The sequence below is a fragment of the Mustela erminea genome, chromosome 7, assembly GCF_009829155.1.
Source record: "Mustela erminea isolate mMusErm1 chromosome 7, mMusErm1.Pri, whole genome shotgun sequence".
Lineage (NCBI taxonomy): Eukaryota > Metazoa > Chordata > Mammalia > Carnivora > Mustelidae > Mustela > Mustela erminea.
Window position 1 is genome coordinate 86,894,595 of NC_045620.1, and position 72,089 is coordinate 86,966,683.

Here is a 72,089-nt window from a genome sequence, read left to right on the forward strand (position 1 = left end):
AGGAGGTCCTTACTTTGAGAAATATTTCAGATTACAATCAGAACTTACAGAATGAATGGTTGGTGGGAGGTAGGGGCATAGATTATTTACTTTACAAGATAGTGTCCCACTTTAGAAGAAGCCAAATGTTTCCTTTAGGAAATCAGCCCTCATGCTGCACTAAAAATATGGTTGAATCTATAATAAAGCTGATTACACAACTTTTGGCAAATGAACCCATTGTGTACAAGCTTGGCCATCCTGTACAGCGTTATCACATTCTTTTCATAAATACGCTCCCATCTTTGGAAGACATTTCTAAAGATAATGCCTTTTTTGCGGTCCAGTTTGATTTATGCGTTTACTGTGAACAATGAAGATTTTTCCAATTGCAGCTGAAGGGCAAAATCCCTTTTCTTTGGTGATAAATGGTCTGCAATGCCCGCGCTTTCCCACAAGGGGGAAGCACACCACAGGGCCCTTTGGTACAACACGGGCTTGGGATTCAGAAAGCACGCCTGCCCTAGGAGAGAGAAGCTCATTCCCAGGTGGAAGACAATTCACTAAAAGCTGTTAAAAGGCAGATCTGATAGTGTCTCGGCATAATTGAAAGCCCTAAATATGTGCCAGAAACTTTTTGGCTGTTCTTTTGGAGAAAAAGGATGAAATCATTTGGTGATGGATAATCCTTCGATATTAGCAGAAATTATTTTTTCTATATCAATACAAAATTTATCCACCTATGTCACCAACAAAAGTAATTTTGGGCAAAGATACATTGAATCATAAATATATTGTTTCCCTTCAAGTTTCTTTGGTGAGTTTATGGAAATCCATGAGGTCAAGTGTTGCATTCATGTTCTACTCCACTGCCCAGTAGACAGAAGCAGGGCTTAGGATTTGAAACAATTTGTTATTAAGTAAACACAAATTTTTAAGGAAAGAAATTTAGGATAGAAGATCAGTTTGAGTTTTAGGGAGAGCATCCCTTTCATAATTTTATACAGGGCCAGGCTTCTACTACATGTATGTAAAGAATAGTAAAAGAAATTCAACGGGTCAGGAAAACAAGTGATTCCACCATGTCCTGTCTATACTAGCTGATGGAGAAAATTCAGTTGCCAAAAGTGTATTTTGGTTGCCAAGATCCAGTTCCAGCCTGAGGAGATATGAATTGATCACTCCCTGGTTTTCACCTCATGGGAAACCTTAGTCAAGGAGATTTTATGCTGGACTATTCTGTGATACTGTGGTTAAATCCATTATTTCTCCTAATAGCCTTCCTTCCTCAGAACTTCTGGATGTGAGTTGAATATATCACTGCAGGGAATAGATCTGTTTCTCAGCTTACTATATGGTAGGTGTGACCACATGACCAAACCGTGGCCAATGAAATGAAAGCAGAAGTTGTATTCCTTAAAATGGCAGGGTATCCTTTCTCTTACTTTCCTACTTTTATTTCTTGATGGCTGGAATGTAGATGTGATGGTTGGAGCTGGAGCAGCCCCAATAATGATGAGGTAAAAGATACATAATAAAGATGGTAGAAAAACAAGATAGAATCAGGTTTCTTCTTATGAAGCCATCATAATAGCCTAGACTGCCTACCTAGATTTTTGGAAGAGAGAGAAATAAAAATGTTTTGGGTTTTTCTCATCAACAGACATACGTTGAGAAAACAGGTCAGAAGATGGACTTTTTTTCTAATTATTTGTTTTGCCATGATTTCATAATTTTTACCACCAATCAACATATATTGAACATTATATGAAGGGCACTGCTGGATGATCTGGTTTTAAGTTGGCTTAAGGACAGAGATCAGGACCACCATAAACAAAGTTCAGTTGTTAAAAAGTCCTTCATGGAAATTGCTTCAGTGCTACTACATAAATAAAGGCAGCTGTATTTGGTCACAGCCATAGCTGTTTCTGACATCTGTGTTTTCCCTGGCAGCAGAGGTTGTGTTTATCCTGAATCTCCCTTATGACTTAAACACAGCGAGAATCTGTTTCTGCATTCAAACTTGATGTTTGGTGCAAAATATGCAAAACCTGTGGACATTAATGGTCATGGCACTGTGAGGCCAATTTGCATCCTCTCTCTCTGTGTCATTCTAACTAAGAAGCACCCACTTCTGTGGTTCGAAGTTGAGCACAGGCATGTCTGTTTCCCTCTAGATCCTGACACAATGATACAGATTCACAGGATCTGGATAAAACAGTTTTCATGCAGCGACTTGCCTGCCCTAGCCCTACAGGAGCCAAACTACTTCTCACCCCTCCAGGCAGCATTCAGGGGTGTGGGTGGAGTGAGGTATAGGGCAGTGTCCTAGCAGTCCTGAGTCCTCAGCTGTCTGGATGAGGGACAGGACTTCCGTCAGGTCTGAGAACAGCACGGGCTCAGTGCCTCCTGGCTTATAGGGACTCCTGGGTATGGCCCAGCTCTGAGAGCTCTGTGCAAAATAGGAACCTAGTAGCCTAATCCCACCCACAGTAATGAGGTGGGGCCGCAGAATACAAGGGTGGCCATTTGGGGCTGAGGTTTTTCTAGGCACTTAAAAATGATCAACCAGTCCTTTTTAAGTAACATAGCTAAAAGCCAACTGCCTGCTTATTTTCCATACTAGCCAGAGCAACTGAAGGCAGACAGAGATACTATACTCAGATTGCACAAACCAGCCTTCTATTCAAAGCCTATTTGCTGCTTTGCCCACCTTAGGGGACAGTCTGGTGTCAAAGGAAAAACATGTCTTTACAAAGTAACACTTGCCTGGAAGGGCTGAGACCCCATGATGAGAATTATTCCAGGGAACTTTTACCAAAATATTCAATAATTACCACCGTTCCTAGCCAAGTGCTAATGTTTATGCTATAGGAGTATAGAAACAAGTACACAAAAACAGACACGCTATCCAAGGGCTTCACTGCCCAGAGTTGGGTTTTCAGGCTTCACCAAGGCCCAGATTATTTCTAAATGCCACCCATGTCTGGTTCTAATTTGACCCCACAGGAAGCCTTCAGGTAAGCTGACACAGAGGGTACCCCAGCTGGCAAACCTAAGCATTATGGTAGCTAAGAGACTCATTTCTCACGGTATACAAATGAAGTGCCATTTCATTTTTGCATGTTTGGTTTATATGGTCTAGTGCAGGGCACTCTCATCATTGCTTGGGATATTGAAAAATAGCACCAAGGTTTGAGGGAGTCCACACCGAGGTAATGCCTGGTCCAGGAGACTATCTGAACTCCATTAGGGTATCCCCAACAGCTGGTAGTAGGTCCTAGTTGTATGATAAAGCTTGTGAGACTCAGAGAAAATTAGTACCATTAGTGATTAGTAATAGCCATACTAAATTAGGGGCAGGGAGGTGTGTAAACAGGTAAGTGGGACAGGAGGGCTGCATTCCAAGTAACAAACTTCATTCATTTTAACCAGCCTGTGACCCTCCTCCCACATTTTTACATCTTTGAAGTTGTGATTCATCCTGTAACTTTACCAAGCCAGACTGTATCTGCGAAAAGTGGACAAAATATTTTAAGTCTCACACGCTCTTCCAGGACCTAGCCACGCCCCCATAAAGAACTGGAATTTATGTCCCCTCCCCTTGAACTGGGGAGAGAGGAAGATTTTGTGACTGCCTCAACTAACAGTGTGTGGCAAAAGTGATGCTAAGTGAATGATGGAGCTAGCCCATTAAAAAATGCTCCTGCTTCTACCTGGCCTTCTCTTCTGGGATGCTCATCCTGGGAACCCAGCCACCACTGCTCCGAGGACGCACACGCCATGTGCAGAGGCCCTGGTTCTCAGGCCTGGCTGAGGTCCCAGCTGACAACCTGAATGCCGCCTTGGAGACAGATCCTCTAGCCCTAAGGAGGACCGCCTGATTGATGCTGCACAGAGCACAGTTACTAAGTTTTGCGATGATCTGTGACACAGCAACAGACAACTGAAATGGTCCTCCGGTAAGCCAGGCAGCCATCATGACCATTGTCACCACCGGCACGGGTACACCAGAACTTGCAGAGAAAGTGTCCAAAAACTGGAGACAATAGAGAAGCAGGTTTCAAAGAGAGGCTGTGTCACCAACATTTTTTATGGTACAAAGGACAGTACTGTAAGGAAAATATTGAGAGGTGGTGTAGAAGGATCAGACTCTGAAGCGGGAGAAATCCGAGGCATACCATGCCAAATTTATTTTTTATGTCTTCCTTTATAAGGATGCACAAAGTAAAACATATATTTAAGTTTAAAAGAATATCCAGGGGCACCTGGGTAGCTCAGTTGTTGGGCGTCTGCCTCAGGCTCAGGTCATGATCCCAGGGTGCTGGGTGCGAGCCCCGCATCGGGCTCCCTGCTCAGTGGGAAGCCTGCTTCACCCTCTCCCACTCCCCCTGCTTGTGGTTCCCTCTCTTACTGTGTTTCTCTCTGTTGAATAAATAAAATCTTTAAAAAAATATATATATCCAATGAACATTAAAGAAATGCTGAGTCATAAGTGTGTATGGGTTTCTAGACAGCGTATTCCTTTCTCAGTGGTTGAAGTTCATCTTACAATCGATGACATCTTAGATTTAATGAAATCAAAGTATTTATTGTTCTTGATTTAAAACCTCTCTAATTACATCACCAATTACAAGTTTTCTAAGAATTTCACAAATTTTTCATTTTTCTTTGACAATTGAAAAAAAAAAAAAAAACCCAACCAAAAACACCAGCAGGTACAGGCTTTAAATTCAATTTAATTTTTACTTCCATAATTATGTCCACAGCAAAAAAATATCTTGAGGATTTTTTAAAAGGTTAATTTTCTGAATATTCCAGATTAATGACTTTCCAGGAACCCATGAAGTCACAGGACTCTTAGATATTTCAAGTGTTTCAGGTGGCCGATTCCTGATCTGAGGAGTGAGGGAGGGTAGGCTTAACGAAACTGAGTGCCTCCGAGCTAAGTGAAAGATCCGGGGAGCATTAAAGAGGCCTACTGAATGAAGAGGTTTACAGAACAAAGATGTGATGGTGTTGGCTTTATTACTACTATTAAATTAACAGAATCAAAACTTCCATAGATTTCAAAAGCAAATTTATTCATAAAATATATGAAAAGATTTGACAAAAAATAAGGCTAGAAAACCTCCATAATCTTATACGTCTCAACATCACTTACCAGTCAATAACCAAAAGTCCAATTTGACTCCTATTTTTTTTTTTTTAAGTAAAAAGAGATCATTGTAAATATTCACTTGGTAAATATTTTTTCATTTTAGGAGCTACACAGCTGAAAACAGTTACCCAAATCTAGTCCGACCATGCCATTTTGGGATTTTAGAAAGTGATATTCTTTACAGAAACTTACTGACACTGAAATCTCTCAAAGTATATTTACAAAGTTAATTCACAGTACTTTTAGAACTATTTTAAACCAAGTGTCACGGTAAAATATGTAACTCTGGGGATGAAGAACAAATTTAAAATACAGACAAGTATCAACTTCTTCTTAGAAACGGAGGGAAAATGGACAGAGCTGGAAACAGTGGTGTCCCGCTGCAGCAAACCCGTTCTGAGTCCGGTCACTGGAGATAGCACTCTGTGTTTCACACCCACAGAAAAGCTAGTCTGGACGTTGGCATCTGGGGTCTGTTTTCATCAGTCAAATCCAGCTCTGTTCAGTGAGGGTCAGAGGATCCCAGTGCATGTCCTAAATACTAGGAGTGTTCCTCTGGAAGGTTTCAAGTCCTAAGTCTTCAGATCAAATTTTATGGAGTTTTGTAATAATCAATACTCTTACCATTTGATCAAATGAACTACAGATGCAGAGACCCCTTTTATCTGGACTCCAGTCCAAACTGGAAATGGGCTGAGTAGACAAGGTGACATTCTGCAGAAGGCTGACAGAGCCCGCAACTCCCATCTCTACTCCCTCAGAATCTTTCTTTGACCGCTGAACAGGGTATTCACTGCGAACAAGGCCAGAGTAGTAAGAAGAGAAATCTTAGCATTCTCCACACTGTGTTTACAAGCATACAGACCAGTAGCTCTATTTTTACTTCTATGTTGATTACTACAACTGATAACTACTTAAAGAATCTTTCTAATGTTGTTTTATACCAATAAAGAGAATATATGTGTGTGTGTGTGTGTGTGTGTGTGTGTTTCAAATACACACACACAAAAATCAGCATGTTGGGGTCCATTCATTCAAAAAACAGTTTCTGAATTAACTAGATAAGATGCCCTAGGAACTCTTCTGTGCTCAGTAATACAACTTAACTGCACTACTACCAAGGGAAAATGGCAAATGGAAATAAAGCTAAGTATCATTTTACTTAAACCAAATCTCTTTTGCTGGTAAATACTCCGACAGCAAATCTCCAGACCGGTTTGAAGATTATACTAGATATCTTTTCTGGTAAGGATTAAAGTTCATACTGAGATAAGCTTCCAATTTCTAATTACACACAAGTCCCCAATCGTCAAAAATTCTAGCTGTAAATGTATTTGCACATCACATGGAATACAACTCCATATGTGGATTACAAAGAAAACGGGAACCAGTTCTTCAAGGAAGCAGCCTAAGGAGTTTGGTTCCCAGGCAGAATAGTGACGTGCTGCTGCATGGCTTAGCTAAGGACACAGGCAGAGCCTAATGTAGAGTGCAGACTGGGCTGGAAGAAATCAGGGAAGGACAATGGGCAAGATATTAGGAAAATAGTAGTTACCACATGGTCAGTCTACCTGGCATGCTCCCAGAATTCTTAAAACTCTTCCTCTGCTTTTTACTCACAAAAACTATACAGTGTTGATCTAATGCATTCACTACGTTTTTGTTTTTGCTTTTGTTTTGTCAGCTAGATCCCTAAATACCTTAACACTTTTCAAATGTAGCCCTGTTTTTCAGCCTCCCTGCTAGCTTCTAAAAGGAGCTAATACATAGACATGTATTTTGCAAATGTGAAAGTCCCAGCTATACTGAAGATGGTGTTTTTCTTCTTCTTCCTCTTCTTTTTTTTAAAGATTTTATTTATTTATTTGTCAGAGAGACAGGCACAGCGAGAAAGGGAACACAAGCAGGGGAAGTGAGAGAGGGAGAAACAGGCTTCCTGAGGAGCAAGCAGCCCGATGTGGGGCTTGATCCCGGGACGCTGGGACCATGACCTGAGCTGAAGGAAGACGCCTAACTGAGCCACCCAGGCGCCCCTGGTGTTTTTCTTCTTGTATCATTAATCAAACTTTATTTTTGAAGTATCTTTCATTTGCAGGCTTGTGTTGTTAGGTATTTTTTTTCCCTTGAGTGATGGAAAAAGAAATACCATTCACTCCTATCTTCTATCGCGCCTTTTAAATGAGCAACTGACCTCGTACATGCCACCTTAGGGACTTGGGATTCAAGGCACATCTACAGCTGTAACTCAGGCAGCCCCCAGCACACAGAAAGCAAGCTCAATGACCAGGCTTTTCCTGAAGACCCACTGGGCCCCTGGCGCTCTTCTGGTTCTTTCATTACAGTGGTATCTGAACTTGGGCAAATGAATTATCAGGATCTAAAATTAAGAATTCCAACCCTTGGGGCGCCTGGGTGGCTCAGTGACTTAAAGCCTCTGTCTTGGGCTCAGGTCATGATCCCAGGGTCCTGGGATTGAGCCTCACATTAGGCTCTCTGCTAAGCAGAGAGCCTGCTTCCTCCTCCTCTCTCTCTCTCTCTGCCTATTTGTGATCTCTGTCTGTCAAATAAATAAATAAAATCTTTAAAAAAAAAAGAAAAAAAAAAGAATTCCAACCCTTTTCTTATTCTCTAGATGTAGTGTTGTAATGACCAGATGGTAGTATTTCCAAAAAGCCTTCAGTCACATTTTTCATATCAAAACAAAAAAAGACAAAAACAACAATTTCAATTAAAAAACCACGATTTTAAACCTATGAAAAGAATGATTCCTAAGGTACCCTGATATATGGAAGGCACAACTACAATGACAAGGATATGCAGTGTATCAAAAGAAGGTTAATATTTACTAAGTGTAAAGTAAGTACATGAATGTTTTAAAAAGCTGACAAAATAACACTTATGTAATACCATTTAATTTAAAATCACTTCAAAATGAACGAAGTCAAAGGAGGAAGAAAGACAACAAAGTTCAATCCAATCCTACTTTCCTCCCACCAGTAACTTAAAAAGCAGCAACGTGCACAGGCAGAGACTTACTACTTCCAGAGGTGAAGGCTGCCGGCGCCTCCCGCTGTCAGAAAGAGCTCTCTGTTCTGTGGCAGGTGTCGGACCTGCCACACAGTTGATTTATGAGCCTATGAGGAAGAGAGGCACATAACTAGTTTTTACATTTATATGATAAACAAAGACTGCCCTGAGAAACTCTGTAAAAAAAATTTTTTTACTACTATAATTTCAACTGTTATTAAAGTAAAGTATTTCTGGCACATCTCTTTGTGAGGGCTACAGAGATTTATAGGAGTCCATCACAAATTAAGAAAAGCATCATTTTTCTTTATTGCTTTATGCAACAAAGTTCTACTGGATTAAAAAATGTTAGATTAAAAGTCCATATAAGTTTATAGTACCATATAAATTATGCAAATAGATTTTTACACATTTAAGTATCTCTAGCTCACTCCGAGAGAGAAGAAAAACTCGAAATGCAAACATATATACTTCCTCCTAAGGGGAAAAAAAAGGATACTGAATTAAAAAAAAAAAAAAAAAGAAAGTAGACTTTATTTTTTTTTTTAAAGATCTTATTTATTTATTTGACAGAGAGAGAGAGAGATCACAAGTAGGCAGAGAGGCAGGCAAAGAGAGGGGGAAGCAGGCTCCCCGCTGAGCAGAGAGCCCGATATGGGGCTTGATCCCAGGACCCTGAGATCCTGAGTTGAAAGCAGAGGCTTAACCCATTGAGCCACCCAGGTGCCCCTAGACTTTATTTTTACAGCAGTTTCAGGTTTCCAGCAAACTGAATGGGAACTACAAGAAGTTCCCATACACCAAATGAACTTTAACTTAAAGCTCCCAGAGCCTTATCTTTAATTTATACCATTTGACCTGTCTAGTCTTCAAAATAGGGATCATAAGACTTATAAATGGTGTTTAAAGCCATAATAAGCCAGGGTCTTTATCAGTCACATTAAACTAAAAGACAAAAATGGCAACTGGAAGGTAATAGCTCGTTAGCACCTCGACAACAGCTAATAAATCAGTGTTAACGGTGTATTCACTATAAGGGATCTGAGAGAGAAAGAGAGAGAGAAATGGAGGGAGGCAGGGAGGAGGAGAGAGAAGCGGAAAGGAGGGAGGAGGGTCGGATGGCGGGAAATAGGAAAGATTTTGTTTGCAGAGACAGTGAGACCAACTAGATCTAAGTCATTCTTAGATACTTCACATTTCAGTGAGTGATTTGTCTTGGCATTTGACTTAATAGTCTTATAAAAGGATTACCACTAGCAGACTAAAATCCCATATCTCAAAATAGACCCTTTAAGTGTGTAAGACTCCTCAACTGAGTGGGTTCAAAGTGTTAAAACCTATTTCAATTTTAAACTTCTCTTTTGATTCTGAAAGCTGATAAAAAAACAAAAAAAAAACCTAAAAAGCAAGAGGGGACATGACGCCTTAAAATATATTGGATGAGGGGCGCCTGGGTGGCTCAGTTGATTAAGCATCTGCCTTTGGCTCAGGTTATGATCCCAGTGTTGTGGAATTAAGCCCTGCGTTGGGCTCCCTGCTCAGCAGGGAGCCTGCTTCTCCCTCTCCCTCTGCCTGCTGCTCTGCCTACTTGTGCTCTGTCAAGTAAATAAATAAAATCTTAAAATATATACTGGATGAGGGGCGCCTGAGTGGCTCAGTGGGTTAAAATATATACTAGATGAGAAAAGTGTTATAACTGTATAAAGGATAATTTAACAAAGTGCTTTATATTGTTTGTAGATACATAAGTATATTCAGAAATAACAAAGGCAAACAATATTGCAATTTATAGCTGCCTTGTTAAGATTTAGTTCATCAGGCAGTGACAGCAATTTATACGCAGTGATAATAATAATTAACAGTAGTAACCAGACAAAACAGGAAGGTTTGAGAAATACTGCTGAATCCACAATGGAGGGGGAGAGCGCAAGAGAGTAAATTTTTATTTCCTGAGCAACTTATATATTTTAATCTTATAGAAACTACAAATCTGTAACTGATCTTTACTTTCACACTCAAGGAAGGTAGAGTCACATTCCCAACCCGTCTCTGGCCAACAACATGCTGTTTAAGCTTGAGTCTGATGCAGTCCTTACTGCAGGCTTCATTATAGTTTTTTTCTTTCTTTAACCAGTATTTTCCCTGTGCTCTGCTTTCTTCATCTATTTTTGAGGTTGTAATACCATATGTTTCCTTCTAAGCTACCTCAGATACTTCTGGAATACGGTAAAGTATGTATATATGTGTAAGTGACTGACTGAAGAATTTTTTTGAACCTACTATGTGCCCACGATTGATGCTATAAATAATTTCACTTAATATAGAAAACCAGAATATAAAATGTGAAGAAATGACATAAGGTGTATGTGTTATATGTTCTGAAAAGTATGTAGATACTAACACAAATATTATATATTTATTAGAAAACACCAGGCTAGATTTTGTTGATCTAATTCTTCGCATCAGCTAGTTGTCTTGGGATTGTTCCTAAAGTACAAAACAAGATTCTTAGCCAGCTGAGGCCTTTATTATAATCAAGAAATCTAAAACTGATCAACTTTGAGAAAGTACTCTCTGCACAGAAAAACTTGTCAAGTTCCCACAAGAATATATTAAAAATAGCTCCTTTCATACAAAGACCTGGAAGGAACCTTGGTGACTAATTCTATTTATTAGTCTAAAACAAGCAATGAACATTCCTGTTCATAGAAAGACATTTCCCTCATATTTACCTTCTCTGAAACAGAAGCAAAACCTTTCGTTGGATGCTGTGTTCTCATATCAAAAACATGAAACTTTCCTTCCAATGATGTAGCTACTAACTTATTCATACTTATGTCTTTTCTGTCAAACTCCAAGCTACATACCTGAAATAGAAAATATTTATCATTCATAGCCTAATAATTATTATTCAGGAGGCTCTTTTAAACTAAGTAAAACAATTTTAAAAGAGTCAGCTCATGTGAAAGCATTTAAATAATCAGTTTATCTTTTGAGGATCAATACATCAAATACTTTTTTTTTTAAAGATTTTATTTATTTATTTATTTGTCAGAGAGAGAGAGAGAGAGAGAGAGAGCGCGCACAAGTAGGCAGAGGCGGAGAGAGAAGCAGGCTCCCTGCCGAGCAAGGAGCCCGACACGGGACTCGATCCCAGGACCCTGAGATCATGACCTGAGCTGAAGGCAGTAGCTTAACCGACTGAGCCACCCAGGCATCCCTCAAATACTTTTAACTGAAAAAATTTCTTCTTGGTTCATAGGATCAACAAACCATTTTGAGTTCCCCTGTCTAGAAGATTAATTTGGAAAGCTATATAATCTTTTATTGTTGTTACATAGTTATTTTATATAATGCAACCAAAGCTAATTTTAGAAAACAGGAAGGAACCACATTCTTTACTAAGGGTATACGGTATATGACTCAGGACCCAAAATCTCCAAGTACTTGGGGAGGCTGTTACTATTCAGGCTTTTTAGCAGGAAAAAAGGCCTCTTACTAGCTCATTTTAATATCACACTGCATAGCTACAGGGGTCCACAGATAGGCTACAGGGACTGGTGACTCACCAGAGATTGTCATACCACATCTGAGTATGTGTTCACTTTCTGAAGAGAGGCTCCATGATTTTCATTAAGTTTTCAAAGGGCTCCACAGCCCCAAAAGTTAAAAACTACTGGCCGAGGGGCTGTACGAGATGAGTCATTAGAGGCGCTCTCCTTATGAAATAGTTCAGAGGTAGACACAAACATGCTCAAGCTATAAAGCAACCAGATATACCTTACCCCATTTTTTATGTTTGTCTCCCACCGCAACGACATATTTCTGAGATCAAACAGTTTGATATCCCCATTGTCATAGCCAGCACAAACAACACGTTCCTCTTGATTATAAGCATTGCCTAGAAATCAAGATATGTTGCAGATCTGTACAAATGCTCCTTTGAAGGCTGCTAAAATAATGTTAAAAAACGACACATATAGCTTGTACCAAATCACACACCTACACACACACACACAATCACACTAGGCAGAATCTCGTTTTGCTAATCCTGACAGGACATCAAGATTATTAAGTTGGTCATCTAACATTGTTTTTTAAAAAAAAAAGCTCATTTGCTGAGATTCTCTACTGAAAGGGTAAGTGAAAGTGTTCACTGGAGTCTAAGTCCAAAGCAAATGTTCTTTCTCTACCATATTTGCACACTAAGAAGTCTCGAGATTCCTTCTATATTCATCTACACGTCTTGTGACCTTTTATCATTCCTACCCTGTACTATAATTAGTGTGGATATCATGCCCTCTTCACTAAACTACAAGGTTCTTGAGGCAAGACTAGGAATCTCTCTCACCTTTGCATGTCCACAGTATTCTGGACATACTTGACATTCATAGAAGAGTAAAAATAATGGATTATTTTTCAAATTTAATGTCCCAAATTTCAAACTGCACTTATATTCCTTAGATCAAAGATGAAAGGCATTAATGGACCCATAGGTAATTACTTTTTAATTACCATATCAAATTTTAGATGATGATTCTAAATACAAATCCTGAAATTTCTCACCAAACTGTACACGTGCTAAGTTTATATATTATTGTTCATAATGTACAAACACAGTAATTCCCATACAAGAACTTGTTTTTTCTTTAATTGGAAACCTAAAACTTTCCTCTGATTACAAAATACTGCAATTTTAAAATAACATATGAAAGTTAAACAGTTCACATATACTGTTCAATCAAATTTTTAATGTCTGTTATCAACAAATTATTTTAATTACGCTCTCAGTAAGAGATACTAGGGCACACATCAATTAGTCCTACAAAGTCAATATTCATTTTATGTATAGTAACAGAAGAACACATTTATCAAATTATAACAAATAATTCTGTAATGGCATAACTATGTTCTAGAAAATAAACATCTTCTGTGTAGCATATAATGTAAGATTTGTTAGTCCATTCGAGCATCTGAAACTCTGCTTGGCTCCATTAATGGCATTTGGCTCTAAACTAGGTCAACATTATCTAGTTAAACAGAAGTATATAATAGTAGCAAATATTTTTGAGCACTTAATAATTTAAGCACAAATCTAAGCACTTTACATGTATTAATTCATTGAATCCTCATAATACTATTAGGTAAATTCTATTATTCGTTCCACTTTATAAATGAAGAAACTAAGGAATAGAGAAGCTTGGTAAATTGTCCGCTTCACTCAGCCAAGAAATAACAAAGCGAGGATTCAAACTGAGGCCCCGGAGGCTGACATTAACCACCACCTCTATTTGCCTCAATAAACTATCAGAATAATCCACAAAACAGTGTGTGATGAGACTATTGGGAATTTCTGAAAGCACTATGCTTTTTACCATCTGATACCTCAAATGCAAGGTTCTTCAATAATTTACCGAATGCCACAGTCCAACAGTCTCTCTTGTTTTCTCCTTGTACAGGTTCCATATTAGCAACAGGATCATCTTTTTGTCTTGGGTCCCACACCTTCACAGTTCCTGTTGTGCATATAAGTGAGTTGGCAAAATTCAATAGTGATTGATGACATTTCTTTTCTGCATTCTCTTCCTATGACTTCCTGTGTATATGGCCATATTACAGATAGTATAACACTTAAAAATATTCATATATCTCTGACTTCTACTTGGGTAAGTTGTATTTAAAGTTTTTTTTTTTTTTTGAAGACTTTATTTATTTATTTGACAGACAGAGATCACAAGTAGGTGGAGAGGCAGGCAGAGAGAGAGAGAGAGGGAAGCAGGCTCCCCGCTGAGCAGAGAGCCCAATGCAGGGCTCTATCCCAGGACCCTGAGACCATGTTCTGAGCTGAAGGCAGAAGCTTAACCCACTGAGCCACCCAGGCACCCAGGCAAGCTGTATTTAATAACAGAGATACAACCCATATATTACCGTCAGACTTGATTTCCAAGTTAATAGATACACAGAAAAGCCAATGACTGTTCTAAAGTTTCCAACAAGGTGTAACTGACAAGGGAAACACAAATGTTACTGACTCAGATCATGTCTTTCTTTGAGTCTAAACCTAATGTACTATTTACTTAGAAGAATATCATTGTTATTTTAATTCTTTTCCATACTACCATATAATCATGGGCATTTTTCTTATACAGATGAACAAACTCTAATTTTTACATTTATGATTTCTTATATGGGGTTTTAGAATACTATCTCACATACAATTAAGTTTAATTTCCCTGTGGCAGTAGAGATGAGGGAAATATTAAATAAAATTAACACATATTTCTTCTCATTGCTTCTCCTTTTAATGCAAACTGCAGGACTACTAACTAAACTCACCACTGCCTATGAGAAATACAAATGCATTTAATAAAATGGCTAAAAGGCAAGTACTTAAGAGAGAACAGGACAAGGGTGAAAAGCCCTTAAAAGAGATAATAAACTCAGGAAAAGGAGAGATATCCCACTAGATTTTTCTCCAATGATAAAATAAAGTTGGTCATTAAAAAGGCTACTTTAAAGAGAATAAAATGCTCACAAATGTGACAAGAGGTTATTTTATTACGCTAGAAGGTTCATACAAATTGATAAGATGCATATGAAATTTGCAACAGTTAAATGAGCAAAGAACATAAACAAAATTCACAAAGCAAAACTAACTGAAAAACAAATGTAGAAAGAAGTTAACACAAATTGGAATGGACTACTATTTTTATCTATAAAATTAGGGGAAAAGGGAAAATCAATGCTGGTAGGATAGACTGGAAATCCACCTCATCTATCACAGTTCAGAATGGACATGGATACTTTGGAAAGTCTGACAATAACTTTTAAAAATAATAAAGTATGCTTATTCTAAAAAGTTATATACATGATGATACTCATTCCCTCATTATTTTATAGTCACTCTCCCAAAACAATAAACAAAAACTTAAAGCAAACTGAATGCTTAACAAAGACATAGTTAAGGGCTCCTGTGACACATCCATAGGATAGAATATCACAGTCATCAGAATGGTAATGATGGAAACAGCAACATTCGCATATGACAAAGCACAAAATAAAAAAAGACAAAAATCATATTCACACTGACAACTATATAAAATGGTATACAAGACTGGAAAGGAAAACAAATCTAAGGGTTAGGCTACTGTGGTAGACTGAATGCTATTTTTCCTCCCCTATTTCATATTTCTTCTATTATTAAAAGGAATAATTGATTTCTGAAACACATATACTCTTGAATAACTATTAGAAAATTATATCTCACTTCTTTTAAAACAATTTCCTCATGGTCTTGAGCAGCCATTAAAAACTAGCCAAACCCACTAAGGTACCAAATTTTTTATGTACCCATCATGAAGCAACAAATTCTGACTCCTCTTATAGTCATTCAGAACATCTTTGGACACCAATAGACCTGGCCCCTGTTAGTCACCACAGGTAGAAAAGTAGAGTTCATGCCCTTGGATCTTTCACAATGCTTAGTGGAAGGATCATAGAACTTCGATGTTCAGCCAGCTGTCAACAGGATAATTTTTGCAAGTACTAATTCTACTTTTTCAAAAAAGAAAGTGAGGGGTGCCTGGGTGGCTTAGTCAGTTAAGCATCCGACTCTTGATTTCAGCTCAGGTTATGATCTCAGCGTCATGAGATTGAGCCCTGGGTTGGGCTCTGCATTGGGCATGGAGCCTGCTTAAGATTCTCCCACTCTTTCCCTCTGCTCCTCCCCACCCCCCAAAATGTGAAAAGCTGCCACCCACCTTATATTGTCAGCTGTCTCAAAAACCTGTAAAGAAATTTTAAATCTTTCAAAGTTCAAAGGAAAATATGATTGTAAGGATTTGAACTAGCTCAAAGCTAAAATAGTAAGTGCTCTGCCTCTATCTCAAAACACCCAGAAGTCTGAGGCAATTGAGGGCCACGCAATTAAACTTACCTATTAAAACAGTACAGTTAAATTTAGGGAATCATGGCTACCAAAGAGGATTTCCATAAGAGAAGATGTACTGTTGCACAAAGATTTATCTAAAGAAAAAAAAATTTTTGAAATACAAAGAATACTTTAACTTACCATCTCGGCTGCCAGTCACAATTTCTGGTGCGCCTTCCCCAATTCCCAGTCCACCTACACCATCTATGGTGTTTATAATTTCCTTATGGCCCTTTACGGAATATACTGGGATCTCTGGAGCTTCCAAATTCCTAGACAACACAACACAGCTTCTTACTTACTCCATGTGTCCCAAACATTTAGTGCACTACTGAAATTTAAGAATGCATACTGTACTTAGATTTTTGTTTAAAAATAAGGGCTTTGCTGTGAAGCTAATTTATACATTTACTTCCAATATTCTCTCTCTATTTGAGTTTCTTTCGAGCCCTCAACGAGAACTGTCATAATTCAACTTGGAACTCTACATCCTGAGCCCACTTAGTGATTCTCAGAGATAATCTATCTAGGACCTTTGCACATGACTTATTAGACAAGCTTGATAATAAATGTGGGCTCCTCCCCATATGTAATGGATGAGGAGCCCCAAATCTGCCAACCCTTTGGGTCACTGAAATCTAATAATCACTACTTTAAACAAAGAGTAAATTCAAAGTAATTCAGAATGCTTTTTCCAAATAGGTCTTGGAAGTCTGATCTTGAGATCTTTTGGAAGGATAAAATACAAGTAGTGTTTACTTTGTATACATTTCTCCCTTTATAATGTACTATTTTCTCACTAAATTCCATACTATTTTTCTCTCTTCACATATTTTTCAGTGTATCATCATGCTGGTCAAAACAAAGGCAGGTGTGTCTAAGTGTAGTTTAGTTAAGAGAAAGAAACAGAGAAAAGCACTCACCACGAGTGCCTGAATCTACCCAAGATGGCAGAGTGATGAATGGTTCAAGTAGGTTACGTTAACATATCCCTTCACCTGTCTCTCTTTTTTCTACTAAAGCTTCTAAATCGCATTTTTCTATAACAAGTTAGTTTCTGATAACCTACACTTAAAAAAAATTAATGTAGCTATCCATGAAATGTAATCCTACCTTATTACTAGGCCAAGATTTATTGGTAAAATCTCCCTAATTAAAATTTCAGGTAGCTCAACCTAGTTCAGAGACAGTTTATCTTTGTAGTATCACTGAAAGAATCAAGACTAAAAGGGCTGAGATTCTACTTAAAAGAACTGTTTTACTGTTTTTACAGACTTTAAAACACTGTTTTCATAACATGAAATTATAAGACTTAATAATGAAAATAAGTCAGTAATACCTGTAACTATACTAAGGCACTCTATTAGGAAGACAGTCAACAGTGTATATTTTTTGCATATTCTTATACTGAAATATGTTATTTTTAAAAATAACAATCAGACTCGTCTTTCCCCATTTCTTTGAAAGAATATGACACAGCATATAAGAAACATTAAGTATTCTAACAAATGCGAACTTAAGTATTTAGCAGTTAAAGCAAAGGGAAGTTAAAATATAGCTTCATTCTGTTTTATATTGTGATTCTAAAATAAATATGTTAGAGTAATTCAATTATAAAGCAACAGATTCTAAGTGAGAATCAAGAAAGGTCACCTTTGAAAACAGAAGGCAGAGGCAATTGTTTCTTCCTAGAACATTACTATATATACTTCACACAGTTAAAATAAGAAACATTCTTGAAAAGTAATTAAGGAGAAATATCAATTCCTGCAAATTAACTTAAATATGAGGAAATAATTCTAGGTAGAACATGAAAATTACAAACATTTGGCATAATTACAGTTTTGTTCATTTATAACAGATTTATATTGATTTGTTCAACAGATGTTTTCCTAAAAAGTTGTGCTTAGATGTTAGCTAAAGTATTAAAAAAAATTTAATAAATTGAGGATTCTACATTAAAAAATTAAACAGGGGCGCCTGGGGTGGCTCAGTGGGTTAAGCCTCTGCCTTCGGCTCAGGTCATGATCCCAGGGTCCTGGGATCAAGCCCCGCATCGGGCTCTCTGCTCAGCAGGGAGCCTGCTTCCCATCCTCTCTCTCTGCCTGCCTCCCTGCCTACTTGTGATCTCTGTCAAATAAATAAATAAAAATCTTAAAAAAAAAAATTAAACAAAAAAATTCAGTAGATTATTCTGTAATGCCAATTGTCCTGTTGATATGTTAACAATATCAAACTTCTCTGTGTTACACATGTGTGGGGAAGAGCCCTTTATGTACACTTATAAAGTATTAAATGCTAGCACCAAACAGCTGGTGTGGAAATAAATACTGGTAACATTATGAAAATATCTACAGAAAAACAGTCTTTTTAAAAGGGTGGGATCGGGTCCCGCATCGGGCTCTCTGCTCGGCAGAGAGCCTGCTTCCCTCTCTCTCTCTCTCTGCCTGCCTCTCCATCTACTTGTGATTTCTCTCTGTCAAATAAAAAAAAAAAAAAAAAAAAAAAAATCTTTAAAAATGTGTATTAAAAGACAATTCTTGCATTTTTATAAATAGTCAAAATTGAACAAGAAATTTTAAAATTAGAATTCTCTCTTTCAGAGGAAGAGCAACAAGACTATCAAAGGAATAGCCTACCTCATGTCTTAATATTGATCAAATAATCTTACCATATATGAAGGTTTCCAGCAAAATCTCCAGTAGCTAAATATCTCTGCTGTAAAGATGTTGCACCAAATGTTCCACATTTAATGGGTTTGGCCTTTTCAATCTTGACAGAAGGGAGGAAGAGAGGATACATTATTTATGTAAGCAGCTATTTATAATTCATGATATTTATGGCTCTATTATGGAACTTTAATAAGACACATAATATAAAAAGCAATTAAAACACTTTCTGGTCAAAATTATCATGCATTTCCTCTAGTCACTTTCCTATAGTTTAAAAGTATGTAACTGTCAACGAGAATGAGTTGTAATTTTGCCTTTCCTCTCATCTCACTAAGGAGACATTCAAATGCTGACAAGTATACCATCTCCACTGGTTTGCAAATATGAAAATTTCAGCATTTAATGTGCTATTCTTCTTTAAGATCCTCAGCAGAAACGAGAACATAATGAAGATATTATTCTTTCCAGATGGCTACTGGAACAAAAATGTTTATGTGTCTCTTATAGTTTTCCCTGCAGGACCCTATAAACTGAGAATGTTTATGTCCTTATTCTCTCTGGGACCTTATCAATGCTTAGAGATTTGTATACATGTGAGTACCAAAGGCACTGCTATTGGTATGGATTAGACAGTATTTTGAAAAAATACTTTAAAAAGCAGTTGCTTTTTAAAGATTATTGCATAATCACAGTAGTAAAACAACTACACACTGATGTACTATTTAATTAGTGTGGCTTATGGGAATCATGTATAGACCATATCACCGAAAGGGTCCTCGGAAATGATATCATATCCCGCCACAAGCAAAGAGCTTAAAGCATACAGCTTTATACATTTGCCCAACTCGGGCATTCAGCATTTTTAATGAGTTCCTACTAAATGCAATCAATGGACTAGGCAGAATAGGATACAAACATGAAGGAGACTGGCCATGCCCTCAAGAAGCTTACAATCAAAGCATCAGGACCTCTCCGACTCCTCCCACATACACCTATGCGTTATGCTACTCTCATCTACGCCCACACCTCTGTGGGGCCTCTGCTAATCTTCTACTTCCTGATGATTTCCATTTGTCTGCTGCCCCCTCCCCGCCCCCCGCTCACCCTGACCCCACCTGCTCAGGCCACTGAAGTCCCTCCCGGAGTGTGCTGCTGCCTTAAACCCTGGGAACTCTGGGCAATGCGGAACCAGATGAGGCAGTTACCTGATGCCTGCTGACACCATACTCTAGCCCTATATCCTCCCATTTACTGCTGGCCTCAACAAGGCAACTATTCCTCCTATTTAATCTCTTCTAAACTCTTAAGTTTTGTGTGTACAAAAGTAATACGCGTTCCCTATACAAATTCAAACAAAACAAAAAAAAATCAAGAAGTGAGTTTCCTTTTGATGCTCCCCAGTAGTAATCTCCATCTTTCTAGACCTTTTTTTACACATTTACAAGCATACATAGGTGTGCTTTAATATAAGAAGGCCCATAATATATTTTCATTTCACTTTCTTTTGTTTGACATAACAATATTCTGGATATACTTTTTTCTCTCCACAGAGAGCTCCAGTTTCTAGATTTCTTCTTGTAACCTTTCAGTTCTGAGCCAATCGGCATCCCTCCTACTGGGTTTAGCCTATTTCATATAATTTAAAAAATGATTTCCCTGATACTTTCAGTGTTTGGCTGAGCACTTCCATACAGAGTATACACAGCAATTTTCAAAGAAAAAGAAAATAAAATTCACTTAACACAAACTGTAAACTTTCCTTTCCTGGCTCAAAAGATATGATTATATGGTGCAGGGCTTTGGAAACTCCCAGCCTGTTGAGCTTTCTCACTGTTTGGGAGAAATTAGCAAGTTACTATGTAGCCAGGTCTACAAGAAAGCATTCACAGCCTCCTTGGAACTGCCCAGTAATCAAAAGCAGTCATCGACAATAACACGACTGTAAAAGACCACACTGATGAGAAGCACAAAATCACAGAATCATATTTTTCTTTAGAATACATATGTGGTCTGATAGTTCAGTTATTCAGAAAACTGATATTCATTTCAGTTACTTCTCCAATTTTATAAAAGTTATCTTATAATGCAGCAACACCAAGAATCAAAATTTTGTCAGTTTAACAAAGTAGTTTCCAGGGCACCTGGGTGGCTCAGTGGGTTAATCCTCTGCCTTCGGCTCGGGTCATGATCCTGGGATTGAGTCCCACATCGGGCTCTCTGCTCAGCAGGGAGCCTGCTTCTTCCTCTCTCTCTCTCTGCCTGCCTCTCTGCCTACTTGTGATCTGTCAAATAAATGAATAATATCTTAAAAAAAAAAAAAGAAGTCACCAGTCATAGTTCCCACAGCTGGAGGTACAGGATGAAGATGAGCCTCTCAGGTAAGCAGCGGGATAGACAGACACATGGTTCCAAGAACTCAGGGGATTGGCAGCTGTGGGGAGGTTGCCTCATGTATTAACTCTCCAGGAAAATTCTTCTCAGAGACCGGGGAAGAGCAGTCTCCCATGTTCTCCTCTTTTACCACCTAAAGCACGCTGCTTCCCACAATTCCACTATCCCCTGGGGTCTTTGACGGGGTATGTCTTCTTCCTAAGCCACAGGAGAGTTTTACCTTCAAAGCTAACCTCTACTTTTCAGTCCCTATATTACACACATAGTTCTTTGAAGACTGGTAATAAAAAATTGGGAAGCAAAAACTTTCCTATGTTATTGTTTTTTTAAGATTTTATTTATTTATTTGACAAAGAGAGACACAGCGACAGAGGGAACACAAGCAGGGGGAGTAGGAGAGGGATAAGCAGGCTTCCCACCGAGCAGGGAGCCCCATGTGTGGCTTGATCCCCCGGGGATCATGACCTGAGCCCAAGGCAGGCAGACACTTAACCGACTGAGCCACCCAGGTGCCCCCTCCCTATGTGATTTCTTTATCTAACTTTCACCTTTTAACCATTTGGGGCAGAGAATCTCAAACCATGCTCCTGGAACACATCAATCTTCTGGTACCAACATAAATTTTCACACACACACACACACACACAAACTTTAAAAAGCTAATGGATGTTTTTCTCAAACTTATGTTTTCTTGGATATTTTTTAGCTTGCCTATTAGAAAATATTAGCAAATGTACACCAGTAAGAAAACCTGGAAATGAAGATTTAAAAATTTATGTATGGTTATTTCATGTGATATCAAGACCACAGTATGATAAAATAGCCAGATTTTTCTACTGGAAAACCCCTTCTTTGTAAGGAATTGGAACTTATTATACCAATGTTTTATGGAGTTCCAAAAACAGCAACACTATGTTCAGACATTTTGGCTTCTGAACACATCCGAGAATCCCTACCTTAAAAGGAAAGTAACCAAACAGAGAACCACTCTATTGCAATAGATCCTATATTAGATATTTCCATGTGTCATTGCACAAATTCTGAAAGTCAGTCTTTATTGAAATATAATGGAATGAAATAAAATGCACCTACATTTAGAGTGTCACCAAGGCCTGTGGTAGACAAAAGGTACAAAGCTCTCTGAAATCTTGCCTTGATTCTTTGGCTTGTTTCCTGCTTCTCTCCTCTCTACTACACTCCACCCACATCTGCAGCTTTGTTTTTTGCTCTTCAGACACAACGAAGTCGATTCTACCTTAGGACATTTGCATTTACTATTACCACTGCCTGAATTGCTCTTCCCTCAGATCATCATGTCTTCCTTCTCCTAATTCAGATTTGTTTAAATGTCACCTCCTTTAAGAGACTTTCTTTCCATGCTCCTCCATTCTGAAGTGGAACCCCTAAATCACTATCACTCACCCAGTTTAACCTTCTTTATTGCACTTACCAATAAAATTATCTATTCAGTTCTCTATCCCCATCCTTTCTAGAGTGAGTGCCATGAGAATGGGACCTTGTCCAATCTGTTAAACACTTTGTAGGTGGTCAACATTCGTTGACTCCAAGCATAAAGGAATATCTATCAATCTCTCATTCCTAGTGCTGGGGAGAAAGAAACCATTACTGAAGTCTATATTCTCCTTTCTCCCACATTTTCACATGACACACCATATAGTTTCTGGTGTCATTTATATGCAATGATAAAAACAGCATCCATATATTGAATACATATATCAGATATGTTCTAGATGGCTAGGCCATCCCTCTTCTTCCTGACACAACTGCAAGCAAAGAATTTGGAACACTCCTTTCCAGATGAGGAAACAGGTTCAGAGGACGGGGCTTGCTCAAGGTTCCTAGAGCCAGGAAGACTCCAAGCTCTTTATACTAAACTAGGCTGCCCCCAGATCTACATGTAAATCAATTAAATAAAGTTCAGTATGTAGCCCCCATTCTATAAACCCAAGAGTCATTAGAAGTACCAAAGAAATGTTCCAACCTTGAAATGGATTGGTGAGGGAAATGGTATAGTCACTAACTGAATCTACTTTCAGACTTGTGCCTTCAGTTTTTACCTTGATTCGTATCTTTATAAGATATAAATGCATGGTATTTATGCTTCCCCCATGTTTTTTCTCCTTATATCAAAGAAAAATAAAGAGATTTATAGGTAGTAGTAGTCTGCTGTGCCAAGAGTCAAATTCAACTCAAAATATAAGAACATTAAAAAAAAAAAAACTCCAATGTATAAACATCTGATCATCTGCAGGACAGTGAGGACTGCAGTTTGCTGAGAAGGGCTGAGCTCTGCTGGGAAAGGGTCTTACAGAAACAGGGGTATTTTCTCTTTCTAAGATATTCATGGAAATCATAATAGCTTTTTTAAGAAGGGGTGCTGGAGTGAAGCCAACTTTTTATAGTTAATAAAAAGGCTCCCTCCCTGCCTGTTAAATACTTTATCTTTGAAAAGAAAGATTTTAAAAATCCAGTGGTTACTTAAATTTTTCTTGCTGGGGAAAAAAAACACTGGCTAAAAAGATTTTATAAAATGTGTTCCACAAAGAAAATTTGGTCTATATTAACAAGTTTTGCTGTATGACACACCATAGATGGTCATTTTGGACAGAGCTGTTGGTTCTCTTTGCTACAATAAGTGAACATGATTAAGGAAGCCCATGATGGATAATTCCCATGAGAGCTATTTTTGTTCTGTCTGTGGGTGGGTCTAGTACAGCCTGTCAGTATTTCCTCCTCCATATCCCAGCACTACTTTAATTAACATTAAAAGGGTTAGTCAACCAAGTGGTAACAAGCACTGAACTCAGTGGCACAGGGACTAAAAAAGGAGACATTTATTACCTTATTATTTTTACAGTATAAACATCCACAACTGTGATTCCATTTTTCAGGGCCATCCCTCGTTCTTTATGCCAATTAGAGAAAAGCTGCCCTTTATAGGATGAGGAAGTCTCACATTTGTCAAGTTTGATAAGAAAGAAACAGATTTCAGCTTTCCCTGGACCCTGCAACCCTGTGTGTGGTAGAGCAAAGTGCTCAGCTGTACAAGAAGGCCCTCGCTCCCTGTCTGTCCTTAGTAACAAGAGAAGGCAGCTGTCAATGAAGACCTCTTTGCTTCCTTCACGTATTTTTACCTTGGATGCATGAGATGTGGAACACATGACTTGTAGTGGTTCCACAATGAAGAACCAAGTATTTCAGTAATTCATCTAGCCCAATTGTAGTCAACATTGGTAGTTGTTAGATTCACCTCGTTGAAGTTTTAAAAATACTGATATCTAGGCCTCACTCTAGTGTAGTTGCAAGAGTCCCACTGCAGGGTGCCTGGGTGGCTCAGTCATTAAACACCTGCCTTCGGGTCAGGTCATGATCCCAGGGTCCTGGGACTGAGCCCCACATGGGGCTCCCTGCTTTGCGGGAAGCCTGCTTCTCCCTCTCCCACTCCCCCTGCTTGTGCTCCCTCTCTCGCTATGTCTGTCAAATAAATAAATAAAAACCTTAAAAAAAAAAAAGTCCCACTGCATCAGAATTCCTTAAGGTGGGACCAAGGCATGATTATTTTAAAACACACACACACACAACAGCGACAACAGAACATACTCAGCTGACCCTGATGCACAGTGAGGGCTGAGAATCACTGAGCCTGTATTAAACTGATACCCTTTTCCACTGCACCATCACAGCCAAATGTAATCTAAGTTCTTAAAAGTGTTTTTGCATTTAGTCTTATCCTCTCTTTAGACAGGAGACTCTTTAGAAGAAGAAACTCATCTTTCAAGTACCTTTTGTCCTTCTTTAACATACTATTTTGAAATAGTAGGTTGCCAATATATAGAGACAAAGGGCACTATTTCACATTGTGGAAAAAGTGTATTCCTGGGCGCCTGGGTGGCTCAGTGGGTTAAGCCACTGCCTTCGGCTCAGGGCTCAGGTCGTGATCCCAGGGTCCTGGGATCGAGTCCCGCATCGGGCTCTCTGCTCAGCAGGGAGCCTGCTTCCTCATCTCTCTCTGCCTGCCTCTCTGCCTACTTGTGATCTCTCTCTGTCAAATAAATAAATAAAAATATTTTTTAAAAAAAGTGTATTCCTGGGCGCCTGGGTGGCTCAGTGGGTTAAGCCGCTGCCTTCGGCTCAGGTCATGATCTCAGAGTCCTGGGATCGAGTCCCGCATCGGGCTCTCTGCTCAGCAGAGAGCCTGCTTCCCTCTCTCTCTCTCTCTGGCTGCCTCTCCGTCTACTTGTGATTTCTCTCTGTCAAATTAATAAATAAAATCTTTAAAAAAAAAAAAAAAAGTGTATTCCTGAAATGTACACAAATTATATTTTATTTTTAAAAAGTCACAAGTCTGTAAATGCTCTCTGGTGAAATTTGATGGTATTTAGTATTTGTTCCTAATATTTACCTATCAGTTTCTGTCTGCTATTCCAATGTTTTCCATTTGTTCAAACCCTGATGCCCGTTGATCAATGATCAATAAGCCAATATTTAAATTTTCCAAGTTATATCCTTATACAGATATACATTCACTCTTTCTTTTAACAAGCAATTTATTGAATGGCTGAACCTTACAAACCACACTAACAAAAGACACTATCCTTACTCTCCAGGAGCTTACAATCTAATTAGAGATAAATGGGACACAATTACATACTCCTGGAGTGGGTAATAATCACCAACAGGATGTAGTGTAGAGGAGTTTGTGCGGAGATCAGAAAGGGATTTCCTAAGTCAAATAATTTGAACTGGACCCTAAAATAGCAACATTAACAGGTGCAAAGGGGCTAAGTGGTGTGCAACCAAAGGCAAGGTAGAAGAGAAAAAGCCATGTTTAGGAACTCTTGAGTACCTGGCTAGAAAAGACAAACTGAACAAGGAAACTGGCACTGATAGATATTTAAAGTGAGATGGAACCTTATATACCTTCACATCCAAGCTTGCCAAACTATATTCATCCTTTATCTACCAGTTTAATGCCTATCTGGTCCAAGCAGACTCTCTCCATAGTTTTAAGCCTTGGAGTTCTCAGCCTTCTCTGTAGTCTGTTAGAACACTAAATATTTATGACTGATCACCTGAAATCGATGCATTTTAAAAACAAGTGTAAGAATGTCAACATCATTATTCTCTAATTCTTTCAATAATGATCTTCACTAAACTTGTGAACCTGATCTTGACACACCCAGTTAAAGTCCTTCAGTGATGTACCATTTAAAAAGGAGTAAATCTTATAAATGACCTACAGACCTTGCAAAGTCTGCTCCCTTTCCGGAGCTTCCACTGATGCTGTTTTCTTTGGAAACCACCTCCTCTACTACTAATTTAGCCTAGTTAGCATCTATTTATCCCCAATCTGTTTCACTTTCACAGAACCATGTTACTTTACGTTAGAGAATACATCTCGGTATTTATGCATCGTCGGTTTGATTATCTAACTGATTCTCTCTCCCACTAGAAAATAAACTCCATGAGACCGGAGACAGTCTCATTCACATGCCTGGGATTACAGGCAATGAAGTGGTAACTCGTTGAAAGAATAAATGGTTACGGGGCTCCTAGGGTGGCTCGGTCGGTTAAGCGTCTGCCTTTGGCTCAGGTCGTAATTCCGGGATCCAGAAATCGGGTTCCACATCCGGCTCCCTGCTCCGCTGAGAACCTGCTTCTCCCTATACCTCTCTTTCTTCTGTTTCTCATGAATAAATAAAGAGAAATATTTTACAAATAATAATAAATGGTTGCGTTGTCTCCTCCCATTACAGTGCAGGCATCCTGGAGCCTGCCTTGTCTCTGCTTGTATGAAAGAATATTTTATTATTTACTATTTATATTATTACTTAAATCGACCCTCCATAAACAACTGCTCACCGCCTAGAACCTCGAATTTAGATACGAAGTCTTAGTGTCACTTCCCAGAGACCTCGTGGTGGAATGGAAGAGTGGCTGCAGGAAGGGGCCAGCAGGGAGATGCACTGGCCAGCCGAGAATTCAGGACTCGAACCAAAGCCTTTTACGTCGGAAGTATTCCTCAGTTTGCGATCTCCTTCGCTGGTTCCGCGCAGCTCGAGCTGTGCTTCTGGCGGACGCTGGACGGAGGCTGGGGCAAAAAGAAATGCAAACTTCCCCCACCCCCGGATCCGCACTCGCCCCCTCACCAACGGCAGATCCTGGACCTGGGCAGTCTCGCCCGGCACCCACCTCCCGAAGCAGCTTTAGGTCCCCGTGCTGGATCTCGTACAGTTGGATGACGCCGGTGCCCCGGGCGAAGTTGCCCATGGTCACAAATTTGGCGCTGCAGGGCACCCATTTACAGTCAAATACCGTGTAGTTGAGTCCCTTCTGGATATGGGCGATGATCTGAGGTTTCTCGAAGGCCGACATGGTCCAGCCGGTTTCCCCTCCAAGCAGCAGCACATCCAGAGCCTGACAAAACACTAACCGGGAAACCAAACTCGAAACACAAACGACAGTTTCTTCCCCCCCACACCCCCCCGCCCTTGCCGTAGTCGCCTTGTTCGCCCTGGCAAGGTGGGTTTAGTTGTCTCAGATAATGCCTGATGCGCTACTGAAGTCAAGCCGATAGTTCTTCACTGAGAGCACAAATCTACTCATCGTCTTTACCTACTACCATTCCCACATACACATATTGGAGATGGCAATTGTTTCGGCTGTGAGTGGTGGAGCCAGAGGGGCACCACAGAAATCAGGCATAAATTAGGATGTCCCCGCCTTCCTACCCCCCCCGCCCGCGCAAACGCACAAAACCCTCCTTCAGGTCCCCTGCGTGGGACTTCTTGGGAAACGGGGCGGAGGCCTGGGGCTGGTTGGCGGACGCTGGACCCTGCGTGGCGCGCCTGCGCGGTGCGGCGGCGCTCGCGTTCGAGCCGGAAGCACATGTCGGAGCTGGAGATAACCGGGCATGGAAACGGAGATGGAGGCGCAGAGCGCGGGGGCCGAGGACGGCTTCACCCAAGTCACCCGCAAGGGTGGCCGGCGGGCGAAGAAACGGCAGGCTGAGCAGCTGTCCGCCGCGGGGGACGGCGGGGACGCGGGCCGCATGGACACGGAGGAGGCCCGGCCCGCGAAGAGGCCCGTTTTCCCTCCCCTCGCCGGGGATGGATTCCTGGTACTAGCGGGGACCGTGGGACGGGAAAGGGACCGGAGACAAAGGTGGGCCAAGCCGGTGGTCTCTGCGGGATGTTGAAAGTGCGGGGGCTCTTCTTTACTGACGTCCTTGTCTTGCACGAAGTTCATTTTTTCAGTTAAAGAAAGCTTCTTGTGGAAGAGCCGTCAGTTTACAGCTCCACCTCCATCCCTCGATCCATCTCCGGACTTGTGTGTTCTTTTATTGTAGAGTGGGAAAGAAGAAACAAGGAAAATTCCAGTCCCAGCTAACAGATACACGCCATTAAAAGAGAACTGGATGAAGATATTTACTCCTATTGTAGAACATTTGGGACTTCAGATACGGTTTAACTTGAAGTCGAGGAATGTAGAAATTAGGGTAAGGAGAATGTCAACCATTTCGCAATATATTAGGGTTTCTTTTTTCTACAGGGGTGAAAAAGCGTGAATAGACTTTCCTTAATGGGACTTATTTTGTTAAGTGGTCGTTATGCAGTTTTCTCAAGTAGTATAGTGAGTTTGAACTTCTTGAATGTCTTCAAAATCTGCTTCAGCACAAATGCTAGTTGAATTCATAAGGTGGACAAAAGGTCATAACCAAAATATTGGTTATGCCTGTGCGTGTATTTTATGATGCTCTTAGCAGAGCCGGATATGGGGCTGGATCCCAGGACCCTGCAATCATGACCTGAGCTGAAAGCAGCCACTTAACTGAGACACCCAGGTGTCCCTGAACTTGCCTTTTACATAGGGATCTAAGTCCCAAGTTCATCTGACCAACTCTGAACCTTTTTATGTCCACACCTGTGGGGGACTTTGCTGTTTGAAGAAAGCCCTCTACTGCATACTCTGTTTTCCAGCCTCGATTCCAGGCATCCCTTGGAGTCTGGCTCAAGTGCTTTTCTTCTTTACGATTGCTGTGTGTTTCAGTCCTTTCTGCGGAGCCTAGACTCTTACTGTGCTTGGCTGTCTTACGACTCGCAGAGGCATCAATTTGGATTCCACTCACACCTGTTGGGACTGCAGGATGCCAGGCACACAGTGGTGCTTTGGCATGCCCCACGTCATTTTAATCTTTCAGATAGGCCTGTGAAGTAGTCATATCCCCACCGTTTAGATGTGAGGAAAGGAGTAGGTTAGTCAGAGTCATCAAAGTCGTTCACTAACAGGTGAGTCTTGTTAGTCCTGAAAAGATCCCCCACTCTGACCTTTTTATTTTACAAATGAGAAAACTTAAGACCTGGAGCACCTATGGGACTTTCCCAAGTTCACATACAAGACTGGAACTGGGAGCTAGTTTTATATGTACATTATACAACCTTGCGTAGTTAGAAATTTGTCAAACATGTGGTCTCCTCAACTAAATTGGAGTCTTTGTGGAAGAATGGAAATGATACTTTTGGAATCAGACCTGTTTCAGAATTCTGCCTTTTTCACATTTCAGTACTTCAGTTTTCTCAAATATAGAACTTATCGTATTACATAACTTTCAGAAGCTGTTGTGTGTGAAGCACCTTTGCGGTGCCTGTCACTTTTAGTGGCTGAGATTTTATGAATAGCAGCTATTTCTGCAGTTATCTAGTAAAGCCTTTAAGGACAAGATCCTGCTTAAACCATTCGTGGTAGTTAGTCCTGGAGTTGGTGCTTTGGGAAACATCAGCATATGATGACGATTATAAGCTGATCATCACTCCTAGTGTTGTACTAGAATATTTTCATTTCCAGTCATAATATGTGCCTCTTTTCTTTCTTTTTTTTTAAACAGACTTGTAAAGAAACCAAGGATGTTAGTGCACTGACAAAAGCAGCTGATTTTGTGAAAGCCTTTATTCTTGGGTTTCAGGTGGAGGTAAGTGATTTCATGACATCTAAAATAGGTGCTTAAAAACACTTAATATGAGGAGCACCTGGGGGGCCCAGTAGGTTAAGTGTTGCCTTTAGCTCAGGTCTTGATCCCAGAATCCTGGGATTGAGCCCCGCACTGGTCTCCCCATTCTGTGAGGAGCTTGCTTCCCCCTCTCCCTCTATCTGCTGCTTCCCCTACTTGTGTGCGCTCTCTTTCTCAAATAAATAAAATTTTTAAAAATACACACACTTAATACAAATGTTTCAGTGGTTGGGCTTTTTAAAAAAATTGAGTTTTCTAAATCTGGTGAATTTTAACTTAGTAGTTATTCTCAGGTATATAAATGCTAAATTCACAGCATTTATATTTATGTTATAGGATGCACTTGCCCTCATTAGGTTGGATGATCTCTTCCTAGAGTCTTTTGAAATTACAGATGGTGAGTATAAGGTGATCTTTTCCTGTTAACTATTGTACTGCCGACTTTGTTTTGCTGGAGACTCTTAGCTTTCTAATAGCATCACTTGACCTGTATTATTAGCCAGTTTTAAAAATATATATTTTTTGTATCTTTTAGTAGGGAAATTTAGGTAGTGATTAAAGTTCATTACGGAGCAGGTGGTATCCTGGAATTGCATGTCTCCTGAGGCTTTAATCTCTCATTTAGTGAAACCCCTAAAGGGAGACCACCTGTCAAGGGCAATAGGAAGAATCGCTGGCAAAGGAGGAAAAACCAAATTCACCATAGAGAACGTGACACGGACACGGATAGTTTTGGCTGATGTGTAAGTATCTGATCTTGGAAAAAGTATTGTCCTGATTTATATTTGATCTTCTGCTTGTTTCAAGAAGTCATAAAGTTTGTACTTTATGCATAATATTGCTACTGACTCTTTGTCAATATATGGTTCTGAATAAAATACATAGTTACCTCGAAAGCAGTTTAAGTTATCTGAGGAAATCTTGGGAATTCTAGTGTTTTTCCTCGGTTAGCAATAAAGAACAATAAAGGGCACACGGTGGCTCAGTTGATTAAGTGTCCGCCTTCGGCTGAGTTCCCTTGGGCTGGGAACCTGCCTTCTGTTGGGTTCACCTTCAGTCCAGGTTGCCTGCTTCTCCCTCTGCCCCTCCCCCTCTTCATGCTCATTCTTTCTCTCTGTCTCTCCCTTTCAAATAAATAAAATCTTAAAGAAAAAAAATAATAAAGGAAATGTTTAGAATTACTATTAAAAGAAGTTACATGACAGGTGAAGATTTAAATATTATCCAAGGGGACTCCTAAACCAATAGGAGACAGCAAGGAGTGGATTTTTTAATGCCATTGTGACTTTCCTTTTCAAGAAAGAAATATATGTGTATAGTTTTACACATATTTTAAAACTATATATAAAGGCCTTTCATAAAAGGACAATGAGTATTGCACGTTGGGTGAAAAACCTGGGAGCAGCTCTATGTGAACAGAAAGAAGATGATATAGGCTTAAAGTAAGGGTGCAGGAAGTCAAGCTGGGATTAGCCCTCATGGGGGTTGAAGCTGCTGCGGGGCCAGGTTGGGATTGCTGGCAGATGGTGTGGAGATTAGATAATGCCATGAAGTTGGGGGACAAAGCAGGTGACTGACAAGAGGAGGGACTTGCCTGCGGCTAAGCATAGAAATAATATTTAAAATCATACTAACTTGGCTGTAAACTCGGGCTCACCATTTTTTAGAACCTAAATTTTACACTCTCTTTTACACTCGAGGGATAACAATGATACCAGGTTGATGCCCAGTTACTGGAAGACAGGTTTATTATAATTTTGATCTTTGAGAGGGGAACCTGAGGGGGCCATGAGGAAAACTTGCTTTGCACTAGACATTTTAAAATATTTGGAAATGCATACGACATTTGGAAGTATCATACGTAGCCCTAAAAACCTTTGCTAATTTAGAAATCTAAAAATGCAACTGATGTGCTAATCAAATTATAGATACTATGATGTATCAAATTCTAAGTATAAGTCTGCTTCCCCCTCTCTCTGCCTGCCTCTCTGCCTAATTGTGATCTCTCTCTCTGTTAAATAAATCTTTGAAAAAAAATTCTAAGTATATTGATGTGTGAACATAAAATTTACTAGTCGAACTGGTTTTTTTAACAGCTTTACTGTGGTGTGATTTACATATAAAAAAATCACAGTATTTAGTATCCTGTTCAGTGAGTTTTGGCCAAATCTATAGTCCTTTGATCCCACCTCAGCCCCAGGCAATCACTGATCTTTCTGCCATGGTTTTACCTTTTCTAGAAATTTATATAAATGGAAATACACAGTATGCAGCCTTTGGGGTATGGCTTCTTTTAATTAGCGTGCTGTTTTTCAGTAATTTCTCTTTACTGCCAAGTACTCTCGTAAGGTATTGCATTTTGTTTATCCATTCAGGTTTGAAGGACGTTTGGGCTGTTTTCAGTTTGGGTTATTATGAATAATGTTGGCTATTAGTGAATTACTTTTGTATTTTTCGGGGTTTTTTTCCCCAAACTGAATTACATACAACTTGAACTTGAGTATACTGTCTTGAGTGTTCAGTATAAATAGGCTAATTGGAAATCCACACGTTCATCCACGTACTAATTGTAGTTAACCATAATGTGGACTAGTATGCACCCATAGGTGTTGTTTTGATGAGTTGCTGATAACCTGGTGGTAAAATACAATATGATGTGAGCAAGATAAAAAACTAAAAGCTATCCCCAATGTATTCAGTGCTTCAAATGGGAAATAGTGTTGCCTGCGTGTCCCGAGACCTCCATACCACCCCAGCCACTGCCCCATCATTTTGGTGGTTTTGGCAGCAAAACTGCTCACACTTCATTCGAGCTCACTGTTCCTCATCTTTCCTGCGCCATTGTCAAGAGTTTTTATCAAAGTTAGACACACACATACTTGAGCAAGCCCCAGATTTCTACCCCTACCTCTATTTTCTCTTCCTCAGAGGAACTAATTTCACTTCCTCCAGGTCATTTTAAAAAACTGTTTATCTCCAGATTTTCAAATACCATGTTTACATATCAGCTTTTTTTTCTTCATCATTGACTTTCTACCATAAAAGATGAAAATTTAGCTTTTTTTCATCTCTCCCCCAACTTCTACCCCGTGTACTCAGCCCTTCTGACAACCAGGTTGCTCATGTGTCCCTGAGCTCCCTGTACGCTGTGGGTTTTGTGAGACCAGTGTTCCCGTTACCTGTGCACGGGGGCAGCGCTCGGTGTGTTGGCAGCCGGCCCGGGTGATGACCGTGATTCTGTGATTATTCTGTCTGCCCTTTACCACTTTGTTTTCACTTGAAAAAATTCTTACTCACGTTTGTGCTTTCTTATTATCAGTACAATTGAGTAAAAAGCTGTATGTCATCGTATCTCCCCACGGTGTATCTGGGTGCATCACACGTTTGAGCAGCCTCTCCTGGAGCCTGCTTCCTCAGAAGCGCTGCTACCCTCTCTGCCTGGTTCTCCTTTCACCTGTGCTCTTCCGCTGTGTGAATCCCTTGGTTGTTGGGTTCTCTTCCCTGAGTATTTCTTAAGGTTCTTTTGTTTTTCTTTTTTAATTTGAAATTTCATGTATTGCGAAATGAGCACCACAGTAGGTCTGGTTAACACCCATCACCACAGTTACAAATTTGTTGTTTTGTGTGTGAAACTTTTAAGATTTATTCTTAGCAACTTTCCATCGTGTAGCACGGTGTTATTGGCTAGATTGACACGCTGTTACCGTATATCCCCGGGACTTCTTTTCTAACTGAAAGTTTGTGCTGTTTGACCCCCTTCACTCAAGTTGCACACCCTGCCACCCCTGAGTACTCCTCATTTTGGTGCCATACATAGTCGATGAGCTAGCTTAGCTAATATTTTTTAAGAACTTCTAGTTCCAAAGGTGTCCTCTCTCCTGGCCGACTATACAGTTCTGTTCTGTATATTCTCAATGACATCCATTGAGAATTTTGAAGACATTGCTATATCCAGGCTTTCAGTGTTGCTGTTGAGAGGTCCAACGCCATTTTTATACCTGATTCTTTGAGCATCCTAGCTGGCAGTTGTATTCTCTTCATCCAGTGTGTTCTGAAATTTCATAATGCTATGTGTTAGCGTGGGTCTATTTTTATTCATCTTACTGGGCCCTTTCAAACTAGACACTCATTTTCTACAATTTTCAGAAATTTTCTTGAATTACTTTGGTCTCGCTTTTCTTTCCCCCTTCCTATCTGGAATTCCTTCCTGTAACTATATTCTTAATACCATATCCTTGATTTATGGGTGCATGAAAATAGCTTTTCTGACCTTACTGATGTGATTTTGTTTTTGCTGTTTCATTCTTTTTCCCCCGGTCTCCATTTCTCTTTCTTCACCTTGCTGGTTGTAGCCTCTGTTGTTTGTAGTAGATGCTTCCGTCGGATTCTGGAGATCCTCTGTGTGTGTGCCATATGTACAAGAGGGAGGCAATAAAGAGCAGACCAGAAGCCCTGAGCTCATGGGGTCTGGAGCGTGGGGGACGCCAGCTGGCCATAGGCTTCGCTTAGGGTAATTGCCAGGCTGTTTCTGATGCATCTTTTAATCATTTTTTTTTATTTCATTTATTTATTTGAGAGAGAGGAGGAGAGTGTAGAGGGAGAATGAGGAGCAGACTCCCTGCTGAGCAGAGAGCCAGACATGGGGCTCAATCCCAGGACCCGGGGATCATGACCGAGCCGAAGGCAGACGCTTGACTGAGCCACCCAGGCCGCTTCTCTTTTGGACTTTTTTATTGAGCAGGTCAGGTTCCCGCAGAGAAGCGTTCTCTAGGCTCTTTGCTGCAAGGCTTTGAAGCCTGGTTAAGGAAGATAGCTGGAGGTCTCAACATCCAGTGTGCAGATATTTGCTTCCTATTGCCCGTTTTAACATGGCATTCCTACTTCAGCTGTACCTGGACCCCTGGTCGAGACACCAGGTCTTTTACCTTTCCCAGGAAGCAACACCGCGCATCCCCCCACCATAATTTTGCCAGTTACGAGGGGTACACAGAGTGGGGAAGAAAATCTAGATCATCTTGAACGGACTGTGTCAGTTTTGCCCCCATTTCAACATGCCTGAGCCTGTCTGGATGACTGAATGTTCTGTGATATTCCCCTGACAGTTTTGGTGTCAGTTCCTTACATTTTGGAAGATGGGCTCAACAAGACAAATACTGTATTATCCATCTTGAGTCAGTTAGCCAAGAATTTCCCTTTGTAGGGTCTGGATGATCCTGAGTAGCAAAGAAATTCAGATAACCTTGAGAAAGCTTTACAGTTGAAATCCAGATGCTTTAATTAAGTGCAATGTTACTTCCATTTCTGGGTACTTAATACCAGCTCTGCCATTGTGTAATGATGGGCCGGTGTGTTTATTTTTTTACTTGTAAAATTTCCTTCCTCATTTATAAAATGTGAATACCACCTACCTTAATAAAACTCATGTGAGGATTAAATGGGAACACATAAAGCCCTAGCACATAAAAATCACTCTTGGTGGTAGCCATTATTAGCCAAGAATCTTAAAAAATTCATTTCTTAAAATTGTTTTTTGTAATTTTTATTGGGCTATAATACACATACCATAGAATTCTTCAAAATGATTTTTAGTTTATTTAAGAGTTGTGCTACCATCACCACCATTTTTATTTAAGAACATGTATTGTGATTTTCCAGAGTTTCTGGATCATGGGATTTAGTTAAGGAAATGCTTTTGTTGCTAACTTGTCTCACATTCTCTTGCAGGAAAGTTCACATCCTTGGCTCTTTCCAAAACATCAAGATGGCAAGAACTGCCATTTGCAACCTCATTCTGGGTAATAATAATGTATAATTATAATAATAGGGAATTTAGAACTCAAACCCCGTTTGCACATCAGCTCAAATTAAGCATAATGTTAAAGATTTCAAGTAGAAACTCTTAGAGGTTGGCAAATGTGGCAAATTCCAAAAAAGGAATATTTTTGCTTAGATCTCATCAGTCTGCTAGAGAAAAGAGTTTATTGGGTTATAGTGCTTAAATCTTTGCTTTGTTCCCCTGAGGTGCAGTGAAAAGCCACTGCAGAATAGCAGGCAGTGTGTTTTAGGCTTCAACGAAGAGAGCTGCTGATCACCATCAGTCAACTTAATTGATGCACTTCGTCTTGTTTTTTGTTTGTTTTAAATTTTATTTGAGGGTGAGCAAGCATGAGCAACTGGAAAGAGGGGGAGAGAATCTTCAGCAAACTCTACACTGAGGGCAGACCCCAAGGCAGGCCTCTATCTGATGGCCCTGGGGTCATGACCTGAGCCAAAACCAAGAATCAGACATTCAACTAACTGACTGAGCCACCCAGAGGCCCCAGTCCTGTTTTTCAAACTGTGCAGCAAAGTCAGTAACTTCTGGTACCAGTTATAGGATTGTAGTAGTTTGCTCTAAATGGGATTTTCCATCAGTGCCCAGATCTGACTGACTAGCTTCTTTTTTGAAATATTTAGGTAAGTCCGTGCCTTTGACTCTTAGGATGTAAAATATTTTTGGAGAATATTTGGGTATGATTTATGGTTCTTCTGTTAATTTAAGAGCGATCCAGTGGAAAATGTGCTCTTTAGTTGTAGACCACCTATCATGTGTTTTCTGTTTATGTGAGTATATTTGTATAGATGTGTTTCTTTTCCTCTGCAGGAAATCCTCCATCAAAGGTTTATGGCAATATCCGAGCTGTGGCTAGCAGAGCAGCAGATCGATTCTGATTTCAAATCAGAGACCTTTTGTCTTTGGACTCTAGAGAAAAAGCCCTTGCCCTCTGCACATGCTTATGAGAAACCACACGAAGAACTTTTCAGTCACGTTAAGCCTCCATCGCTTCTTCTGTTCTCAGCCAGAAGCATCAACAGAAAGGTTTGATAATATTCACATGCAGCAACTTGAGGATAATTCCCCTGCCTGAATTTATTATCATTATTGTACTTATACCTTAATTATAATTTGTCACTTCATTTTAAATAAAAGATTTACATAGTTTATAATTCTATTGAAACTTGTTTAAACAGTCCTATATTTATTTATAAATTTATAACCTTTATAAACATTTCTTGTCTATGGAGTGTAATTAAAACAGACAGCTTACAAAATCACTCTGAATCCTGACCCTTAATACTGAGTGGTATGTGGGCTTTTTAGAAGCAGTAGTTTGGAATTACTGTTGTGAACAAAAGCTAATCTTTTTACCTCTTTTGTAGTTTATAAAATTAAAGACATCACAGTGTTGATGTGAGGAAAGAATTCTATTTTTCACATAAGCATTCGATCAAAGTAGCCGACCTTACCAGTGTTTCGGTAAAGGTAAAATATGGTAAAAGTATGTTTTTACCAGGAAAGCTATAAAATTCTGCAAATGTAAGAGCTTGTTTTAACTACTGTCTGCCTATTCAAATACTCATTTGGTAAGCATTTAATGTAAGTATTAATCTTTAAAGTATTTAATTTTAGCAAACACTAAGAGGTAGGTAGAATTCTGGACACTTGAGGCTGTTGGTGGACAAGGGGCGGAAAAAAAAAATCACTGTACTTGTGGAGTTTTCCTTTTATTTCAATAACCAAGGAAGACAGATGTGCAAAAATACCTAAATTCTGTCAGCAAAGAGAAAAATGCTCTGAGGAAGTAAAGAGTGGAGATAAAGGAGATGCAGATGCAGCGATATGTTCACATGGGGTGGCCAGGACACACCTGAACAGACCTGGTGGCATGAGCTGTGAGGTCTCTGGTGGGGGAGATGGTACAAAGGCCCGCAGCAGCAGCAGGCCCCAAACTCCAGGAACCACAGGAGGCAAAGGCAGTGGGAAGCAGAGGAAGAGTGAGTAGTAAAGCAATGAGTTAGGGCTTTGTAGGTTGTAATGATTTGTGTTTTTAACTAGTGATAAAGCAGATCTATCTTTACTTATGGCTTATAGTCAAATATCAAACATCAGTTTATCAGGGTTTTTTTTTTTTTAAAAACCCAAAAGAAGGGAAAAAAGACTACCTCATAGGAAAAAAATACTCTCATGGCTGTGGAAGCCCAGCAAAGACAATTACGAACATACACAGGCAAGTTTCAAATATTTTATTTTCTTATTCATACAGTATGAAGTTTTCTAAAGATCCCACAACATGACATTTCATGCAGAAGAAAAACTAAACATTCAACATAAACCCCTCCCCCACCCACACTTTAAAAAAAAAAAAAAAAAAAAGGGAAAGGAAAAAAAACCCTCGTTCCCCAGTAAGGAAATAATGTTTGCACTATTTTTCTGTAACGCCAGCCAAGATATGCACAAGCAAGAGAAATAGAAAGCATTTGCTAAAATATTTGTAACAAATACTTATGTACAAAAAATTCACAAAAGACTAGTTCCCCCTTGAAGCAGAGCACATGGCAGTTGACACTGGAACAGATCAAACCACTGGCTGGGATTATAAGCCACGTACTGATCCAGAGGAAGAAAGTTACATGTAGTGGAGATTTTCAGTTTGAACATTAACATTTCCAAAGTTTGGCAACATTATCTTTTAAAATTATGCAAATTATGTAAACAAGAGGTACATTTTAAATTGATCTACATGCAAAACTCCATGTCATGCAAGGACACCAAGCACCGGGATTTTTCTCTCACAGACAGAGCCCATGATGTGCAGCACTCAGTTGAAGGAACAGCGATGGCAGGCAGGTGTGCCCAATTTAAGATTTGTTTACCTTGATTCAACCTGCCCTTTTCCACTTAAGATTATAAAACCGTTTTTCTAGAAAAACTATACAGGGGAAGACTACTTTCCTAGAAAGCTAACCAAAACGTTTTCTTCCAGCCAATAGTACCTTTGCAGAAAAGGGAAGGGATAATATCAAGTGGTGGAACATGATAGGCTACTTTTATATCACACATTTAGTAAGTTAGCATCCATTACAAATATGGGCAAATCAAGAAAGAAAACCATCATGCACTCTATGCCTTGTGGTAAAGACATTCAAAAGGTATAAATTGAGATAAAACTTTGCTCTTCTGTGGCATCAAAACTATTAAGACTTTTCCATTTAAGTCACAAATATATGTGGGCGTTCAGATATACACATGCACATTAAGTATCACCAATTTTTAGATGAGCTGCAAGTCTTTTGAAACAAGGGTAATTTATGGTTCAAAGGTAAGTTTAATGACAAACTGTTTACCCACATACTGAAACGAATGGATATCTTTAGTACGTGATTCCATCAGGTATTATTAAGAAATGTCTAAAGACAATCGTGATTGCCTCAAATGGCTTCTGGCCTTTTCACAACTGATAACTTACGTTGATTCAGGGACACTTACTAAATGTAATGGCTCCTAGTTAAGAAATAACAACGAAGCAGCCACAAGCTCTGTGCAGTGACTATATGAACACAAGAATGAGCTCTTGGCAGGAGCACTGCACTACACTTTCTCCTCAAGCAGGGATGTAGTAAAAGCTGCTCAGCAATGAGACATAGTCCCTGGAAATATCTTCATAGGTATAAATAAAATTACAAACTCCTTTGTTACAAAAATGTAATTCAGGTAAATAATAGGACGTTAACAAATGCTTTGTCAATCTCTCAAAGGAGAAAGCACAGGAAAAGGAAAATAGCTGGCCTAACACCCGGCTCAAATTGTACAATCTTCTATCTGTATATAAAACTGTGTGAAATAAAAGTAAGGATGTTTTATGTTCTGCTTGGCACTTTTGTACTCTATCATTTTGTTTCTGAATCAAGTAGATTAAATTAAAGCCAACCTACTACACATATAGAAAGCTACATATATCTATATATAAATATTTACATATGTATATATAGATACTTTCTTGTTATAAAAGATGAAGAAAAATAAATTAAAAAGCCAACCCCTTCCCTTTCTTCACCACATTGATATGCTCTTTTCATGCTGCTGTCCTTCAGACTTTAAAGTGCTACACTGAGTTATTGAGAGAATAAGAGTTCAATAACACTTAGTTGGCTTCATGAGGCTCGTGTTGGAAAATGTGGCTTCACAGAGAAAAATACTTCCATTTAAATACACAGAGAGCATTGCTGGACGTCTTGAGCAGATCTTCAGAGATGGAGAAGAAAGCAAAAGTGTTGGGTGGTACTCTTTTAAAAAGAGTCACACATCTACCACCATCTTTTTGTGGATATCTAGGCCACCTACAACCTGCAACAGATAGGAACAAATCAAGCTTAACCATGTCTGAAAACTTTTTACTAGTCTAACCACCTGAACCAAAATTAAAATTTAAAAAATACACTACACTTTATTGTCAGAAATTGGCTTTTTTGATTGTTTTTGTTTTTAAACCTGTACTACCTACCTCTAGTTAGAATTTGCATGGCTTCTTCCAGGATAATGGGCATTTTCTTGTGTTCTAGGACAACGGCTGGCAAACTTAAAAGGGCCAGAGAGTATTTGAGGCTTTGTAGGCCACATGTAATTTCTCTTGGCATTTCCTTCTCCCGCTTTTTTTGTTTTTTAAAAGATTTTATTTATTACAGAGAGAACTCGAGCAGGAGGAGGTGCAAAGGGAAGAGGAGCAGCAGACTCCCTGCCGAGCAAGGGCTCAATTCCAGGACCCAGAGATCATGACCTGAGCCAAAGGCAGATGCTGAACTGACTAAGCCTCACACAGGTGCCCCTTTCTCTCACTTTAACACTTTAAAAAATGTAAACTGTTCTAAGCTCAAAGACACACAATACAGGCAGGCCATGGGAAGGGTCTGACCCACTCTATTTGCTAACCCCCTGCTTTTATATAAAGTTTAATATCAAGTAATAACCAGAGGTCTGCATAAAAATTTGTCCACATAATCCAAATATGGGCTTAATTGTCAGTCTACTCTAGAAGGTAGTAAAAGGTACCCAATGAGTAAACTTTTCTGCACATTATTTTCCCATGGGCTTGAAGATGTGTTGAGTTGTTACAGACATCTCAGTGAATAATGACATGGTAATCTACAAGTGTAATTACCTATATTTGGAGGATAGTCTATTGTCTACCTAAACAAAGTAGATAAGTCATAAATGTTCACAGCTTGATGAATTTTCCCAGAGTAATCACCCAAGTAACTAGCACCCAGACCATCTCCGGGACTCCTGTGTGGCCTGCCTTCCAGCCATCTCTCTCCTCCTACGCTACCACACACACACAGGGAGCCACTACTGTGACTCTAACAACCTGGATTAGTTTGAGATCTTTTTCATGCCTGACTTGCTTCACCGAACACGTTTTTGCTAATCCATGTTGTTGGGTATAACTGCATCTGTATTATTTTTAAACTAAGTTAAGCTTAAACTTACTTTAAAAGTTTATTTGAAAAATAAAGCTTGAACAGCCAATTGGTGCTACAACTTATGCTATGAAAACATCGGGGTGCTACGCTGCCCTCATTCTCTTTTACATACAGATGACCATTTAGACTTTTCAACTAATATTCAGTGTTTCCCTATAGGTCTCTAAATAACATTCCAACATTGCCTTCTCTTCTGTTTAAAGCTGTAGGCATTATCCACTAATTTCCCACCACACAAGAGGAAGATTGAGCTCTCACATACACACATCCCTCCCATCTATCTCCTACCACAAATATTTCCCACACTACCCTTCCAATAGTTCCAGCTTCATTTTGATTAGGCAAATTCAGCATTTTAATTATAACTATATAAAATACTATTTACAGCAAAACAGAACTGCATACTGCACGTCTGGTCTGCTACAGTTAATAATTATCTTCTTTGCTGGGTATTTTATGTATTTCACTAATTCAGTCTCAAACTTTTGTTCTAAATATATTCAAATAGATGATGTAATTCTATCAATTTTATTATCTTGAAATTATTCCCAGAGCTTTCCCACCTGCTGCAATCCAGGCCTGTCATCTCTGGACCTTGCTTCACCATGCCGGAAATTTCCTTCTCTCATGTTAGACCTCTGCTTCCTAGACCCCTCATTATCATTTTTGATTTACAACCTTATTATAGTGGAAGCATATCTTCTAGTAGTTTCCCAAAAAGGGAAGCCTTGCAGTACTAGAAAATGTCTTCATTCTTCCATCCAGTTGAGTTTGCAGAGAATTCTAGTTCGGAAATAATTGTCCCTTGGAATTGCAAAGGCAGTGCTCCACTGTGTTCTAGTTCCTACTATGCTGCTGAGAAGTCTGATGTCCTGATGATTTTTGAGTCTTTGTATAAAGCCCCTCCCCACCACCCTTCTATCCCTGGTCTTTGGAAGTTGGATCGCCATCTCTGTTTTCCCTTTTGAAATTCCATGACAGGGGCGCCTGGGTGGCTCAGTGGGTTGGGCCGCTGCCTTCGGCTCAGGTCATGATCTTAGGGTCCTGGGATCGAGTCCCGCATCGGGCTCTCTGCTCAGCGGGGAGCCTGCTTCCCTCTCTCTCTCTGCCTGCCTCTCCATCTACTTGTGATTTCTGTCAAATAAATAAATAAAATCTTAAAAAAAATAAATAAAATAAAATAAAACTCCATGACACTGTGCTAGCCCCAGAGTATTTTTAACTTTTTAACTTTTTAAGATTTTATTTATTTATTTGACAGAGATAAGTAGGCAGAGAGGCAGGCAGAGAGAGGAGGAAGCAGGCTCCCTGCTGAGCAGAGAGCCCAATGTGGGGCTCCATCCCAGGACTCTGGGATCATGACCTGAGCCGAAGGCAGAGGCTTTAACCCACTGAGCCACCCGGGTGCCCTGACCCAGAGTATTTTTATATACTATGCTAGATACTCAGTAACCCTTTCAGTCAGGAAACAATATTCTGGTTCATTACTTTTGATTCATTTATAGTGACTTCTTTCCCTTCATTTTCTCTCTGGAAATTCTAGCATTCATTGACTTCCTGCAATGGATCTCCAAATTTAAATTTCTAAGAACTCTCATATATTATCTAAGTTTTAAGGATTCAGTATATTATATGCTTGAGAATGACAGATTTTTGTTTCAGAGATATCAAAATGGAAATGTGCTTATCTTTACTTCCTCTCCCTTCCCACTACACTCCAACCCTTACCCCCCAATCTATGCCTCCCGCTTCCCAGCCTACAGACTTCACCCTCTCCAATCTCCCACTACAGGGCAGGAGAGTCTGAAGAGCAGGAAAGGAGATCTAGTGAGCTAAATAAATGCCTCTTAGACTAAGCCATTCTGTTTTTAGCTTCACCTTCATCCCCACTTTCACTTACCCTGAGCCACCAGTTTTTGAGCCTTTCAGGGATTCTACATTATAAATCAAGCTGCTTCTCAGCTTTCCGGGCTGATAGCTTAGAATTCTTTTTTTTCTCCTGTTAAGTCAGCATACCTTACTTACAAGCTGTTGAATCTAGTTGTTATCCTCCCTACTGTCTTATCTTGTGGGTTCATAAACCTTTAACTTTTTAGTTTCACTAGAGTTTGGAGAGCAAGCAAAAGTAAATACAGTTCACCCTTAAACAGCACAGGGCTTAGGGATACCAACCCCCCTATGCAGTCAAAAATCCATGTGTAACTTCTGACTCTCCCAAAGCTTAACTATTAATACCCTACCGTTAACTGAAAGCCTAGCTATTAACATAAAACATTTTGTATGGTATATGCATTACATACTATATTACAATGAAGTAAGCTAGAGAAACATTAAAATCTCAAGACAAAAAATATGTACTTTACACACACACACACACACACACAAAAACCCTGCACATAAGTGGGAAAGTACAGATTAAACCTTTGTTGTTCAAAAGTCAATTGTACGCATGTTCAGGTCAACCCCAACTTTAATCCTGTCGCTAATCATTTCTATTTTATCTGTTTATGTTAACTATTATGAAAATTTTAAAGAAGCAAACAAGCATAAGTGATCTCTTAAAGTAATGTCCCATCTCTTTCATTGCTGTAGCTTGAGAAACCAGAATATAAAAGGATTCAATGAAGCCAAAGTTATGGGCTTGATCAATGTTCAGTAAAGTTGGTTTAAACACAAAAATTTTTCTAAACTCCTGAACTATGCTCCTCAAAAATACAAAAGGAATTTATCATAAACACCGGAAATGAAATCAAAGCGTAGCTTATGTCTTTAGCATCATTTCTATACCTAAAGATATATTTTAATTTCCTTCCACTGACTACTGATTTATATATAATTTTAATTTACATGTTATATTTACTAAATATAAATGGAGTCTTCGTCTCTATACATCTCTTCCACATCACTGGGCAAGAGTTTTCCATTTTTATTTGTTCCCTCAAGGATTAGGATTTCTTCTTTCCTTCTTTTATTTATTTTTTAAATATTTTATTTATTTGACAGAAATCACAAGTAGGCAGAGAGAGAGAAGAGAAGCAGGCTCCCTGCGGAGCAGAGAGCCCAATGCAGGGCTGGATCCCAGGACCCTGAGATCCTGACCTGAGCCGAAGGCAGAGGCCTCAACCCACTGAGCCACCCAGGCGCCCTTTTCCTTCTTTTAAAAGCTGGGTACTATCTGTGCTGCCACTGCCAGACTGGTCTCATGTCACACTCACTCTGACACAAGTCATTCTGTGATCTTTGGCAATGAAGAGACAAGACAGATGACAAACCCTTGTACCAATACCACCAGGCAACAGTTCGAAGTCCCAAATCTCACACTTAACTCTCTTCCTTTTTTTCTTCTAATTATTTTTTACTTAAATTCAATTAACTAACATACATTATTCGTTTCACAGGTACATGTCTGTGATTCATCAGTCTTATGTAACACCCGGTGCTCATTACATCACGTGCCCTCCTTAATGTCCATCACCCAGTTAACCTCATCCCCCCACCTTCTCCCCTCCGGTAGTTTCCTATGATTAAGAGTCTCTTAAGGGTTTGTCTCCTTCTCTGATTTGTCTTATCTTTCCCTCCCTTCCCCATGCTCTCTGTTTTGTTTCTTAAATTCCACATATGCGTGAGATCATAAAATTGCCTTTCTCTGACTTTCACTTAGGGTAATACCCTCTAGTTCAATCCACGTCATTGCAAATGGCAAGATTTCAATTATTCTGATGACTGAGTAGTATGGTATTCTATGTGTACTACACATCTTTATCTGTTCATCTGTCAATGGACATCTGGGCTCTTTCCACAGTTAAGCTATTGTGGACATTGCTGCTATAAACACTGGGGTACAGGGGACCCTTTGGATCACTACATTTTTATCTCTGGGGTAAATACCTATTAGTGCAATTGCTGGATCATAGAGTAACTCTATTTTCAGCTTTTTGAGGAACCTCCATACTGTTCTCTAGAGTGGTTGCACCAGCTTGCATTCCCACCAACAGCGTAAGAGGGTTCTCCTTTCTCAGCATCCACACCAACATCTGTTGATTTCTAACTTAATAATTTTAGTCATTCTGACCGGTGTGAGGTGGTATCTCGTTGTGGTTTTGATTTGTAGTTCCTGATGCCAAGTGGCACTGAACATTTTTCATGTGTCTGTTGGCCATTTGGATGTCTTCTTTGCAGAAATGTCTGTTCATGTCTTCTGCTCATTTCTTGGTTGGATTATTTATTCTTCAGGTGTTGAGTTTGATAAGTTCTTTATCGATTTTAGATACTAGCCCTTTATCTGATTCAGACATTGGCAAATATCTTCTCCCAGTCTTTGGCTGTCTTTTGGTTTTGTTGACTATTTCCTTTGCTGTGCGGAAGCTTTTTATCTTAATGAAATCCCAACGGTCCCTTGCCTTTGTAGATATGTCTAGCAAGATGATGCCGGGGCGGCAAAGAGATTGCTGCATGTGTTCCCCTCAAGGATTTTGATGGATCCCTGTCTCACATTGAGGTCTTTCATCCATTTTCTATCTATTTTTGTGTATGGTGTAAGGAAGTGGTCCAGTTTCATTTTTCTGCATGTGGCTATCCAATTTTCCCAACACCATTTGTTGAACAGACTTTTTTCCATTGGACATTCTTTCCTGCTTTGTCAAAGATTATTTGACCATATAGTTGAGGGATCATTTCTGGAGTCTCTCTCCTGTTCCACTGATCTATGTGTCTGTTTCTGTGCCAGTACCCTACTGTCTTGATTACAGCTTTATAACAGAGTCTGAAGTCCAGAATTGTGATGCCATCATCTTGGCTTTTCTTTTTCAACATTCCCCTGGCTATTCAGGGTCTTTTCTAGTTCCACACAAACTTTAGGATTATTTGTTCCATCTCCGTGAAAAAAGTTGGTGATATTTTGATAAGGAGTGCACTGAATGTATAGACTGCTCTAGGGAGCAAAGACATTTTAGCAATATTTATCCTTCCAAACCATGAGCATGGAATGTTTTTCCATTTCTTTGTGTCTTCCTCAATTTCTTTCATGAGTGTTCTGTAGTTTGCTTATTTGGTTAGATTTATTCCTAGGTACCTTATGGGTTTTGGTGCAATTGTAAATGGAATCAACTCCTGAATTTCTCTTTCTTCTGTCTCATTGTTAGTGTATAGAAAGCCAACTGATTTCTATGCACTGATTTGATATCCTGCCACTTTGCTTAACTCCTGTATGAGTTCTAGCAATTTGGGGGTAGAGTCTTTTGGGTTTTCTGCAATAGTATCGTGTCATCTGTGAAAGTGAGTTTGATGACTTCTTTACCAATTCAGATGCCTTTTATTTCTTTTTGTTGTCTATGCTAGGCTAGAACTTCTAGTACTGTGTTGTGGTTAGAGTACACATCCCTGTCGTGTTCTTGACTTTAGAGAAAAAGCTCTGTTTTTCCCATTCGCTGTGGGCTTCTCATAGATGGCTTTTATGATACTGAGGTATGTATCCTCTGTCCCTACATTGTGAAGAGTTTTAATCAAGAAAGGATGCTGTACTTTGTCATGCTTTTTCTGCATCTATTGAGAGGATCCATATGATTATTGTCCTTTCTTTTATTAACGTAGTATATCATGTTGATTGATCAACCCTTGCAGCCCAGGAATAAATCCCACTTGGTCATGGTGAATAGTCTTTTTAATGTACTGTTGGATCCTATTGGCTAGTATCTTGGTGAGAATTTTTGCATCCATGTTCATCAGGAATATTAGTCTTTTATTCTCCTTTTTAATGGGACCCCTGTCTGTTTTGGGGATCAAGGTAATGCTGGCATCATAAAGTTTGGAAGTTTTCCTTCCATTTCTGTTTTTTGAAAACTGCTTCAGAGAAATAGGTATTAATTCTTTAAATGTTTGGTAGAATTCCCCTGGGAAGCTCTGGCCCTGGACCCTTGTTTGTTGGGAGACATTTGATGATTGCTTCAATTTCCTTGGTGGTTATGGATCTGTTCAGGTTTTCTATTTCCTCCTCTTTCAGTTTTGGTAGTTTGTACATCTCTAGAAATGCATCCATTTCTTCCAGATTGTCCAGTTTGCTGGCATATAGTTGCTCATAATATGATCTTACAATTGTATTTCTTTGGTGTTGGTTGTGATCGCTCCACTTTCATTCATGATTTTATTTGGGTCTTTTTTCTTTCTGATAAGTCTGGCCCGGGGTTTATCAGTCTTACTAATTGTCTCAAAAGACCAGCTCCTAGTTACACTGACCTGTTCTACTGTTCTTTTGGTTTCTGTTTCACTGATTTCTGCTCTGATCTTTATTAAGTCTCTTCTCCTGCTGGATTTAGGCTTTCTTTGCTATCCTTTCTCCAGCTGCTTTAGGTGTATGGTTAGGTTGTATATTTGAGACCTTTCTTGTTTCTTGAAGAAGGTTTTTATTGCTGTATACTTCATTCTTAGAACTGCCTTTGCTGCATCCCAAAGGTTCTGAACAGTTGTGTTTTGTTTTCATTTGTTTCCATGAATTTTTAAAATTCTTTAATTTCCTGGTTGATCCATTCCATCTTTAGTAGGATACTCTTTAGCCTCCATGTATCTGAGTTTCTTCCAAATGTTCTTGTGATTAAGTTCAAGTTTCAAACCACTGCGATCTGAAAACATGCAGGGAATGATCCCAGTCTTTTGGTACAGGTTGAGACCTTATATGTGATCCAGTATGTGATCTATTTTGGAGAATGTTCCATATGCAGCACTCAAGAAGAATGTGTATTTCTGTTGCTTTAGGATGGAATGTTCTGAATATTATCTGTGAAGTCCATCTGGTCCAGTGTGTTATTCAAAGCCCTTGTTTCCTTGTTGATTTTCCGCTTTGACAATCTGTTCATTGCAGTGAATAGGGTGTTAACATCCCCTACTATTATTGTATTATTATCAATGTGTTTAATTTTGTTATTAATTGTTTTATGTAATTGGCTGCTCCCATGTTAGGGCCATAAATATTTACAATTGTTAGATCTTACTGTTGGATAGACCCTTTAATTATAATACGTGTCATTCCTCATCTCTTACTACAGTCTTTGGCTTAAAATCTAGTTTATCTGATATAAGGATTGCCACCCCAGCTTTCTTTGGATGTCTATTAGCATGGTAAATTGTTTCCCACCCCCTCACTTTAAATGTGGAGGTGTCTTTGGGTCTAAAATGAGTCCCTTGCAGACAGAGTATCAGTGGGTCTTGCTTTTTTATCCAATCTGATACCCTAATTATCTTTTGATTATGGCATTTACCCGTTTACATTCAGAGCAACTACTGAAAGATATGAATTTAGTGCCACTGTAATACCTATAAAGTCATTGTTTCTGTGGGTTGTCTCTGTTCCTTTCTGGTCTTTTTGTGTCTCTCTTTGCTTAAAGGATCCCCTTTAATATTTCTTGCAGACTGGTTTAGTGATCACAAATTCTTCTAGTTTCTGTTTGTCCTGGAAGCTTTATCTTTCTCCTTCTATTCTGAATGACATCCTAGCTGGATGAAGTATTCTTGGCTGCACATTTTTCTCATTTAGAACCCTGAACGTATCACGCCAGTCCTTTCTGGCCTGCCAGTTCTCTGTGGTTAGGTCGGCTGCCAATCTAATATAGGTGAGCTTATATTTTATATTTAAGATTATTATATTAGCTTATTATTCTTTAGCTTATATTTAGCTTGTATTTTCTAAATAAGATTAGCTTATATATAGTTATATATATAACCTACAGGGTTACAGACCTCTTGTTCTGGAGCTGCTGAATTTTCTCTCTGAGATTTGCAAGTTTCACTATTACATGTCTGGCTGATGATCAAGTTTTATTGATTTTGAGGAGGGTTCTCTGTGCCTCCCAGACTTGAATGCCTGTTTCTTTCCTGTGATTGGGTTAGTTTTTAGCTATAATTTGCTCCAATATACCTCTGCCCCTCCCACCCACATCTTTTCCTCCTTCTTCTGGGATCCGAAATATTCTAATATTTTTTCACTTTATGGTATCACTTATCTCTCAGTTTCTCTCCTCATGATCCAGTAGTTGATCTCCTTTTCTCAGCTTCTTTATTCTCCATCATTTTATCTTCTCTATCACTAATTCTCTCTTCTACCTCATTTATACCAACAGTTAGAGCCTCCATTTTTTATTGTATCACATTAATAGCCTCTTTTAATTTTGACTTACTAGATTTTAGTTCTCTTATTTCAGAAAGGCATTCTTTAGTGCCTTCTATGTTTTTTTTTTTTTTTTTCAAGCCCAGTTAGTATTTTTATAATCGTTATTCTGAGCTCTAGTTCTGGTGTCTATCTTCTTGATCAGATCCCTGGCAGTCAAGGATCTGCTTCCTGTTCTCTTTTTTGAGGTGAATTTTTCTGTGTTTTTTGAGGTGAGTTTTTCTGTCTTGTCATTCTTGCAGAAAGTGATCACTTTTCTATTTGTAGAATTGCAGCAATTCTTAGATCTCTGGCTGAGTTCACAGGTGTTCAGAATCATTTTTAACTATCTAGCTCAATTCCTGGGACCAGACAATACTAAGGTCTCCTACACCTCCACAATCTTGGACACCTCCCCCTCCTACTCAAGCTTAACTCTCTTCCAAAAAGACACCATCTGTTCTTTAGAGTACCACCCTACTTTTTCAAACAACATGCAGACAGCATCCCCTTGAGATGAAAGAAGATAAAGGAGAATATGAACTTCTTACTTAAATGCCAAAATCGCAACTTTAGTCCTTACATGACACACAGTTTGTTTTTCTTTGTATGATTTAAATAAAAAATGAAAAGAAAAGAAGGGAAATCTTCCTATAGAAGCCTCCAATAGTAACTGAAAAATTTCAAAACATTTTTGTTATCTCTGCCTTGCCTTCTGGAGTCTCTAGCTTATAGTTAAAACTCCTTAAAATATATCAAAAGGCTAGTATCTTTGCTTTAGGGGCAAAATAGTGAAAGAAGATGAATGGTTGTGTTGCTGTTTGGAAGCAGTGAGTGGTGGCAAAACCCTAGACATACTGAAGAAAGGCAATGAACTGGAAGGTAAACTGGGGCCCCAGTTTCTACCTCGCATTAGTTTTCTTACTCCCCATAACTGTGGGCCCTTCCCTACCACACAAAGAACCAGCCAGTAATAGCTTGGGAGCAGCGAGGGGTAGAATCACCATTTACACTGCCTCACTGATGAGTCTAAAATCCATGTAGACTCCATTTCTATCGTCCTCATGAAGCCAACCTTCCAGATGCCTAGCTGAAACTCATCAACACATACATACCTTCCACAAGGTTTTCAAACATATTTATTTTTAAAAAAACCTTAAGAATACACCTTGGTTATAATTTGAGGGACTACCAATAAGTTATTAGTACCATTCTTGTGGTGTATTATCAGATAATCACTGAGAATATGAATTCCTAATAATAATAATTGTTATTAACAATCACAAGGAACAAGGGCCATTAGGCAAAATCAAATATATCAATTTCTAGGGCAAAAAATGTATAAGGAATTCTCTAGTAAGTAATTTTGTTAAGTTTTTTAAAAACCCAACTATTGGAAGAACCAGCTCTTTTGTACTTACGGCACAGAATTCTTCAAAGGATATTCTTCCATCTCCATCCTTATCTGCATTTATTATGGTTTTGTCTACAATTTGCTGTAACTGTGTATCTTTCAGATTGTTCCCCACCATCATCTTCAGCACCTGGAAGAGTTCCCCATTGGAAATATAGCCATCTTTATCCATGTCATAGATACGGAAAGCAACTAAAAAAAAGAGAGTAAGGAAAATCAATGAAAATTATAAGGCAACCACAAGTAAATACTTTAATCAGGAAGAAAAAAAGTAAGCATTCAAATATCTAGAATTAGAACTATGATGTAGCTCCTTCCCACATTTGATCCTGCCTCTAGGAGCAGTTAGACACAGTTGGGTAAGAGTATGGACTTTGGTGGGGCGCCTGGGTGGTTCAGTAGGTTAAAGCCTTTGCCTTTGGCTCAGGTCATGATCCCAGGGTCGTGGGATCGAGCCCCGCACTGGGCTCTCTGCTCAGCAGGGAGCCTGCCCGCCGCCCCCTCTCTGCCTGCTTCTATGCCCACTTGTGATCTGTCAAATAAATAAAATCTTTAAAAAAAAAAAAAGAATATGGGCTTTGGAGTCAAGAGTGCTTGGCCAATTAGCGTACCTGAGGGTTAAGTTATTTAGCTTTGCTAACCTTCAGTTTCTACACATAAAATAGGGAATAATAACCATTCCACCGTACCAGGTTCTTTAGAGTACTTTATGATGAGAAATAATACATGTGAATTGCTGAGAACAGTGTCTGAAACATGGCAAAAGCTCAATAAATGATAGCAGTTGCTATTACTATTATTCTCATTTATACTGAGTTCATTTACAAAGGATGTGTGCATATGGCCTGTGCCTCTGAGAACTGTTATTGAGTAAAACGTCTCTCTAGTTAAGAGCTGAATACCTTAAAAAGGTATCAGATGTTTACTGTAATAGAGGCTGGCTACATAAAACCAAAATAATGGACTTCTGGCTAAACAGGCATATAAATGAAGCTTACCTAATTAAATTAGAACATTTTTTCAAACTTTGATCAAAAAGTCTTATTCAAGACACATAGTTTATGTAGCTGTTTTTAGAAAGAAATTGTTTTGTTTCTATCCAACTAAAAAGCAACAATGACACTGTTTTTAAAAAATACTAGTTGTAAATGTCCTAAAAGGGCTTTCTGCAGAATGTAAAATTGCTGTTATATATATTAAGCGTCTAGAATAAAAGAAATCTTTTCGAATATCTTAAAAGATTGTAATGTAGTATAGGGTAATAGTAGCATAAGAGGGAGAATGAACTCAGTGAAGAAAAATACTTACACCTCAACTTCTGTTCCTTATCTCCTTTGACACTGAACTGAGAGACTCCCTCAATGAATTCTGAGTAAGAATAGAAATGTTTACAAATCAATTTTTAATATAAAAATATATATACCCCACACACACAAATTCACATATCCACAAAAAGATGTTTCCTTGCAGAAAAAAAAAAAATTACTACTAAGCAGTGTTTTAAACTGGAAATGCCAAATCTGAAACTTCAACAAGGTTCTATGTATTTTTTTTTAAATCTGAACTTGGGAGTTCTCTAAAGGTCAAATCAATTTGAACAATATTAAGTAACACTGAGCTTATCACTAAGGGAAAAAACATTCTTTAAGCTATTTAACTCTTTTTTGGGGGATGTAACTATAAAAGGGGGGCTTTTAAAAAATATATCAAGCCCTGTGTTGAGTTCTCTGCTCAGTGGGGAGTCTATTTCTCTCTCTCCCTCTGTGCTCTCTTTTGCTCTCTCTCAAAGCAAATAAATAAAACCTTTAAAAAATAAAAACATAAAGGGCGCCTGGGTGGCTCAGTTGGTTAAGCAACTGCCTTCAGCTCAGGTCACTATCCCAGAGTCCCAGGATTAAGTCCCACATCGGGCTCCCAGCTCCACAGGGAGTCTGCTTCTCCCTCTGACCTTCTCACCTCTCATGATCTCTCTCACTATCTCTCAAATAAATAAAATCTTTTAAAAAATAAATATATAAAAAAATAAAAACATAAAAAGATCATGGGGCACCTGGCTAGCTTAGTATGTAGGCAGCACATCTGACTCAGGTGTAGGGATTACTTAAAAATCTTTAAAAAAGAAGAAAGTATTATAAAAAGATTATGTATTGTTTTGGGTTTTTAAAATTGTTTTATTTATGTAATCTCTACACCCAACATGGGGCTCAAACTCATGACACCAAGATCAAGAATCTTGTGTTCTTCTTACTGAGCAGCCAAGTACCCTGATTATACATTGTTTGCCAGAACAAAAATAATTTTGCATTTCTGGTTCCAAAATTCAGACCCATTTAAATAAAGTCTTGTGAAAATGACCATTTTTTCCTCACTGCCTGCTACACATTTAAGTCATAAAATCAGCTTTAGATCCCCCTTCACTTAAAATTCAGTTCCTGGAAGGAAAATAACAAAATCTGTTGATGACAAATCATGGAATCAAATATAAAATTTTGTACCATGGTAATATTAGCAAAAGTACTATCAATTTTACATAAAAATTTAGATTAAACAATCCTTTTTATAATGCTCACATCCTAATTACTACACCTCAATTTTATATTGGTTAGTATAAGTCTCATTCTTTAAAGGAAAAAAAAAAGGCTTCTAAAAATGCAGTTCTGGGGCACCTGGGTGTCTCAGCAGTTAAGCATCTGCATTTAGCTCAAGTCATGATCCGAAAGTCCTGGGATCAAGTCCCACGTCAGGCTCCCAACTCAGTGGGGAGCCTACTTTCTCCCTCTCCCACTTCCCCTGCTTGTGCTCTCTCACTCTTGTCAAATAAATAAATAAAATCTTTAAAAAATATAGATAAAAATGTAGTTCTAATATTCTGTTTCCCTAGAGTAAGACTAGTTTTCTAAAAAAGGAAATACTAAATTTCTTTTCTTTTTTTTTTTTTTAGTTTACCTTAAAGGACAATTTCATCACTTATGAAAGAGTAAAAGATCTTAGTAAAAGATCTTCATATTAAGGTTCATATACCACAGATTGAGAATTTAACAATTATATAATCACACATTTTTAAAAAACAAAATTTGTCAGACATTTGCATACACCAAACTGTAAAATAAGTCATAGATTACATAACTTGTTGAACTACTTTCTTACCTTTAAAGTCTACTTCTCCATTCCCATCTGTGTCAAATATATCTATTACTCGCTGTACTAAAGGATTCTGTTGTAACTCAGGCAGAGACATGAACTCTTCCACACTCAAAGAACCCGAATTGTCCAAATCAAGCTTCTTAAATCTCTTCCCTAGCCTTTTAATTTCATCGGCATCAACTAAAAGCAAACCAAAAGAAGCAGCAAGATTTATAAATGATTTTATCAAAATTACAGGGAAAAAAATACAGCAGTTAATCAATAGTAAGCTTAATTTCTAGTTTAATTAGAAGAGTCACATATACTCTTGGTTAATTCCTTGTAACAGATAAAGTCATAATATTTTTATTTGGTTACCTTTTTGTTTGCCTGCCCCTGCCATTACATACAACCGACTGTATACTGCAACAAAATATTATAGGATTGCAATGCTAAGCTGATTATGGAAGTCAGGTGATTCCTACTAGGCAGGCTTAATCAATCTCTGTTCTGTACACCAAAGCATCTTTTCACTTATTTTTTTAAAGTTTAATTTATTTCTAATAGTTATGGTTTGAACATGGTTCAAAATTCAAGACCTCCCTCTTACCCCACCTTGTAAATGTTGCCAGTGTCTTCAATACTCTTCCAGAGATAGTCTTAGCAAGTATGAGCAAATAGAACACAGGCATTTTACTTTTTTTAACCAAAAGAACCACAGCTAACAAAATTCACTTTTCAATGTTTTAAAGAAAAACAACTTAAGAAATGTTTGCCTTAGTTTGTAACTTCTCTAAAAATTCAGTAGCCGGTCTCTCAGCAGCATATACGGTCTTGTAAAAAAGATAATTTTCGTCTAAATTACATTACTATTTTCATTCCTTTAAGATATCAGGGTAACTCGGGGCGCCTAGGTGGCTCAGTGGGTTAAAGCCTCTGCCTTCGGCTCAGGTCATGATTCCAGGGTCCTGGGATCGAGCCCTGCATCGGGCTCTCTGCTCAGCGGGGAGCCTGCTTCCTCCTTTCTCTCTCTGCCTGCCTCTGCCTACTTGTGATCTGTCAAATAAATAAATAAAATCTTTAAAAAAAAAAAGGTATCAGGGTAACTCACACATAATTTTAATTGATAGCAGAAATACAGATATATTTAAAGCTATAACTTCCTAAAAGAAATTTTTCTAAAAAAATTAAGTCAAATAAATGTTCCACAACCCGAGTATACATTTATCACAGCCCACAATATTAGAGACTGAGACTGCAAACTGTTTTTGAAAATTCAAATATATGGCTTCCTCATTATAAAAACTTAAAGAATAGATTTTTTAAACATAAGAATACCTTAAAATGGAATAAAAACTATATCTGAATGACTGAAGCACAGACTGTACAACTACCACATGCTGCTGACAGGAAGTAGTTCATATGCAACTGGTAAAGGGAATCATGTCACTCAGTAGAGCACAGAAATTTCAGTGTTGCGGAGGGACTTTTCCTCGTATGTTATGGAGGAAGGGAAAGGAACTAAGTTTTCTCAAATTAAAGACCAAGTACTGATAAAATTTAAGGCTTTCCAACATTGTTATCTGGTGAAAAGTACCAGTAACAAATGAACAAGCTACAAAGACACTTCATCTTTCCACCTCTGCCTCTCCCCACCACAGAGCCTCAAAACACAATTAATGAAGGTGACTATACCCTGGCTTATTATTTAATTTTTACAAAATCAGTTTCTACCAAAGTAGATGTCCTCAAGGACCTTGAGGAAAATCCAAAATAGGAAGCATGAGTCCTACTTTAAGGCTAACAAATGAATTGCTGTGGTGCTTAATACCAATGCCAGAGGTTATTTAGTGCGGAAATTTTTAAGACCGTAACAGTTCTATGTACTCTGTTACAAAGCTGCATAATGAGTGGTCTATCTAATCCATACTTTCCCCGGGACATACGACGTTTGCAACATTTGAGGTTTGCAAGAATATATACGTTTTACTGTAAGATAAATGCCTTTCTTAATTTAATAATTCATCTAAACACTGCTTCCAACATCAAAATACACATTTCATAAACACATCAACTGCAGAGAGCCTTTTATCCCTCTATTAAAGAGTATTCCTTCTTTAATGAACAGATGATAAAAGCAAACCGTTCAAATAAACCTTATTTTCTAATTTTCTGTGATGAAACTAGATACCCTTACTCTTGGAGAAAAAAAACAACTTAATTTTTTTTAAGTCCCTCAAATGCTTTTCATTTATTTACTTACAGGTTTCCTGTGCCACCTCAGACGAAACACTTTTCATTGTTCTTCTGTACACTACATATAAAAGTTGCTCAATAAATGTTTTAAATGAGTATTCTAAGGGTTTCAGATTTAAAACATAATGATCAAAATGCCATCAGAATTTAGAGTAGAACTACTTACGTAGTCAGACACCAATTAGCAAACCTTTCAGAACATTTCTCCAAGTTCAGATTTTGCTGAAAGCACTTACTCTTCTCTCTCTACATACCAAGGATGAGTTAACTACTTTTTTCTAGTAACTTTTAGTTTTGCCTCAGTTTACAACCACAAACCAAAAAGGTGATGAGGAAATTGAACAGAGCGGATCACTAAAGTACATCACAAGAGGAAAAGGAAAGACACGTGTCCACCAACCGCATCTCAGACAGCAACAGCTCTGGAGTGTATCATCAGTTGGGAAGAACAAAGGCAGTAATGTACACCATATTACTTATGGACACTTAAGATTCCATTTACTAAGGCTGGCATATATAACAGTTGATCTAGTCACATTATGAAACTGAAACGGAGGTGGATTATTGTTTAAATGACCCAGAAAACCCCACTAATCCTGAAGAAAGCATTCCGGTCCTGACAAATGAATAAGAAATACTAAGAATAAAGATAAGCCATCAAATAAATATACTTCTTTACACGGCCAGCAGTAATCTTTCTAAAAAAGCACATTTAGCCAAATTGCTAGCTCTTGTGCTTACAGATTTGTAGTGGCTTCTTAATACAACCAGGATAAAAAATCCAGAGCCCTTGACAATATTTAGCTTCCACAAACACAAACCAGAAAATTTAAATTTCCATCCTTCTCTTCCCCCATTATCTTTACCTAAGCTACACTGCTCTCAGCACAGTTGTTCAGGTAGCATAAAATTCATGCATCCATTTCCTTATATACTCTTTACTGGAAGGTCCTTCCCTGATCATTCCCCTATCAATTTTTCTCTGATTAAAAAAAAGGGGGATACTAATTGTGTGCCCTGTGGTTATTAAGTATCATTAATGCATTCTCTGGCAAAAGCCCTTAAAGCAACATTTAAAACCATTTTCGGTCTTTTGCTTTAAATATCTTAAATGATATATAACAGTCGATACCTATTCTGGATGAGTAGTTACAACATTCCTCAAAGGCAAAGCAACATGCCTACGATCACATTTTAACAATAACTGCGTTTTTGGGGGGCACCTGAGTGGCTCAGTTGGTTAAGCGACTGCCTTCGGCTCAGGTCATGATCCTGGAGTCCTGGGATCGAGTCCCATATCAGACTCCCTGCTCAGCAGGGAATCTGCTTCTCCCGCTGCTCTCTCTCCTCTCATGCTCTCTCTCTCTCTCTCAAATAAATAAATAAATAAAATCAAAACAACAACAACAACAACAAAAATAACTGAGTTTTTAAAGCCCCTGAAGTAAAACCTGGAGGGAATGAGCTCTATGTAATTTTCTATTCACCACCATTCTCACACATCCCTTGCAGCCAAAACTCACCCTGAGATTCTTTTTTTTTTTTTAAGATTTTATTTATTTATTTGACAGAGAGAGATCACAAGTAGGCAGAGAGGCAGGCAGAGAGGAGGAAGCAGGCTCCCTGCTGAGCAGAGAGTCCGATGTGGGACTCGATCCCAGGACCCTGTGATCATGACCTGAGCCGAAGGCAGCGGCTTAACCCACTGAGCCACCCAGGCGCCCCTCACCCTGAGATTCTTTAAGAAACCAGTTTAATTTGAAAGAAGAAGGCATATCTATTCTCCAACCACCCATTTATTTCCTTTCTGTCCTTCCTGCTTGCCTCACAACGGTAAGACACAGACTGTTTAGTACTTACTATAGTTGAAGCTAGCTGACCAACTGCAGGACTCTGTACCTAAACAGTTACAGTATTTTCAAATGGTTTGCCTAGAAGCCAATGCCATAAATATTTTTTAAAGCCAAGATTAAAGAAAGCTAGTTTTCAAAAAACAAATGGTAAATACAGTTATTTTAGGTATGGAACAAAGTGATCGGTTTGGTCTTTACTGTCGCCAGCAGAAGCAGCACTTCCACTACCCAGCACTGCAGAGAAGATGTGTTGCAGGATTAAATGTATGCTCAGGTGTGAAACGGCATCTCAATTCTTGAAATACGGGCACTTAGCAATCTCCACAAATTAGGCACAGATCTCTCAAACAGATTAAACCCACTAGTACCATTAAATGTTTCAGATCTGCACTTCATACAAGTTAAATATTAAAGAACAAATTCCCATATGGGGTACCAGCTTTCATCAAAGATTTTTTCTACTGCTTGGGATCATACTCCCTTAAAACAGATGGACAAGGGGAAAAAGAAAAAAAACAAACCTCACCCTCTTGACTCATCTTGTGACTCAGAGATACTCGTTTTCACATGTTTTGCCAAGTTAAAACATGTTATTCTTCTTACTTTTTTTAAGGACTTCCACTTTTTGAAAGGACTATCAATTTTAATAATTGAAAACCACCTATTCACATTATACAAAGTACTAAAATAATCTTATGAAGTCATATATATCATTATCTAAAATTTAAGCAGGACATTAAAAAGTTGATCTTTTCATCAGTTTATGAAATATAAAGTTGTTAATAAGAACTGATGGATTGCTAATGCAGAAAACATCAAATTATACTGTTGAGACCTTACCCAGATCAATGCACCGTGACTATACTCAGGGATAAAGGTGAAATCTAGATGGCTACTCATTTTAACAAGTGATTTCAGGAATCTTATTAACACATAAAATTATTAAGCATTTGCTTTTAGCGAGCTCATTTGGCTACAGTTAATTTTATTTTTTGCATTGATACATAGGATTTTTTTGTTTTATTTTTAATTCCAGTATAGTTAACATAAAGTATTGTATTAGTTTCAGGTGTACAGTACAGTGATTTAACAATCCCATACATTACCCAGTGCTCATCACAAGTGCACTCCTGAATCCCCATCCACCTACCCACCTCCCCTCTGGTAACCATCAGTTCTCTAGAGTTAAGTGTCTGTTTCTTGGTTCAAGTCTTTTTTTTTCCCCTTTGCTCATTTGCTTCTTAAATTCCACATATAAGTTAAATTATATGGTATTTGTCTTTATCTGACTTATTTCTTTTAGCTTTATACTCTCTGGCTCCATCCATGTTGCTGCAAATGGCAGTTTCATTCTTTTATAGAGAACAATATTCCACTGTATATGTATACCATCTCTTCATCCATTCATCTATCAATGGACACTTGGACTCCTTCCATAATTTAGCTATTGGTAATACTGCTGCTACAAACACAGGGCTGCATGTATCCCTTTGGTGTTTTTGTATTTTGGGGGTAGATACCCAGCAGCACAATTACTGGATTGTAGGGTTATTTTTAACCCTTCGAGGAATCTCCATGTTCTCCCACAGTGCCTGCACCAGTTTGCGTTCCCCCCAATAGAGCAAGAGGGTTCCTTTTTCCTCCACATCCGCATTAAGACTTGTTTCTTGGGTTTTTCATTTTAGTCATCCTGACAAGTGTGAGATGTTATCCCACTCTAGTTTTGATTTGCATTTCTCTGAAGATGAGTGATGTTGAGCATCCTTTCATGTGTCTGCTGGCCATTTGTAGGTCTTTTTATTTTTTTATTTTTTTAAGATTTTATTTATTTGACAGAGAGAGACACAGCCAGAGGGAACACAGACAGGGAGAGTGGGAGAGGGAGAAGCAGGCTTCCCACCAAGCAGGGAGCCTGACATGGGTCTTGATCCCAGAACCCTGAGATCATGACCCAAGCCGCAGACAGACACCCAACCACAAGCCACCCAGGCACCCGTGTAGGTCTTCTTTGGAGAAATGTCTTTCATGTCTTCTGCCCATTTTTAATTGGATTATTTGGGGGGCACTGAGTTGTATCAGTTCTTTATATATTCTGGATACTAACCCTTTATCAGGTATGTCATTTGCAAATATCTTCTCCCATTCTGCAAACTGCCTTTTAGTTTTGATTATTTCCTTTTTGTATGTGGAAGCTTTTTATTTTGGTGAAATCCCAAGAATTTATTTTTGCTTGCCTCAGAAAACTTATCCCTCACTGTAGAAGACTTATCTAGAAAAATGCTGCTATAACTGATGTCAGAGAAATTACTGCCTGTGCATTCTCTTCTAGAATGTTTATGGTTTCAGAACTCACATTCAGGTCTTTAATCCATTTTGAATTTATTTTTATGTATAGTTTAAGAAAGTGATCTAGTTTCATTCTTGTGCATGTAGCCGTCCGGTTTTCCCAACAACATATATTGAAGAGAGCTACAGTAAATTTTAATAAATACTGTCAACTGGGCATATTAGTACCAGAGTAATATAATACTAAGAGATAAAATTGCATATTCATTCATCACTCAGATAAAGAAACACAACCATCTCCCTTCATTTTTCTCACTTAGAAAAAAAGAATAAAAGAAGATTCCAAAATAGTATTAATAGAAGACATCTAAATCTCTAGCTGTTAAAGCATTAATATTATTACTACTTACACCCCAACTGCTACTCCACTGTTAGGGTTAAAAGAAAAATAACTGTGAAGTCTAAGCCCTTTTAGGTGATTCTGAGATTTCTCAAAATGAAAAGCAAGCAAGCAAGCAGAATGGCAGAAAAATTAACCTTCCACTAACTTTAGCCAATTCCCAAAAATTGTGTAGTAGTCAACAGAAACAATACTATTCCTCCCTAAGGAAACTCTTTTAAATAGCCAATTTATAAATAATTTACTATTCGTCTATTAATCATCTAAGAACAAAAACAATGTCTTTTCAAGTCCTTCTAGCAGTAATAATATTTTCAAAGACACCTAAATGTAATGTGGAATCCTGGAAAAGAAAACTTTTCAGATGTCACCAGTTTTTTCACTAAAATAAGCACTTTGATATACTGTTCCAATGTTAATTTCTTGATTTTGGTAACTGTACTATGGTTTAGTAAGACATTACTATTAGAGAAAACTAGATAAGAGATACCTAGGAACTTTATAATTTTTAAGTAATTTCTCCTTAGTCTCCTCTAATTTGTGACAGCTCATAATTCTTCCCTTGTCTTCCACAATCTTGAAACTCTTAATCCAGTATTTTGTGGAAAGTCCCTCAGCTTGGGCTTGTTGATGTTTTCTCATAATTAGGCTGAACTTGGGCATGTGGGGCAAAAATACCATAGAAATGATGATATGTCCTTATCAGCACACTGTTATCAAAGGATTCACAATGTCGATGTGTTTTTGCTAGTGATGTTAACTTTGATCACTTGGGCAGGGTGATGTCTGCCAGATTTCTCCACTATAAACCTACTACCTTTCCCTTTATATTAAAAAATACCAGGGGAAGGGGGAGCACAATACTTTAAGACCATGCAAATATCCTATTTCTCCTAAAACTGTGACCTAATTTTAGCTTCCATAGGTTAATCTTGTAAGAATTTACTACTATGGTATTTGCCTAGTAATGATCTTCTTTTCTCCTTTCTTCCTACATTAATTGAAATGTTCCTATTTGGGTGCCTGGGTGGCTCAGTGGGTTAAGCCGCTGCCTTCGGCTCAGGTCATGATCTCAGGGTCCTGGGATCGAGTCCCGCATCGGGTTCTCTGCTCCGCGGGGAGCCTGCTTCCTCCTCTCTCTCTCTCTGCCTGCCTCTCTGCCTACTTGTGATCTCTCTGTGTCAAATGAATAAATAAAATCTTAAAAAAAAAAAAAAAAAAGAAATGTTCCTATTTAAGAAAAAAAACTGTCCCTTTTCCCCATTTATTTCTTTATTCAGTTATTCATATTGTGGCATGGATTCAGATATTTATTTTATTCTCTAAAATAAAACACAATAATGTCATTACTTGTTAATCAAAATTTTCCAGCTTTGTTTAGGTACTTACTACCTCAAGTTGGCTCCTGCATGACCTGTCAACAATCCCCATTTGAGCACCTTCTTGATTTCTGGCACCATAAGATATTCTAGCCTCATCCTGACTATACATGGTATTTTCCAAGCATAGATTCCCCAATCTATTTTGGATGGCAGGATATTTAGAACTGGATTATAGAATTAAAACTATTAGAAAAGATTACTCGAATAAGGAATCTTAGAATTTCTATCTTAGAAATATTTTGGAAAGACCCATCAGGCATGACAAAGTTACTTATGAAGAAACATGTACTGAATGACTTATAAAGACTATCACAAGAATAAAGCATTATAGTGTTATCAATACAAGATGTTGGGTAGTTTCTCAACATAAAGTTTGATTTTAAAGTTTTGTGTAAAATGTATCTCCTACAAAGGTAATGAATGAGGAATGTATTTTCATGTTACCCCAAATAAGATGCAAAAACCACCAGAGGGCGCAGTAGAGATGGTCACAGATAAAACCTTCATTAAACAGTTCCAAAAACCCCCCAAATTCTGTAATGACCTTGTGTTTAGACTAGCAGTTTAATATTTATATTCTGCAAGGAACTGTTTGACAACAGAGAAAGAACCCTACCAATAGTATGAGAAAATTGAAAAAGTATTTTATGAAATAAGAACACATAGTGACACAAATTTGTGCAGTTTTTTCTATTTTTTTTTTAAAGATTTTATTTATTTGTTAGAGAGAGAGAGGGAGAGAGCGCAAACACAGGCAGAGTCGAAGGTTAGAGGCAGAGGGAGAAGCAGGCTCCCTGCCGAGCAAGGAGCCTGATGTGGGACTCGATCCCAGGACACTGGGATCATGACCTGAACCGAAGGCAGCCACTTAACCAACTGAGCCACCCAGGCGTCCCTGTGCAGTCTTTTCTTAACAAAGAAAAATTTTCCTCCACTTAAAAGGTCTAGGTTTTAGGGGTATACCATAATTTTCTAGTGCAAGAAGCAACAAGCACTTGTGGTGTTTCTAGATTATAATTTTTATATCATTTAAGAATGACATAGGGGGGCATGGGTGTGCTCAGTTGGTTAAGCTTCTGCCTTTGGCTCATGTCATGATGCCAGGGTCCTAGGATTGAGTCCCAGGTTGGGCATCCTGCTCAGCGGGAGTATGCTTCTCCCCTCTCCCTCTAACCCTTCCCCCTGTTCATGCTCTTGCTTGCTCTCCCTCAAATGAATAAATAATCTTTTTAAAAAAATGAATTGTCAAATAGCGAAAGCTAGACATCAGCACAAAGAATTATCAAGTTGTAAAATGCTAATAAGAAATTTTAAGCCAACTGAGAAATAAGACATTCCAAAAGTATATTATTAAATACATAGTTCTATGGGTTTTGACAAGTATATACACTTATGTAAAGCATCACTACAATCAAGATAAAAGCACATTTCCATAACCCAAAAACATTCCCCTGAGCCCTTCTGCAATCAATCACATGCCCTACCACCAATTGCAGGTAATCACTGTTCTGCTTTCTGTAACTGTGTCTAGAATTTCATACAAATGAGATCATATAGGATGTACTCTTGTATCTATTTTTTCTCATCTAGCTTTTTTTACATTAATTCATATGTCAGTAGTTTGTTCCTTTTTATTGCAGAATAATACAGTCCACTATATGGATATACAATTTTTAATGCATTCATCATTTACTAAACATACCTGCTGTTTCCTGTTTGAGACTATCAGGAATAAAACTGCTAAGAAGAGTCACAAATTCTTTTTTGTAAACAAATGTTTTCCTGGGCTTGCTATGTCAGACGGGGTAAATATATGTTCAACTTTCAGAAACCATCACAAAGTTTTCCGGAGTGGTGTTCCTTTTTTCATTCTCATCATTTATATAGGAGAACTCCAGGAGCTCCACATTCTTGTCAACACTTGGTACTGTCGGTCTTTTTAAATTTAGCCATTCTCGTGGGTAGCAGCAGTATGTATAGTTGTAATCTGCACTTCTCTAAGGATTAGTGATCTTGAATACCTTTTTCATGTAATTATTTTCAATTTATCTATCTTCGTTTGTCAAGTGACTGTTTAAATCTTTTTCTCTTTTAAAAACTGAGTTGTCTGAAAGAGCTGTGAAATTCTGTAGGTATTTCAAGTATTTTCTCCCAGTCTGTTAAGCTACCTTTTCATGTCTTTTTTGATGACTTTTTTTTTAAGATTTTATTAATTTATTTGACAGAGAGAAATCACAAGTAGATGGAGAGGCAGGCAGAGAGAGAGAGAGGGAAGCAGGCTCCCTGCCGAGCAGAGAGCCCGATGCGGGACTCGATCCCAGGACCCCGAGATCATGACCTGAGCCGAAGGCAGCGGCTTAACCCACTGAGCCACCCAGGCGCCCTTTTTTTGATGATTTTTTAAGAAAGATTTTATTTATTTATTTGACAGAGACACAGCGAGAGAGGGAACACAAAGAAGGAGAGTTGGAGAGAGAAAAGCAGGCTTCCTGCTCAGCAGGGAGCCCAATGCAGGGCTTGATCCCAGAATCCTGGGATCATGACCCTAGCTGAAGCAGATGCTTAATGACTGAGACACCCAGGAGCCCCTGCCTTTTCATGTCTTTTAAAGACCAAAAATGTGGGGTGCCTTGGTGGCTCAGTTGGTTGAGCATCTGACTCTTGATTTTGGCTCAGGTCATAATATTGGGGTCATGGGACTGGGCTCTGCATCGGGCTCAACACTTAGTGCAGAGTCTGCTTTGGGATTCTCTTTCCCCCAGCTTCTCCCACTGCCCCTTCCCCCAATTCGTGCTCAAGAGATAAATAAAATCTTAAATAGCAAAAATGTTCAATTTTGATAAAATCCGTTTTTTTCTTTTATGATTCATGTTTTATGTATACCAAATAGACAAACCTGGTTGTGAAGATTTTCTCCTATGTTTTCTTCTAGAAGTTCCATAGTTTTGGCTTTTATGTTTGTATCTATGACCTATGTAATTTTTTGTATATGGTATGAGGGTAGAGGCAGATTTTTATTCCATATAGAAATATAGTTATATTTCATTGAAAAGTAGCCCTTATAATGGCATCCTTGGTGCATTTGTGAAAAATCTACTCTACAGGGGCACCTGGGTGGCTCAGTCAGTTGAGCATCCAACTCTGAATTTTCTCAGGTCATGGTCTCAGGATTGTGAGATAAAGCCCTGTGTCAGGTTCCACACTCAGCAGAGTCACCTTGAGATTCTCTCTCCCTCTCTACCCCTCCCACTGGTGCACTCTTAAATGAATGAATAAATAAATAAATCTTTTTTTAAAAAGCAAGTATATAGGGGCACCTGGGTGGCTCAGTGGGTTAAGCCGCTGCCTTCGGCTCGGGTCATGATCTCAGAGTCCTGGGATCGAGTCCCATGTCGGGCTCTCTGCTCAGCAGGGAGCCTGCTTCCCTCTCTCTCTCTGCCAGCCTCTCTACCTACCTGTGATCTCTCTCTGTCAAATAAATAAAATCTTTAAAAAAAAAAAAAAGCAAGTATATAAATCAATATGTTGTACACCTTACATTTACACAATGTTATACTGAGATAATGTCAACTATATTCAATTATACTCATTTAAATAAAAATTAGAAACCAATCAAATTATATATATATTTACCAGTGAAGCTACATATGCATGTGTGTGTGTGTATATATATATATATATGTATATGTATGTATGTTATGTATTTATACGGATCTATACCCTCTACTGTGTTCCATTAATTTATCTTATGCCAATGCCAGACTTATGTTTTAAAAATAAATGTTTCAATCAGGGAGCACTGTCCTCATCCTCTATTGTTCTTTTTCAAAATTGTTATGGCTTTTCTCAGACCTGTACATTTTCATATGGAATTAACAGTTCGGTAATTTTTACAAAAAGCTCACTGAGAATTTGCTAAGGATTGGCTTGAATCTATAAATCAGTCTGAGTAGAACTGATGCCTTAACAGTATCGAGTCTTCCAATCTATGAATGTGGTTATGGTTATCTCCCTTTTAAGTTTCCCTTAGTAATATTTTATGGTTACACATAAAAATCTTACAAATCTTAAGTTAAATTTTTATATGAATAACTCGTTTTTTCTTTATAAATGGTGTTTCTATCAATTTCATTTTAATTATTGTGATTATATAAACTTCCACTGATTTTTGTGTATTGTCCTTGTATCTTACAATATTGCCAAATTATTTCTAGTAACTCAGGATTTGCTATATATACAATGATATCATCTGAAAATAAAGACTATTTTTTACTCCTTCCTTCCTACTCTGAACGTAATTTATTTCTTTTTCTGGGTCTAATGTATTGACCAGGACTTCTAGTACAGTTTTGACTACATTTGGTCAGAGTGAAAAACCATGCCTTTTTCCCAATCTTACATGGGAAGGATTCAGTCTTTCATCATTAAATATGATGTAACTGCAGGCTTTTTATTTTTATTTTTTTTTAAAGATTTTATTTATTTATCAGAGAGAGAGAGAGAGGGGGGGAGAGAGCAAGCACAGGCAGACAGAATGGCAGGCAGAGGCAGAGGGAGAAGCAGGCTCCCTGCTGAACAAGGGGCCCGATGTGGGACTCGATCCCAGGACACTGGGATCATGACCTGAGCCGAAGGCAGCTGCTTAACCAACTGAGCCACCCAGGCGTCCCCTGTAGGCTTTTTATAAATAATTTATCAGAACTAGGAAGTTCCTTTCTATTCCTAATTTGCTAAGAGATTTACCCCTGAACTCTGTCAAAGATTTTGCTACATCTACTGATAAAATTATGTTGTTTTTTTCCTCTTATTCTGGCCACATAGTGAATTAGATTATTTATAATTTAAAAATGATACTCAGGATAAATTCCACTTGGTCGTGTTTTATTGTCCTTTTTACATATTACATATTTACAAATCTTTTTACATAAAGATTTTTGCGTTACACTCATGGTGAATGTTGGTCTATAGTTTTCTATAATGTCTTTGATATTGCTAATGGTGTAATGCTAGCTTCTATTTTCTGAAGGAATCTAGATTATGATTTTTTTTTTCATTAAATGTTTGCTAGAATTTACCAGTAAAGCCATATGGCTAGGTTTCTTTGTGGAAAGATTTTTAAATAAGAATTTAGTTTCATTAACAGATACAATTCTATTAAGATTTTCTACTACTTTTGTGTCAGCTTTAAGGTTTCTGAAGAAATTTTTCCATTTATTCTAAGGTGTAGAACTTACTGGCACAAAATTCTTCATAATGTTCCCTTGTTATCTATTAACATATGTAGGATCTGTAATGATTTCAGTTCTTTTGTTATTGATATTGATAATTGCATTTTCTTTCTTCTACAGTATTCCTTCAAAATGTGAATGCTGTATGTTCCACTAACTTCTTCCTACCTTATATAAAAGGCATAACCAAAAATGATCCATCACACAGAACTCATTCAGGCAAATGAATGTTGTCTAAAAATGTTAAAATAAGCTACACAGTTGGAGTAATCTTAAAATTCTTTCTTAAAATTGTTTTCAGAGCTAACTGAGCTTCAGAAGAAAATTTGTCATAGAAAATTCGTGTAATGTAAATTGTTCAAAGAAACCTTGGAGATGAAACACTCATGATGAGAAAACAGACCCAGAGATTTAAATAAGTTGCTCAATGCTATAAAGCTTGATGACAAAGCTAAGTGACAGAATTTCTTGAAATACTTTCTGATCTAATTTCTCTTCCTATGTTAGCTCCATGAGAACAGTTAGTACAGAAGTTTAGGCTAAGAGATATCAGACACTGCTGTTCATCAACCTGCATTTTCGGGCTAAGTGTGGAGAAAAGGGAATAATAAGAATGTTCTCGCTCCAGACATAAAAATCAAACCATATAATTCTGAGATGTTCTCCAACTTATACATTACTGGTTTTCCTACTGCAGGTGTTTATATTGATGTTGTTTTTCTTCTTTTGGTTTATCTATATTGTGGTTCTAATCAAAATAGGCAATAAGCTACTTAAAAAAGCATATAAGATATATTTCTGTAAGATCATAAGAACACAAATTTTCTCATTGTTATTAATAACCATGGCTTAAAAGTCACACTTTTTTTTTTTTTAAACCTAAGTGCACACTGTGTAGGTCAGTAACATATCTCATTCAAAAGATCTAGCTCTTGGGACGCCTGGGTGGCTCAGTTGGTTAAGCGGCTGCCTTTGGCTCAGGTCATGATCCCAGCATCCTGGGATCAAGTCCCACATCATGCTCCTTGCTTGGCGGGGAGCCTGCTTCTCCCTCTGCCTCTGCTGCCACTCTGCCTGCCTGTTCGTGTTCGTTCTCTCTCTGGCAAATAAATAAATAAATAAATATTTGAAAAAAAAAAAAAAAGATCTAGCTCTTAAAGATTTCCATTGTTTTGTACGTCAAATCCAACCCCTATACCATTATACATCATATTCTCCAGGTTTTCCTCTTGTTCTTATCTGTTCCTATGTTCTGTTGCATTTAAACACTTAGTTGTACTTTTCTTTAGTTTGGTACCACCTCCATCTCAAACTCCCCCCAAAATGCAAGAATATGTATTTAAGAGTCTTCTATTACATTTAACACCAATTATTCAAGACTTATTTATGGCTGCTCCAGAGTTCAATCTCGTTTACCAGGAATGGGACACTACATACAAAGGGTTTTGGTTTTTTTGTTTGTTTGTTTTTTCTTATTGACTTGACTTTTATGTTAAGAAATTCTGGAAGGGAGGAAGGGAAGGAAGGCAGGTTCCAGCACACAATTTATATAATGGCTTTTCTTTATTCTTGAAGTCATTCTTCACAAACAATTCTAGCTTCTTGCTCTAATTTGTACCAACTGTTTTCCAGACCCACTAGCATAACTGTTACCCTTTTCTCTAAAACACCTTTTCACTGGTGTCTTAGAGACTTGGTTTCTTGGATCTCATTTCATCTTCTTTAACTTCTACTTCATTTTCCCAGGTACATATTCAAGAACTTAGATAAATTTCCCAAGTCCTTAAATACCTTAATTTGATCTCATACCTGAAAAATCATTTAAACTGGTTATCAAACTCTGGATTGAGGAATTCAGAATTTTGAATAAAATGTTCCACAGCTTTCTGCTAATAAATCCAATGCCAAAAGATTTCTATTCTTTTTAGGTAATTTTTTCCCCCCTGTCTAGTTGTAGGGTTTTCTTTCTACTCTTGGAATTTTAAAATTACAAAATAAGTTGAGACTAAATGTTGATTTTTTTAAAATTAAACTTCTTGGTTATCAGAATTCTCTTTAAATCAGAATATTTGATTTTACAGGTGAGGAAAATTATCTCTCTCACTGATAAGTTTTGCTTCTATTTTATCTATTACATACCTTGATGTTTACTCTAGGCAGATACTATTACTCACTGTATTTGTGCCCCCAATCTTTCCTTTTTTGTATATTTTTCCTTATCCTTTGCTCTAACATTCTGAAGGAGATCCAAGAATTCATCATACTTTTGCTAACTGGTTGGCTAGGCTTTTCCACCAACTAAACCAACTTCTGCATACCAGCTATAAAATTATTCAAATTCTGACAGACTATCACATCACTACATGTCATGCACTTCAGTGTTAAAACCGTGAATTTGTAAATGCTACCATACCAAAATTGGATAGTCTGGCCCCTCAGTTTTTCTTAAGACTACCTGCCTAAAAATTTAAAATATTTAGAACCTAGCAGACAACCCAGGATTTTCTTTAAAAAGTTATCTACAATGCAAAACAAGGAAACAACTCAAAACCCAGATGTTCAAGTCCTACACTATCCTTTAGAAAACTTTTCATCTTTCTCTCCATTATTCAGCTCTAAAGTTTTACTCAAAGCAGAATGTAAGTAATTCTCAGTGGACTAGGTAAAACAGAATTCAGGATCACTAAATTACTAAATAAATGGTAAATCATGGCTGCTAGATTAAGAAACATTAACTATGTGATACATTTATGAATATTTTAATCGAAGAAACAAATGTAAAAGTCAATTTCAAAGTTAATGGTGAAAAAGTTTTTTAATACTAAATAGTATTGTAGGAATAAAATGTGTTTGTTTGTTTTAAAGATTTTGTTTATCTGTGTGTGAGAGAGAGAGGGAGAGCAAACATGAGCAGGGGAAGGGGGAGATGGGGCAGAGGAGAAGCAGACTACCCGCTGAGCGGGGAGCAAGACACAGGGCTCGATTCCAGGACCCTGGGATCTTGAGCTGAGCCAAAGGCAGACACCTACCCAACTAAGCCTCCTAGGCACCCCTATAGGAATAAAATGTTTTAAAACATTCTGAGCTGTGCACAAACTGAATTCTTTTTGATATTAAAAAGGTTTCCTCCAAAGGTTTCTGAGATGATGAATAAAGGTTTCAGAGTCAACCAGAAATCACTCTTTAGAACACACATTATTTAAACATCGAATGAGGGGCACCTGGGTGACTCAGTCAGTTAAGCACCCAACTCTTTATTTCAGCTCAGGTCATGAGATCAAACCCGGCTCTGTGTTTAACAGGCAGTCTACTTGACTGCCTGCTAAGTCTCTCTCTCTTTCCCCCTCTGCCCCTCCTCCCTCCCATGGGTGCACTCTCTCTAAAATAAATAAAATCTTTAAAATAAATAAATAATGAAATTAAGCACGTCCATATAAGAAAGGGAAAAGAAGAATAAAAGAAAGACATTATAAATAAAAGAAATAAAAGAAGACATTAAATTCACCTTAGATTAACTTTTTCTCTGAAAAAGTTTTCATAACAAAAAACTACATTCTAAAGACCATGACTATGTAACTTTCCCTGTGACCACCTGAGAGCAGATATTAACAGCACAAGGTAAAGTCTCTACACTTTCAAGTCACCTGTAAATACTCAAACCGTAAACAAAATTGCCTGAATATGAGACTGTTTACTCACAATGAGAGCAGTGTCCTAAAGGCTAATTAATCAGGTCTTCAAGGTTTCTACACATAGCTCTTGATACAAAAGGACATGCCTTCAGAATCTGCCAAGCTCTTCTTAAGTCACCTTCTAATGAAAAGAAAATTGAGAAATCTTTTTAGATAAAAGATTTCTTGGGGTACCTGCGTGGCTCAGTCGGTTGGGTGTTTGACTCTTGATTTCAGGTCATGATCTTGGGGTTGTGGGACAGAGCCCCAATCAGACTCTGCTCAGTGCAGAGTATGTTTGGGATTTTCTCTCCCTCTCGCACTATCCCCCCCCCCCCAATGCATCTCTAAAATAAAATCTTAAAAAAAAAAAAAAAAAAAAAAAAAGTAGAGAGAGATTTGTCTTTCATCTACATTCAGTCTACAAAATAAGCCAGACCTAAGTTTACCAATTTTATCAGAAACATTCAGAATTACACTGGTTTTATCAGCAGTAAAAATTAGCTGAATCTGAGTTTCCACTCAAACTTGCAACTATTCCCCCATTTAGTCTTTTGCTTAAACTATCTGAAGTAGTATCTTCCACTTAGCCACTTTTCCAAGTTATCATGCCAACTTACAACTAAGGTCTCAACTTCGAGCAAATCACCCCAACAGAGTAAGTATACATTTCCTAGTCCAGTCGGGTTAGCCAACAGACAACAAAGTCACAATGGCCTACAATAATTTAACTCAATAAGAAGTGAACAATGATTTGAGAGACAAAAATAAGGAGGAGGAAGAGGAGGCAGAGCAAGAGCAGGAAGAGAGGAGGAGAATACCTATCCATGTACTGGACAAGTCCAGTTTTACCTAA

The 72,089-nt window shown here is 38.3% G+C and overlaps 2 protein-coding genes and 1 long non-coding RNA gene across 3 annotated transcripts; 2 read left to right on the plus strand and 1 right to left on the minus strand.

Moving 5' to 3' along the window:
- The first annotated feature begins 28,094 nt into the window (after positions 1–28,094).
- On the plus strand, positions 28,095–30,935 carry PNO1 (partner of NOB1 homolog). The gene is made up of 5 exons (XM_032353693.1): positions 28,095–28,358; positions 28,530–28,679; positions 30,066–30,149; positions 30,525–30,585; positions 30,814–30,935. The coding sequence occupies exons 1-5, from the start codon at positions 28,095–28,097 to the stop codon at positions 30,933–30,935; spliced, it is 681 nt and encodes a 226-aa protein (XP_032209584.1).
- A 1,313-nt stretch (positions 30,936–32,248) lies between these two features.
- Positions 32,249–36,853, plus strand: LOC116595683. Its single transcript, XR_004287820.1, has 3 exons — positions 32,249–34,698; positions 35,913–35,983; positions 36,832–36,853. It is a non-coding gene; the product is annotated as an uncharacterized LOC116595683 (long non-coding RNA).
- A 3,452-nt stretch (positions 36,854–40,305) lies between these two features.
- PPP3R1 (protein phosphatase 3 regulatory subunit B, alpha) lies at positions 40,306–56,457 on the minus strand. The gene is made up of 5 exons (XM_032353694.1): positions 56,421–56,457; positions 54,182–54,358; positions 52,343–52,402; positions 51,042–51,226; positions 40,306–40,353 (listed from the first exon to the last, which is right to left on the minus strand). Exons 1-5 carry the CDS (start codon positions 56,455–56,457, stop codon positions 40,306–40,308), a joined length of 507 nt encoding a protein of 168 aa, XP_032209585.1.
- Positions 56,458–72,089: the final 15,632 nt, after the last annotated feature.

Bases quoted from the DNA above. Each gene is read 5' to 3' on its own strand.
- PPP3R1 (XM_032353694.1), bottom strand. From the start codon at position 56,457: ATGAAAAGTGTTTCGTCTGAGGTGGCACAGGAAACCT. The intron at 52,403-54,181 runs GTAAGAAAGTAG...ATTCTTACTCAG, and splicing joins TGGAGAAGTAGACTTTAAAG to AATTCATTGAGGGAGTCTCT. The intron at 40,354-51,041 runs GTAAGTACAAAA...TATCTGTTGCAG, and splicing joins CCTTTGAAGAATTCTGTGCC to GTTGTAGGTGGCCTAGATAT.
- PNO1 (XM_032353693.1), top strand. From the start codon at position 28,095: ATGGAAACGGAGATGGAGGCGCAGAGCGCGGGGGCCGAGGACGGCTTC. The intron at 28,359-28,529 runs GTGGTCTCTGCG...CTTTTATTGTAG, and splicing joins GACAAAGGTGGGCCAAGCCG to AGTGGGAAAGAAGAAACAAG. The intron at 30,586-30,813 runs GTGAGTATAAGG...TCTCTCATTTAG, and splicing joins GTCTTTTGAAATTACAGATG to TGAAACCCCTAAAGGGAGAC.